General features: G+C 51.5%; 1 protein-coding gene and 1 long non-coding RNA gene across 2 annotated transcripts; one reads left to right on the forward strand and one right to left on the reverse strand.

Annotated features, from left to right (window-relative positions):
• Positions 1-21020: 21020 nt before the first annotated feature.
• Positions 21021-23813, reverse strand: LOC119089024. Its single transcript, XR_005092867.1, has 2 exons — positions 22251-23813; positions 21021-21227 (listed from the first exon to the last, which is right to left on the reverse strand). It is a non-coding gene; the product is annotated as an uncharacterized LOC119089024 (long non-coding RNA).
• Positions 23814-24516: 703 nt separating this feature from the next.
• Positions 24517-26799, forward strand: Dio3 (iodothyronine deiodinase 3). Its single transcript, XM_028859093.2, has one exon. The coding sequence runs from the start codon at positions 24901-24903 to the stop codon at positions 25813-25815; it is 915 nt and encodes a 304-aa protein (XP_028714926.1). The 5' UTR covers positions 24517-24900; the 3' UTR covers positions 25816-26799.
• The last annotated feature ends 45290 nt before the right edge of the window (positions 26800-72089 follow it).

A 72089-nucleotide genomic window follows, 5' to 3' on the forward strand; every position in this document is an offset into this window, starting at 1 on the left:
CCCACCATCCTCCTTGGCTGAGTAAGACCCCAGAGCCCAAAGGGAGGGCTGGCCGGTGTGTTTCTCATTGTGCCGTTTAAATCATTAAACGGTTCTTTTGTAAGAGTCATTTGACGTTCAGGAAGTCCTTTGATGCCTTTCAAAGGCGTTTTAATAAGTGTTTCTAATCCTCTTCTCTTTAAAAACAGGAAGTCACTGTGTGCCGACTGTAAACACCACAAGGTCCAAGTCAGAATGGCGAAGCAGAAGACCCAGGCACCCGGTTGCTGAGCCCACCCCACATGGCCAGGGCCACTGTACCAGGGAGACCTTGGTCTGGAGATGAGCATCAGCCTGTGGAAATGCTGAGACAAGACCACAGGGGACACCTGGGCAGGCACTCATCAGGGAGGATGCTTCTACTCAAAGCCACACTGTGCTCTCCAGAGCTCGTACCTCAGCCAGCCACCCCTACCTACAGTACTACCCAAATCTTGAGTCATCTGAGCGGAAAACCCTGGCTGGGGTCTTTGTCCCCTCATGCTCTGTGGTCTTCTGTCTATACCTACACATTGCCTCTATATCCCAGAATCCCCTCTTTCTGCCTTGCTGCACTGTAGGGTCCTACTCATCCCGCAAAGCTCATCCTCCGTGATGATGCTCCTGGTCCCTAGGTTCCCTTTCCCCCTCCAGCCCCAGAGCCCCTGCCCTGGGCCTTCTAATCAGTGGAAACAGCTCTTCCCAACCTGGCCTGAGAGCATGATCAAGCCCTGGCCCTACCTGCACCTCTTCTCTCCAATGTGCTGTGGGGTGGGGCAATTGGCTCTGTCTAGGAATACTAGCAGGAAGTAATTACATCTAGAGAATTCAGCCTCCACCCCATCAGCAACACACACACACACACACACACACACACACAAACACACACACACACACACCCCTGTGGTCCAGCAAGCCTTCTGGAATAGCAGGGAACACGGTCTTTGTCCCCACACAGCATCCTGATGCAAGCTGGGTCCAGGGGCCACCAGGGCAGCAGGGAGAGGAGCAGAGGTTGACCGAGGTTGCAGCTGGGCTAGAGAAGGCGCTTGTCCCTGGAACCATGCAAATGCCTCTCCCTCGTCAGGAACTTGGTGGGCACACAAACCAGCTAGACCTGAGCATCTGTCCACTTCTTTCCAACCTCCTGTACCCTTCCCTTTGCCTTCATTCATTCTGCAAGCAAGTGCTTTTTCTGCACAGGAACTAGGGGACTTATGGGGTTGGGAGAGGGATGCAATGCCCCCAGGGGGTCCTTAACCCCTGGGCCAACCCACCCAAATAAGAGCAGATTCTATCTAAAACACTACATGTGCCCCCACTGTGGCTTGTAACAGGTTTTTTGTTGGTTTTGTTTTTTGTTTTTTGAGACAGGGTTTCTCTGTGTAGTTTTGGTGCCTGTCCCGGATCTTGTTCTATAGACCAGGCTGGCCTCGAACTCACAGAGATCCGCCTGCCTCTGCCTCCTGAGTGCTGGGGTTAAAGGTGTGTGCCACCACCGCCTGGCTGTGACACTTAGCTTTAACTGTCAACTTGAAATCTAGAATCACTTAGGGGAGAGTTCCAGTGAGGGATTGCTTAGATCAGTTGAGCTTATAGGTATGCCTGTGGGAGGGGGGCGTGTCTTGAGTACGTTGATTGATATAGGAAGAGTCAGCCTGAAAGAAGGAGGCACCATCCCTGGGTTTCGATCCTGAACTGGCTGAGAGTGGAGAGAGCAAGCTGAGAGTAAGGTGTGTGCACACATCCTCTACCTGCTTCAGGTTCCCGCTGCCCTGACTTTCCTGCTATGGTGGACTACAAACTGGACTCGTGAGATGAAAATCAACACTTTGTCCCCTAAGGGCATCAAGAAATGAAACTAAAAAAACAAATGGGACCAAGAAGGGTGGCTCTTGCCGTGATAAACCTGACCACATGGCTTTTATACCTTTGAACTGTTTAGCAGGAGGAATACAGAAGCATTTGGCACATTGGTATAAAAAAGTCATTGGATACTGTAAGCAAATATTAACGGGTTGTCCTAATGACAGACTGGAAAGCAGTACTCCTGAGAAAAGCAGGCAGCTTGTGAAGCTTCAGAGGGAATAAGGACTCTGTGAGGAACTGGACTGGGGGCCAAGACTCTGGCTTCATTCCACCCATGTCCTGAGACCTGAGTGAAGTTGACTTTAAAGAGATGGACTCATTTGTTTTGAGTGGGAAGCTTCAAGGCAGCATTGGAGTCAAGTTGGTGTTGAAGAAGCAGTCGTAGTAGCGAGATTAGCACCGATGCAGCCTCCTCTGCCGCATTAGGACAGCAGGAAAGTGTTTGGTCAAGGTCAGTACACAGTTGGTGTGGCTGTGGCAGGCTATATCTCGAATCCAGCAGCAACAGAACTGGGCAATGTCCATATGGTACTGGTTTTAAAGGCAAAGATGCAAGACTGGGGGGGGTGGGTCACGGGGAGCCACTGAGCCAGGCTCCATGGAGCAGGTCCATGGTCTCTGTGGAGAGGCTCTGAGAAGACTTTGCATGAGGCTTTGAAGGTGAACCCTCAATTGCAATGGGACACCAGACTCTCGGAGATGCCCAGAACATGAGATGTTTCCCAGGAGAACTGCAGGTATGATGTGTAGCCAGCCTATGGGAAAATCTGTGTGTGCTGAGATGGCAGAGCTGGAGGGGGTGGGGTTACTCAAGCTCTTTGAAACCAAGATAATTACATTACAAACCCTAGATGCTGGACATGGAGCTGTAGGATTTGGTGCTTTTCTCTGCTGGCTTTTGGTTTTGCTTTTGCTTTGGTGTGACTGCTCTGTTATGCTCTATGTTTTCTAAGTGTTGGAAATTTTTTTTTAAAGATTGTGTGTGTGTGTGTGTGTGTGTGTGTGTGTGTGTGTGTGTCTTTCTGTTGTTGCCCATAGAGGCCAAAAGGCAGCTTCAAATCCCCTGGAGGTGGAGTGGCCGTCAGTTGTGAGCTCTGGTGGATGCTGGAAACCAAACCCAGGTCCTTGGAAAGAGCAGCAGTTGCTGGTCACTAATGAGCCATCTCTCCAGCACCAAGTGGCGGGCGGACATTTTAAAGACTATAGGAACTTTTACAACTGGACTCTGTTTTACATTATGAGATAAACATGAGGCTTTAAGAAGAAAAGGTGGGCGGGTATGGCTTAAGGTGATGTGTCTGTGCGTCAGGTTGGTAAGGGATGGGATTGTGATGGTTGGTTGTAACTGTCAACTCGACACAACCTAGGGACAGGCACCCATGAAGAGAACCTCAACAAGAGAGTGTCTAGATCTTGTTAGCCTGTGGGCGTGCCTGTGGGGGGTTGTCTTGCATATATTAATTGATGTGGGAGGGCCTAGTCTAAAAGTAGGTTTGGGTCCTGGGCTGTGTAAAAATGGAGAAGTCAAGCTAAGTGCAAGCATGCATGCATCCATTCTCTCTCTGATCTGGACTCTAGGGATGACTAGCTGGTTCCTGCTACCATGACTTCTCCACTGTGACGGATCATAACTCAGAACCGTAAGAAAACTAAAACCATGGTCCCCTACATTGTTTCTGTCGGGGTATCTTATCATAGCAACAGGAAGGGTCCTGCTAGCACCTGTCATCGGGAGAGGGATACAGAGCTAAAGAAAATGATGCTGTGCTGTAGTTGTGGCTGCACAGGGGTCCAGAGATGTGCAAAGGAGTAAGTCTGTGAGATGTCCCTGCACACAGGACATCCTGGCCTAAGTGCCATGTGGTCTCAGCTCCAGAGGAGGCCCAGGAGGAGAAGGGTCCTGCCCTGAAGACCCACCTGGCTCCACAGCATAAGAGACTCCAGCAAGGGCTGTGGAAGTCAGTGGAAGAGTCATTGGATTGCTGTTTCCAAGAGCCAGGGTTGGGGTGATCCTGTGGACAAAGGATTATGCACTGCAGCCTGGCAGGGTACTGCTGCCATAGACAGAGCCACTGTCCTTGTGTTTAACAGGTGTAAATGTGCACCAAAGATCTCACATGACAGTGTCTCCCTCAAATCACACTCTGCCTCTCACCCAGAAGGCTAGGCTAAAGGAGGAACTGGGTTTAACCAAAAGTCCAGGGTGCGTGCCCCTTTCCGGTTTGGGGAGTGAGTGAACTAGGCCCAGCGTGAGTCTGCTGACTTCTAGGGATGCTGGGAAAGGAGAGGTTCTGGGGGTAAGTCTGAGATGGGCAGAAAGAATTCTGATTGTGGAAAAGGAGGGTGGCAGTTGAGGCATGCCTGCCCAACTCTGCTACTGATGGTGATGGGAGGCAGTTGGTGCCTTGGTTCTGGAGGGAGAGTATGAGGCATGCCAAGGTAGCAGTAGCCAGGAGGATCCCTGAGCATGTGGTAGAAGGGAGAAATCCCTGATTCCTGTGGAGGGGGCCACCAGAGTAAGGCATGCTGCTGTGGACCCACAAGGAATGGCCGTGAGCTCCAGGCCCATCATTGTGGAGATGCCAAGCTAAAGGTAGGGTACACCCTGGGGTAGGGAGGCAGTGCTGGGTAATGACCAGGCTAGGAGAATACAGACTATGGAGTGGGGAGCAGGACTGGCCTTTGTGGGCTCAGGGAGGTGGGAGGCTACATGCCTGGAGTAAGATCCTGCAGCCCAGAGCAAGGGCACTAGACTGTGAGGCCACTATGGGTAGGAAGGCCACTGGCTAACATGCACCCTCCAGAAACTGCCTCCAGTTTCCAAGGTAAGAGAAAGTGGCAGGAGCCAGGTTGAAGGGGCAGCAGGGCCTGGTGGAAAAAAACAGCATCTCCCCCTTGGGGTCACCTCCATAAAACTCACCTGATGGACTCCTGGAAAGACGGAGGAGACCCTAGCCAGGCCCAGGAGAACCCCTGAACCCAGGGATAAGACAGCACCTTGAGGGGATGGGGTGGGGATGGGACAGAGATAAGGCCTTGTACTCCCAGACACAGAGACCCCACCCCAGCTCCTAACAAAATTGCTGCAAGTCTTTTTCCCTTTTACTGACTTGTGTGGATGGCGGGCAGTGTGCAGGCTGGTGCTGGCTCCCAGTGGCATCCCCCACAGCAGTCTGTCTACCAGACTCTACTTGACCCCAAAAGTCCTATGGGAGAATAAAGAGGTACAGAAATCAAAAGGCAGGCAGGAGGCTGGTTCAGCCATAGGGCATCCTCTTCTGGGTGAACAGCAGAGGAAACAAGAGCCCAAGGGTACAGGGAGGAATGAAATCCTGAGTGACTGTGTACTGTTGACATGGGCACAGCCATGTCAAGGACCCCAGTGGCCCCATCCCATGGGATTGGCAGTCTCCCCCAGGCAAAGCTCAGAGGGCTAGCAAGGCCTTCCTCAGGTCAGAATGCAAATGTTGACAGTGAGTGTGGGGGAGGGGGGATAGCGGTGGAGGTGGTGATGGTGGTGGTGGTGGTGGTGGCGGTGGAGGTGGTGATGGTGGTGGTGGTGGTGGTGACGGTGGAGGTGGAGGTGGTGATGGTGGTGGTGGTGGTGGTGGTGGTGGTGGTGGTGGCGGCGGCGGCGGCGGCGGCGGCGGCGGCGGCGGCAGCAGTGATGGTGGTGGGGATGGGGAGCTGTCCACCCTAGCTTTCTCCTGGATCTTCACAGCATGAGGCCTGCTCCCCAATGGAGAATGCTTCTCCTGAGGTTAGCCAAACCCTCCTTATCTGTGTGCAATAACCCCGCCTCTCTGTCCAGCTGTTTATAATAAGCACACTGAGCTTCTGGGTGCTGCAGCTCCTCCACCAGAGGGCCCCGCCCACCAGCCCCCAACCCCGCTGTGTCCATGTGCTTGTCTTTCCTACAATCCCTTGCCACCCAAGTCAGGTTCATCCCTAGAAGTGTGCAGAAAAGAGCTGGTCTATGGCCTCTCTGGGCATGAGAGCAGTCAGCCAGATCCCAGGCACCTTGTAAAGACAAGGAGTCAGAAGCTAAGAGGATGGCCCAGTTGGTAAGGCACTGGCCATGCAAACAGGGGGACCTGAGTTTGGATACTCAGAATCCTTGTAAAAATGCAGTACACACCTGCAATCCCAGTCCTGAGGGGTGGAGACAGGCAGATCCCTGAGCTTATCGGCCAGGCAGCCCATTTGAATCAGTGAGCTCGAGGTTCAATGAGAAACCCTGTCTCAAATAATAATAATAAATAATAACAACAACAAGGAAATAAATAATAATAGCAACAACAAGGAGGAGGCTAAATCCAAGGTTGTCTTCTGGCCTCCACTTGCACACTCACATACATGCATACTCACACACACACACACACACACACACACACACACAGAATGAGGAGGAGAGAGGAGGCAGAGAACTCACAGGAACAGCCTTCCTCTGGGTCACACAGCAGGTCTGATCTGTGGCAATCCTGGGACTACTAACCTCAGTCCACCCACAGCCATCGAAGGATCTGAGCCCCACACTGTAAAGCTACCCCATAGTCCAAGGAAACCAAGCCCAGAGAAGCAAGAGGAGCCTGAGGAGCCAGGAACAACCTCCTTACCCATAAGGCTCAGCTAGTTTGGAAGGAACCAAGGAGCCAGAAGGTCTTCCCAACCCTGCCATCCCCCACTTCTCTCCCTGTGCCCTCCCCCACCAGCTGTTCCCTAATCCTGGATGTCCCCCTCCACACTGTGTCCAGTGGGGGCCCTGGTCTGGCTGCAGACCACCAGTTCCTGGAGAGGCCACCCTGGGAATTGTCGCACCAGCTGAAGTCCATGGTGCCGCCCACAGAGTGAGACCAGGTCCCTTCTGGGATCACTCACATTTCCAGGAAAATTGCAACACATAAGGAGAGAAACTGGGCATACCCTTTCCCATTGGCCTAGAAAGAGGTATGGGGGAGGGGACATAGGCCTCCCCCTGCTGTGCCCGCAGTGAGGGACAGCCTCGGAGGGAGGGCAGGCAGCCACTGCTAGGGCACCTCCCAGGGGGACAATTATGGGACCACTAGGTGCTGGTGGCCCTTAGCCAAAAGCAGGGCCAAAGTTCTGCTTCTCTGAGGCCACCCAGCAAGGCTCCGCCCAACCACAGGAGGCTGCAGGGGCAAGGGCAGGTTGGCAACCCCAATTTACCCCCACAGCTGAGGCATGGAGGCTTGCAGGCTGATCCTCACTCCCCCAGGCATGAGCTCTCCTCTTGAGGGTGGGCTGGACCTTATGACTCGCTTCCTCAGAACCATGCCACATCACCAAGTCAGAGCCTGAAAGATCACGGTTTCGGTCCCATGGGACTCTCCTGCTTTCTAGCTCTTGGGCCTCCCTGAAGTGAGCTGTGATACTAAGAAACCATGTGGTCAGGAGCTAAGGATCCATCCATCCCCAGACCTTCCATCCTTCCACCCCCATAACCCACCCTCAACCCACCCCTGACATCCCTCACCATCACCATCAGGGAACGAGGCCTTGGGTCCAGCAACCCCCCTCCCACTGCAGGAAACTAGGCCTGCAGTCTCACTGAGAAGACTCAGGAACTGGCCCTGTCCCAGGGCAGACCAGGGGTAGATAAAGCCCTATATATGAGGCAGCCTGGGCTATACTTGAGCGTGGAGCCCTAGGACACCCACACCACACATACACTCACACACACACACACATACCTGGGAGATGACAGACATTGGTGTTCCCCAATGGGGGTCGGTGAACTTTGTTACACAATGATGAGTGTGAGCAAGGGAAAGGAGAGCAAGGGAAAGCAAGATGCAGCTCCATCCCACCAAGGCACTGGCTGGAAGGAGGGACAGGAGGAGGGATGAGAGGAGGAATGGGAGGAAGGATGAGCCACAGGATAAGCAGCAGCACTCTTCAGCATGACAGGGACACGCTGTACATCCCCCCCCCCAGGAAGACCCCCCAGTTCTCCTCCACAGTTACACCTTCCTCCTCAGACCCCGTGAAGTGGACCTAGTCTCGTCATTCATGTTATATATTCCTCTCAGCCTCCAGTCTCCGGAAGGGGAGTCCAAGTCTCACCTCTTCCATTAGCCCCCCACCCTGGACCACAAACATCCTCCCAGCCCAGCCTGCAGGGCCCACAGCAGGTGCCTGACTATGTATGGATGGCTTAGGGGCAAATGAAAATACCTCCAAGACCTCTCAGAGTGTGAGCCAGCCCCTAAGCAGTGATGAAGACAGGATGAGAGGTGAACATGGGTCCCTGGTGGTCACTCCATGCACCCCAGAGCCCCTCCGGCAGCCTGCCCTTACAGGATGCAGAACAGAGCCTGGGGACATTCCTGAGGAAGACTCCTTCTCGATGGTGGGGGAGGGGCAGGGCCCCCACCTTTCTGTTTGTGAGAGAGCAGAGATCTTCCCAGAAGATGGGGGTGATGGGTCCCAGAGCTGGGGCTTTCCTGAGGGAGTGGGAGGAGCCATCCAACTACAAGAACAAAGAGCCTAGAGTAGTCAGAACCAGTGAGCAGCATGAGAGACTAAAAGTGAGATTAGAACAGCCACGTAAGCCTGTGAGGTCAGAAGAGCCTGGGGTCAGACCAGGCTGACTATGACCGCCAGACCCAAGAGGTCCCCAGGGTCATGCTTGCAGGACACCCAGGCTGCTGCTGGTATTTAGCCCGAGGCCATTGCCTTAGACATCACTTCTTCAGGAGGAGTCCATCTCCAGGAAGCAGTGAAGTGGCTGTGTGGAAGGCAGCAGGTGCCTGGGCCATGGCTTAATTGAGCCAAGGACCCTCAGAGGCCTAGGCACATGACTCCTGGAAACCTTAGCTCGTCCACCAGGCAGCATAGAGCTCCCCAGAGAGAACTGACAGATGATTTTAAAGGGTGTCCAGAAAGAAAGAGAAATCCTGTTTTAACATTTATTTATGGTCACATGTATTGAAAAATATATATATAGCATGTCCAACCCACAGTTCCAGATTCTGCCATTTAGGTCATAAGCATTTAAGCTTAAAAAGCAAGTTGATTTTAAAACATTAAGTAAATGATAAAACTGCTAATAGGGAATATACAATATAAAATCAGGCCTCAGGGGTCAGCTGGCCTGTGTTTCTTGGCCAAAGAATAAAACCTCCCCTTGTCTAAGCCACAGCTATTTTGGACCTTGTCAGGGCAGCCAATCCTGGACCCTTGCTCATAGGAATAGCCCTGCAGCTAGTGAAGATGTTCAAGGCGGGGAGGGCAGGGAGTGCAAAGGCCCTGGGGCAGGAACAGGATGCTGCGCTGAGTGCAAGGGGCACCTCAGAGCAGAACAGCAAGACTGAGCCAGGCTGAGTGGACAGTCTGGAGCACGCTAGCCTGGCTTGCCCCTTCTCTGTGTCTGCAGACTCCAGAAGCTTCCCAAAGGCAAGGCCTGTGTAGAGTGTGTCCTCAGCTTCCACACTTACCTGGCAGAAGGAGAGACTCCAAGGATTCTGCTGAATAAGCACAAGAGGACCTCTGGATCCTGACCCTCCCTCCCACCGTGATCAGAGGACACTGCACAGCCCCAGCTGGGTACTGGGCTCTCCCTAGGAGCTGAGGGACAAGAAGCTGCCCACCTTGGTCAGGGTAGAGGATAAGGGCACAGAGGACCACACCCAACCCCACCAGGGCCTGGAAGTAGGAAGTAGCAGATGGGGCAGTTCTCAGTGGGTAGGGAGGTGGGCAAATGTACTGCCATTATCCCCCTCCTGGGCCCACAGAGCTCACTGGATGTTGGCCTTACTCAGCTGCCAGGGCCTCATGGACACAGACCACAGGACAGTCAGCTGAGGGTAAACTACTCACCTAGGAAGGCATAGTGAGGCTTTCCTCCTTTTCCACAGCTAAGTGAGAACCACTGCCTGGAGACGCCAGAGCCACTGCCCAGAGACCCCAGAGCTACTGCCCAGAGACCCCAGAGCCACTGCCCAGAGACCCCAGCCAGCGCAGGCCTGACCTCACTCTCTCTCTTCCTACATCTAGAAAAACGGACATCCCGGGCCACAGGTGGTAACAACACTGTGATGAATGAGTTCAAGTCCAAACAGCTGAGTGGAACATGCTCCACGCCCCACCCTACACTCTGCTGTCAACACTAGAGGTCTCCCCCAGGCTTGCAGTACCGCGAGAAGGTCAGGCTGTCCCAGGAACTCCCAGACTCAGGACTGAGATTCCTACTTCAACCGCCATCTCAATCTGGCTCCAGAGGCATAGCACCAGGGGCTGTGTAGCACTCTGAAGAAGCTGCTTCCAAACGGGCCCTGTACCCCTCTGGACTCTTCCCCCACGCCCAGAGTCAGGCACCTGCCCCCTGTCAGATCAGAGGCCTCTCTTAGCTCCAGGGTAACCTGAGGCTCATACTGCAGAGGTGGAGCAGGCACTGGGTAGGGAAGGGCTGGAAGGGCTGGGGGACGAGTTTTAACTAACCAACAGTGAGTGGTTAGGACAGAGCTTCAGAAGAACCTATAATTGTGTTCAGTGACCAGCTCCCCACCGAACTATACCTCACCACCCCTGCTGTGGTCCCGAGGTCAGTCCCTGATAGGTGCCAATGCCGTGAGAAGCTGAGTTCCAGCAGGAAGGAGAGTGCAGTCCCCTATGGAAGGGCATCTGCAGCAGCAGCCATGTGCTGGTCCCCTAGGGCCCCATGATCCCCAGGCAGGTAGCACCTATGTTTCTCCCACCTATACCTTGCAGTAGCCCTCTCAACTGCTCCAGTTTCTTCTTTCTGTTGCTGTGGTAGAAACACCCTGACAAGCAACTGAGGGGAGAGGGTGTGTTTTAGCTCACACTTCTGGGTGACAGTCCATTACTTTGGGATGGTCACAGCAGCAGGAGCCTGAGACTGATGATCATGTCCCATCCACAGCCAAGGGAAGGGTGAAATAAACGCAGGTGTGCTCATCGGGAAGCTAGCATCCTCTATGCTTACACAATCCAGGGCCCCAAACCAGAGACTGGTGTCACTCACTTTCAGGCTGGGTCCTCCTGCATCAACTCAGGCAATTGAGACAATCACCCACAGGCATGTCCACAGGCCAACCTGATCTCCACAATTCTTGATGAGACGTCATTCCCAGGTGATTCAGGAGTTATCGAAGAAAATCGGCCATCACAGTTGGGTGTGGTGCTGCACATTTTAATCCCAGCACTCAGGAAGCAGAAGCAGGTGAGTTTCTGTGAGTTCCAGGCCAGTTTGGTCCACATAGCAAGTTCAAAGAGGAAAAAAAAATAATACTAACCATCACATTGACCTTCCCAGATCGAAGCTCACCTCTCCTTGCTTTCCTGCCTTTATACACCCTACTTTGCTCTTGCCAGGGTTAGCCCCTACCTAGCATGACCCATTGAGGCCTTGAGTGAGAGTGGCCACTGCCCACAAATACCATCCTTTCTCCAGGTGGATTTCAGCATCACTGAGTGGCAAGCCAGAGACCCGACCCCCACCCCTTCAACCCCCAGCATCAGGGAGAATATACACCTTAACTGATCCTCCCACTAGCTCTGGAGACTCAGAAAGTCCTGGAACATTAGGGACATGGAGTCAATAGACATGCTGGGATGCCACTGTCTACCCAGGGCCTGGGTGCAGCCCAGCAGCTCTGGAATGCTCCCAGCCACAAAGAGCAGAAACTCAGCCCTTAAGCTGAACCCTTAACCTGGTCCATTCCCAAGGCCAAGTTATCCCAGGCCACCTCATGGCATATGGCTCACACTTGTGGTGGTACTGTGTTCCCCGAAATATTGTGCACCCTAATAAACTTATCTGGGGTCAGAGACAGAACAGCCACAATATTAAACATAGAGGATAGGCAGTGGTAGCACACGCCTTTAATCCCAGCACTTGGGAGGCAGAGCTAGGCAGAAATCCATGTGTTCAAGGATGCAGCCAAGCATGGTGACTCACACCTTTAATCCCAGAAAGCGAGCCTTTAATCCCAGGGAGTGATGGTAGAAAGCAGAAAGGTATATAAGGCGTGAGGACCAGGAACTAGAAGCATTTTGCCTGATTAAGCATTGGGCCTGGTTAAGCTTCAGGCTTTCGAGCAGCAGTTCAGCTGAGAGCCATTGGGATGAGGACACAGAAGCTTCCAGTCTGAGGAAACAAGACCAGCTGAGAAGTTGACCAGGTGAGGTGGGCTGTGGCTTGTTCTGCTTCTCTGATCTTCCAGAGTTCACCCCAATAACTGGCCTTAGGTTTGATTTTTATTAATAAGACTCTTTGAGATTCCTGCTGCACACACTGGTGCCCCTTGTGTCCCTCACCAAGCTGTGGGTCCCACAAGGACAGGTCCTGGGTCTGAGCAGAGCCCACTGTAGTTTGGAACGCGGGGAAAATAACACGAGCTGGGGGTGGGGTGAACCCAGGCCGTGAGGAATCGGAGCAGCAACAATGGCGTGTGGATGGACAGCGTGGAGGAGGATTGAGCAAGGGGCTCGCACACTGATGACTGCAGCCAGATGATGCAGCAACCCAAGGATGTGAGGGAGCAGTGTCACCTGTCACACGGGTGAGCCTGGAGGACGCTCAATTACGCCACTGTTAAGTGACACAAGCCGGTCACAAAAGGACACACCCTGTAGGACCCTATCCATGAGGTACTCCCGGGGACTGTGGCCCGAGTGTCCCCAGGGGTCCATGTCTGGAGATGACAGCGAGAGAGCGAAAACTTAATCCAGCACAGTGTGTAGACAGGAGAGTCATCGGGGACCTCGAGAGTGAGTCCTTGTGGACTCATAAGAACAGAGTGAGCCCTGAGGGACACACACTCATAATCTCTGCCTCCTGCCCTGTCTCACTCTGGCCACAGGGGAATCTGCCAGCGAGGGGCCACTGTGAGATGCGACGCGGCCCCTGGACACCACACCCCCGGGAATAAGCCTCCTCCCTGGGACTCACAGGCCTGTGGGACCATGTTAGCATAGACAAGAGACTGTGCAGCTGGGACAGTGGAATTCATAACTAGAAAGTGGGGAGGGAGCAGCTGCAAGCCACTGAGGAGAGGGAGGGAGCCGCAGTTTAAGGGCTGAGTTTCAGCGCTTTGTGCCCAGGAAAATTCTAGAGCTGCTGGGCTGTACTGGGGCCCGAGTGGACAAGCATTGCATGCTGTCTGTGAGTTGCTAGGTGAGAATTGATTTAGCTGTACCCAAGATCAGTCTCCTGTTGCCCTGGGCTGCTCTGAGTCACAGGGGAGGGCAGTCACACGTGGTCCCAAAACAGAAGGGACAAAAGGGCTCACGTGCCTAGGGAGAAACCTGCCTCCCTGGTCATTCCTGGTCACACCTAGCCAGTGGCTCTGAGGCCAGAGCCCCGAGGGGCAGGTGTGGCCTCCCAGAGCTCATGTGCCTGCCTGCCTGCCTTCCTTCACCCTCACCTGGAGCTTCCCTGGAGAAGAGTGGCCATCAAAGTGGAAAACTGACCTGCTAGGGCAGCCAGACTCTTGTCTGTCCAAAGGGTTGAGTCCAGGCAGCCGGCTAAATATTGGCCCAGTGACTGCAGCATGCCATCCCTGGGAGGGAGGGTCTCCTCTATGTCTGCAGCCAGGGGCTAACCGCTAACCACAGCACTGAATCCCGGCGAAAGCTGCTCCCCTTAGGAGATGGACTTTTCACTGGGGCTCATTAAATCCAGCAGCTTCCCAGAGAGCCGGGGTGCAGGCAAAGGAAGGTGGGAGTGGAAAGAGGGAGAAAGCCCCTCCCCCCCACACACACACTAAAACTGCTACCACAGTGGGAATTCACACCCTGAGGAGACCAGCTTGGAGAGGTCCTTCTACCATGTGTCCTGTCACCTAGGTCCAGCTCAGCAAGGACATCACCCACGCGTCACACAATAACCCTCAAAGCCCTGACTCATTACTGACCTGCCCAGGATCCCACAAGTACATGGCCAGGGCAGTACTCACACCACGGGAACACCCTGCTGCAACCCCAGATGAAGACCAGCTTCTGAGCAGTGGTGGTCCATTAGTCATTCTGCAAACAGTTAACCAATTTCCCTCTCCAAATCTATTTTAATTAGCATACATTTTTGTTACTGTGGCCAATGTCAAAATAACACAGGATTAAACAAGCTACAAAGTATCCCCTCCTTTCCCGCCTCATGTATCCTGAGTTTTAGCAACCTAGGCTGAAGTAGCAGTAACTTGTGTTCTTAGGCTAGTCATCTTCAACTTCCCTCCAGCAGTCAGCCTAACATAGCAGCTCCTACCATCCCACAATTCACACAGGGACTCAGAGGGTTCATGGTCACGTTTTACACATCCTTGTCAAGGATTTGGGCAGATGAGTAGATAGACTACTGCAAAGGGCGCTCAAATTTGACTCTTCAGATGCACCCTGACTGAATTTGGAGTTACTGTTACGCGCTGGGAGGAGGTGGGAAGCAAGACACTGTCATGGACACGCCTTCTCCAGCCCTCAGGAAGCTAGTGAGCCAGGGCCCTGAGGAAGAGACCTCCGCAGGGGTTGAGGGGAGGGAAAGGAGGAGAGGATACCTAGTAAGAAAGGAGTTGGGGGGTCCTGGCATGGACTATCTGTGTGGAGCTCTGAAGGGTAGGCAGGCTTTGGTGGGGTCAACTGGACAGTTTCAGGAGACGGTTCAGCAGCCAATGACCATGTGCGGAGCCCATGGCTCAGGACAAAAGCCAGAACTTGAGACATAGACCATGTTCAGACCCTGCAGTTACATATCTCTCTGCACAGCCACGGGTCCTGTCTCCTGAGCCCTGATTCGTTTCCCCAATGAATAGCCAAGGTCCCCACTGAAGCTATTGGGGAGCCAAGCACATGGGAGGGGGGACAGTGGAGTAGGAGAGTTGATATTGAAGTGTCCCCAGAAGATGGAAATAATGAAGGAGGCACAGCCCCCACCAAGGCCTGAAAGGCAGCTCCACATCAGGGGCCGTGTGCTGAACAGAGAACAAAACATGCAGATCTTGAGAAAGGGAGAACAGAGGAGAGGTGGGATGCGCCAAGCCCAGTGGACATATCAGAGCTCAGGGCAAGCGTCTGGGAGGGTCAGGCCTTAGCCACGGAGGGCTTCCTGCAGGAGGCTGCAAAGTGCTTCTGGGTGAGGCCAAGGAGGAACTGGAAGGGCCCAGCCACAGCTGGGCCACACACAGGACAGACGGTCCCTGCTGTCCAGAGTACACGCAGAACTGTGTCTGATATCACCTCGCATCTCACCAGAGCCTCCCAGTGACCTTAAGAGGTAGAGATTCGTGCCCCAAAGTTAGAAAGAAGAACCAAGCTCGGAGAGAGTGAGCAACTGCCCTGAGGCTACAAAGCAAGAATTTGGGGTTGAGAATAGCAAACACTGGAACTTTCCTGCACCTTGGGAAGTCCTGCAGGAGCTGGCTGACCCTGACATCCTGAAGGCAGGTGAAGATGACCAAAGATATGCATTCCGAGCACTCCCCAAAAGGCAGGGGTAGCACTGTTCTACTGGATAGGAGAAACGAGGTCCAGGGGTAAAGCCAGGCCACACTGCCTATCAGTGGGCGGCAGGACTTGAATCCAAGCCTCCAGACTCTGCGGGTTCTCCCTAGTTCTCTTTGAGCCCCGCCCCCTGCTGTTTTCCTGGCTTCTGCTCAGGGGAGAGAACGCACTCCGAGTCTCTGGTTCCCTGGGAGAAATCCATTTTCAGAATCTGGAGGTGTAGACATGTGTTCTTTTTGCCTCTCCAAAGAGCCCTTCCTGAGGACAGAGGTGCCCCCAGGATCCCTCCAGGACAAGACAAGATTCCTGCAGTGTCAGCCCTGCACAGGGTCTTGAGGAGGTGACAGCATTCAGGGACAAGGTCTCTCCAGGAGTCTAGAATTCATCCAGCCCCTCGGCCTTTAACATCCCTGCTCACCTCCCACCTGGGCCACAACAGTGATACCCAGGGCTCCCAGGAGTGGGCAGCCACTGCACTTGTCTTGCTGAGGGGAGGTGCTCACCACTGGAGCCCGCAGACAGCCGGGCCACTATGGTCCTGGTTGCTGAAGCCCTTCAAAATTGCTTACCCTGCAAAGGGCAAGAGCAGCACCGTAAAAGTCTTCCAATTGGTAGGGGCCTCTCCCTGAGCGAGGAGAGAAGGGAGAGAGGAGGAGAGGGAGGCAGAGCAGGGGTGGGGGAGATGAGCCTCCCTTCCCCCAATACACCTCTTCCCTCAGCCCTCCTGTCAAGCCCACATTTCACATCACCCCCCAGTTCTGCCCCACCCCTTTCATACTTGGCACTAGAAGGAGGCTCTCTCCTCTCCTCCGCCTACCCACCCCTAAGCAGCTCCTGACCACAGATTCATGGGTAGATTCAGTCCCAGTCCCTTCCATGGGATGTGCTCAGACCTTCCAAGCTCCACCCACGAACCAGTCACCACAGGCAGGGACCATGGCAGGCCTAGAGCCCCCAAGAAGCAATTCCATTGGCTCTGGAGTCCGAACCCCAGAACTGTGACCTCATGAGCATCCATAGGCCTGAAAGGCCCAGCAAGACCACCCTACCCCAGCCTTCTCACTGGGCTACCACAGCACCCCTAAAAAGAGCTTCAAGCTTTCAGGACCAGCAGTAGACAGCTCTCTGGCACAACGGGCAGTCATTGATGGCGAGAGACATGCCCCAAGAGCAGAGCATGCCGGCCTTCAGTATCTCAGACTCCACCTGCCTGGCCATAGTGCTAGACACTAAAGACTGCCCCCTTCCACCCCAAGGCTGGTGTTGTAAGACTGCTCCCTGTGAGCTCTCACAGGCCCATGCTGGGGTTCTGGAACCAAACCTTGCCACCCTCCTAGGAATCATCTATGCCTTCTGTCTCCTTCCAGGTCTCTGGAAGAAAGTTTCAAGTATTCTGGGATGCTGGATCTGATCTCCAGGGCAACAAGATCCCTGGAGGACCCAAGGTGACATACAGCAAGAAGGTCTGGTTTGAGAAAGAGGGAGCTGGTCCCCAGAGAATAGATCTGTGCATGAATGCTAAGCTCCTCCTCATCATGGTTCAGGCTCCAAAGGAAGACATCATGGCCAGTGTGCCTGTGCCCCATCTCCAAGGGCCTAGCCCCTCTACCACCTCCACCTGAGTGGGCACCCACCCTTCCCCCTCCACCTTCAATCAAGCCACTCGGAACTGCAGGAGCTAATTCCACCTTAGATTTCACGAGGCTTCCCTGCTACCCAGGTTTTTAAAGGCTCTGGCTTCTTGCTCATCTACCAGCAGCAATATCCTGTGCCACTGACCACAGGGGACAAACCAGAGTCGGGCTTTACCGGGCTTCATGAGGATGACCATGAAGTTATCTCCGTCTACAAACCCCATCCTCTCCCTACCTCTTAGTCCATGCTCTAGGGACTTTACCAAGCCAATGACATCCATAGCATACTGGTCTCCTGGCACTCACCTCTCCCAAGGAAGACCTGGGCCCATCATGAGAGGGGCTGGTCTAGGCCTTCAGATCAGCTAAAGCACTGTGGGTACCAAATGGATAGACAGAAGAGGAGGTTGACAAGGAGACATGGGTGAATAGATAAGTGGATTGCTGAGTAGATGGATGACAGATGGACTGTCAGATGAGTAGATGGGCAGATTGATGGATGAATAGATGAATGGATGAATGGATGGATGATGGATGGACAGATAAAATAGGTGGGTGGATGAATAATATATGGACAGATGGATAGCTGTGTGGGTAGATGGATGAATGATGGAAGTATAGATGGAGAGATAGATGGGTGGGTGGATAGATGATGGACAGATGGATGGGAAGGCTGGCAGACAGATGGGCACCTTGTGGATGGGCAGTATCACTTCTTAATAGGATCAGGGCATGTGCTCCCCTGGAAGACCCAGTATTCTGAGTGTGAGGAAGGCATGGAGATTCCCTAATGTTGCATCAACACATGAAAATACTCCCAGCTGAGCACCTGGCACACAGTAGGCATTTCAAGCTCTAGAGCATCCTTGATCCTCATTGTCCATGCCACGGAGTAGGCAGTGCAGCCTACACTTGTCTCCTGAAACGTAACTCGGAATAAGTTTCTACCATCCTGCATTCTAACACACTGAACCACTTAACCGAAACAGATTCTTGTCCCATGTGAAGCCACCATCCCCAGGGATGGCCCCCAGGCAAGAAGAGGAAGCAAGAAGAGCCCGCCTCCACCCCAACCCTTTTCCCCAGGGAATTTCCCAGGGGACAGCTCAGATCTACAGGGTGAGGTCACTAGAATCTCACCACAACCCAATCTCACAACTCCTGCACCTCACAACCCCTGCTCAACCAGGGGAGTCTGAAGAAGCTTCCAGAAAGGGAAAGACAAACATCAGAGGCAGGAACAAGGCCTCCCGGCCCACCCCTGCCACCTCCCATCTCCCTCTTTCCCTGAGCAGCAGCATCTCTTGAGGGTCTTGAGTCAAGAAGATTCCACTCTGCCTGGGAGGTCATGGAGCCCAGGGGCAGGGACCATGGCCACAGAATAGAGGAGCCAAGCAGGAAGCCACCATTCCTCCCAAGGGGCATGTACATTGTTTCTGTGCCAAGGGACTCTGGGGAGGAGGAGATACACTCTCCCTGACCCTGAAGCTGCCCCCCCCCGCTGCCTTGCAGAGTCCCTCCATCCTGAGGGGCACCATGAAGTTAGGATATGCAGAGGACCTGGGGACCTGAGACCCCATGAGGCATTCTCCCTGAAAGACGATCTTGAGCCTGCTCCTGCTGGGTCCTGGCCTCTGATCTGTAGGTGATGAAGATGGGGGTGGCCACCATCAGAAGCTGCAAGACCAAGTCTAGCTTTGGCCCTCCCTGATTCTGCAACCTCCCAGCACCTACACTCCCTTCCCTGCCCCTGCGGAACTCTGCCCTCCCATGAGGACACCCATCATGACTTCTTTGAGCTGAGGAAATATGCAGATACAACTCCTGCCGGCCATGTCCCAGCCACCATATCCCAAACTCCCATAGACACATGAAAAGGGACTATTAAAATAGGACTTCAAAAATAAGCAGGTCCTATCCCATAGAAGTTTCAGGACATGGCTGTAGACAGTAGTCACAGGATCTGAGCCTAGGTCTGGGAGATTCACATGCCAGTGTCCCTTCAGATGGGAAGGCCTGGCCCTTATGAGATGGCCCTCCTGACAGTTGGCATTTGCACCATGGCCCAGGCCAAGAATCCTGGACATGCCATTCACCAAGTAACTGAACTTCAAACTCTATACCTGCCCACTATAGTGGCTTTGAACCTGGGACCCCTGGATGGAGCTGTCACAAGCCCTGTGCCAACAGAGTTTGACTGGCTTCTTCACCAAAGCCCAGATACTATGGACTTCACACCTCCAGCCATTTCTATTTCAATTTGTCCACAGTCATCGGCCCCAGTACACATCCAGGAACCTCTGGGACAAAGGGCCAGAATATGTGGCCCCTTTCCAAGGAAGAGCACCAAGACAGGAGGTCCTCCAGGCTTCACAGGAGAGCCACAAAGAAGCTGAAGCTACCCCCTCCACCTGTGGCAACTTTCCATGATCCCACCCAACACAGGAAACTCACTGGGCATCCTTGCACTCTTCATGAGTACACGACACTCCTACCCAGGGTCCCACCATGTTGGGAGCACCTGAGGATCAGCACACGTCTGTCACTCCATGTGCAAACCACAGAGAGGGGGGGGGGGAGGGAGGGAGGGAGGGAGGGAGGGAGGGAGGGAGGGAGGGAGGGAGGGAGGGAGGGAGGGAGGGGAGGGAGAGAGGAAGGGAGGGAGAATCAAACACAAATCAGAGTCTGGAGTGGCCTCCCCCAGAGGATAAACATCTCAGAAGGATATCTCTCATTCGGGCTGTCTTTCACACCATGAGCAGTGGGAAATGAAGAGCCTTCTCCTCCCATGGTCCATAAACTCATACTGGATGGCTGCACTTCAAGGAGTCTGAGACTCAGAATTCACACTGAGCCTCAGTGCCTGGGCCAGGCTTCTGACCAGCATGGCCCGCAGGCATGCATGGGCACAGTTAGACATCATGGTTCATCCACTGGTCCTCTGGTGTCATAACCAGACAGACTTTACCACCAGGATGTTAAAGAAATAATCTCCATTTTCCTGTTGTCAGGGCAGTGTACGCCGTGGATGTACTTTGTCCCTACATGGGGCGTGTCTTGACTTCTGTTTTACACTCTCCTCTCACTTGTGATGCCTTTCTGGGAAAGAAGCTGAACTCCACCTGAACTAGATATGGACACATATACACGTGCACACATTCCCCATTTGTTCCACGTCATGGTGATTCAATGCATTAAAACGTTAGACCTGGGACTCAGGTCTGCTGGCTGGTGAACCTACCTCTTTCCGGAGAGGCTCAGTGGTAGAAACACAAGAAGGTGGCCCCTAGGCAGGCTGGGATCTGTCCCTAGGCAGGACACAGGTACCCACAGGCAGCTGCTGGTAAGGGATGTTACCCCTTGTCCTGGTACAGGGCTAGCCGAGCACAAAGAGCATGGTGGGTGCTTGCTCGTGCCAGGACTAAGTGGGAGCCTAGGATAGGCTGGACCAGGCCTTAAGCTATGACAGGAAAGGCCAGGAAAGACAATCCTTGAGGTCAGTGGCCAGAATGTGAGTCCCCGAGAGAGTTCACTGAGTAGCAGGCAGGAAGGAGGGCAAGATCTTCCAAGGTGTCTAGAACCTTCTGCATCTGTGGAACACCAGCACAAGGAAGTCACTGGCCAGATGTTCAGACCCTGAATCTCTAAGATCAACGCTGAACCTCCAACCGCCCCATCTCCTCAGAGTATCCTCTGTGCCCCACTAGCTGGTGTGAGTCAGAGGTGGAGACGCGTGTCACAAGAGACCACTTTAACTAGTAAAAAGGGCTAAGAACCTCCTTCAGAGGGTGCCATGCCTAGAAAGGGAAAACCCCGGTAAAGTAGCCAGGGGGAGGGCATGTTCCTCAGAGGCCACACCCAAAGGGGAACGTTCCAGGGAGCAGGTCCTAGGTGACCTCACTCGGCCCTGCTGCCACCAACATGCCCTGCCTTGCTTACCCCCGCTGCAGTGTGCAGAAGGGCAGAACCACACATCTTGAAGCTCCCCCAAAGTGAGTTTTCAGAAAGTCCACACTGCACACATTACTCATGGCACAAAGCTTTATTGGGCACCTCTCAGCAGTCACTCCAGAGGATCCCAGCTGGGCCAGCCTGGGAGGGGCAGGTCTGCCAGGCAGACACAGAACTTCATCTGCTGCGTAGTAGGCTGCTGGCCCCTGAGGAAGAACGGGCCAGGCAGAGGGCATGTGCTCCTTTGAGGACAGTCCAGGCAGGCAGGAAGGCTGGGCTCCCCTGCATGGGGAAGAGGGCCACAGGTCAGACGAGGGCTCTGGAAGGAAAGAAAGATTAAGGGGGCCCCAAAGGGAAGAGAAGGGCAAGAGGAACACCATGGGTGGAAGTCCAGAGGGAGGAAAGGCCCTGGAGTGCCCAGAGGCCAGTGCAAGGGAAGCAGAGTAACAGGAGTGATGCCCACGGAGGCCCAAGTCCACGCCACCAAGCCATGATGAGATGGGGCCATAGGCAAGTCACTGGGCTGTCGTTCTCCGGCGCTCTTCTAAGTGTGGAGGCTAAACTATCTTTTCTGAGCGCCTAGGAGGTACTCCTGCTGGGAGATGTGTAAACCCCTGGCACTACCCACCAAGCTCCATGACAGCCTTGGGAAAGAAAGGCAGAGACTAAGCCTGCCACACCCACCCACCAGCCACACCTAGAGGCTGGGAGACAAGGGATTCGTGTCAGGCCCACCAAACACCCCCTCACAGGCAGACCACTATGGGCGAGATCTTGCGAGTGGAAGGCTGGCCAAAGTCCAGTCCACCCCAGTCATGCCAGGGCCCAGGCCTCCACCCCCAACCCGAGTTGTGCCAGGGCACCAAATGGACCCAGGCCAACATATCCCTCCTTTTCTCTCCTCTGTCTGCCCTCTGCTGGAGCTGGAAGAGGGCAGGCAAGAGGGCCCAGGACATGCCCTGCCTGGGACCTTGAAATATGAGCAGCGCCCAACTTGGGTCCCCTCCCAAATCTGCCAGGTCCACCGAGGCCCAAGCATCCCATGGACTTCAGATGGGTCTTGGCCTTGGCCAGTATGCACACTCTATAGACAGCTGGAACAAGATAGGGCAGCCTAAGCAACTGGTAGAAAGGGAGAGAGCTATAACTAGTTGGGGCCGCTGCCCTGGAGGGAAGTGGAAAAAGAGGGGGCTAAAAGAGATGGGGGAACAGGAAGAAGGGTGTATGGAGCACTGGAGTGGGAGTTGTCAAGCCAGGTATGTGTCCCAAAGGCCAGAATCACCCACGCCTTGGGTCTGTTCTCACCTGTACAGAAGACCATAGGAGTCAGGGGGTACTTCATCCAGTGCTCTGGAGTCCTGAAGTGTGGGGTATAGCCTGTCCCCCACACACCAGCAGCTGCCCAGCAAGGCTGACAGCTTCTTTCTCAGGTGTCCCACATCAGGAAGGAGTGATGATCAGATGCGACTGGTCCCATAGGGCAGGACCAGCAGGGCTGGACTTATGTCTGTCCCAGACTATGACTGCCACATGGCATATGCATCCAGACACATGAACATACCCCAGGTGGCCTTTTCAGAAACTGAATGTGGGAAGGGGAGGATCTGCCTCATATCCCTGTCCCAAGTCCCTGAGTGAAGGAGCAGGACACCCGCCCTAGAGTGGTGTCTCCTAAAGATGAGGGAATCTTGGGCTGAGGAGAATTATCTCTTGCCCTACCCAAGACAGGGTCTCAGAAGCCCCCAATCTGCCTCTCAGACTCTTCAGCATGTCTCTTTTCTATCACCCCAGTCCAAAAGAGAAGGGGGTAGAGGTCTGCAAGCTCAGAGAAGCCCTGCTTCGGGATAGAACCATATGAGTGGGACCCCCAGTCAGGTATGTTCAGGGAAAGTTTCCTAGTCCACCTGAAAGCCCCTAACATGGCTGCTAGGAACAGTAGGAGTCTGCTGGCTTCCCTCAGGTGGGAAGTGTTGGGCTGTACATCCCGTCCCACAGAGCAGAGAAATCCTCTGACCCAGAGGGGAAAAGAGAGCCCCATTCACAGGCTACTACTCTGTTCTCCAAGCGAGGTACACTCAGGGCTCCAGCGGCTGCAGCCACAGGTCCCTCCAAAGGAACCCCTGGCAGAGACCGCTGAAACGCAGTGGCGAGGGCGGGCGCCTACCTGTGCCCCCTTGCCCTGGGCCACTTGCCCTGCGGACGGTCGACTTCTCCGGACAAGTTCCTTGGCTAGTGGAAAGCGATCTGCCGGCGCCCACCCGCTCAGGACGCCAGAGCAGTCTCAGGCGGAAAAGTTAGGCAGCTGGTCTCTGCTGGGAGGGCAGCGCACGGGACAGCACCGGGCAGCGCGGCTGGAGCTGCGGTACCCGGCTGGGGTCCCGTCACCCAGAAAAACCCCTGCGATTACTGGGGTGTTCTTGGCCGTGCGGCTCCCGGGAGCTTTGGGGTTGAAACCCTGCCCTGGGGAGGGGGGTCACTGTGAGATGTAGCGAAGCGGAACTTGCTCAGAGTCTCGGGGACCCCAGGTCAAGGTACCTTCCCGCCCCGCCGCCCCTGAACCCAAAGTCACCAGCAGTGCGCTGCGCGCAGAGACAGATTAGGAGGTCTCCGCCGCCGCGGCGGGGCCTGCCAGAACCCCACGTTGTTGGGAGTTACCCCGCACCCCTAAAAAGCCTCTGCACACGTTCCTAGTTGAAAGTACGCACTTTACGCGTCCGGGCGCCTCCGCGGTGAGTCGGGCCGCCGCGCTCCGGGTTCGCGAAGGTGGCTCAGTTCGGGCGCTCCAGTCTCGACGTTCCCGGGGCAGAGAGCAACGTCCGGGGACGAACGGGACGGGTGCGCCCGGAGGCCAGGGCTGCGCCGGGCGAGGCAAGCAGCGAGAGGGGAGCGCTCCCGCGTTCAGCAACAGCTACCCCTAGTGGGAGAGCCGCCCGGGGCCGGCACCGCCCCGCGCCCGCTGCCCCGCGCCCCGCGCCCTTAGCGCCCCGCGCCCAGGGCGTCCGGGAGCCGGCCGGGGGCGAGGCTCGGCGTCGCTTGCCGCGACTCTCCGGGTCTCCCGAGCCAGGCACTAGCCCACCCTCGGGCTCTGCCCTCTGCACCTCCCGGCTGGAGCAGAGGGGACGCTGACCCGGGAACTGTGGCGCCCGCGGGAACGAGATGGGACGGGGCGGGCGCGGCGTGGACTGGGGCGGCGCGCGGCAAGCTCGGGCAGCGGCGGGGGGCGCGGAGCGCGGTGTGCGTGGCGGGGCGGTGCGGGGGGCGGCCGTGTGCGAGGCGCGAGTGTGAGCGCGCGCGGGAGGCGGGCGGACGGGCTGCGGCAGTCGAGCGGCGCCCGCGGGCGAGCGGGAGGGCGGCGGGAACCCAAAGTTGCCTCCTCGCGGGCCCGCGTCCCTGGCGGGACTGCAGCCAGGGGCCAGCCAAGCGGCGGCCGCGGCCCTGGACTCCCGCGGTACCTGGGCAGCGACCCCGCACGAGCGGCAGCAGCGTGGGCGGCGTTGGCGGCGGCGGCGCGCGGGAAGCGAACCGGAGCTCCGGCGCGGCGCTGCGGCCGCCAGGGAACTCAGCTCAGGTGCGCGGCGAGAGGGGCGCGGGCTAGGGCCCGCCCGCTGGGACCTGAGCAGTACGAGGCGCTTGCGCGGGCTAGACCACTGCCACCACCGACTGCCCGGCCCTGGGATCGGACTCCTAGTCCCCGACCGCAGCGACGCCGGGGTCCCCCCGCCCCTGAGAGCTGGCTGCGGGGCTCAGGCCCGCCCCTGCCAGCCTTGGGACGCACCGCTCCACCCTCAGCCAGCCTGCGCCCGCCCTCGACCCAGGATTTCTGGGGTATTGGCCGCGCCTCTGGGTGATCCCTCAGGGCTCAAGTTGCAAGGGGGCGGGCCCCGGCCGGAGGTGGAGTCTCCCGCCAATTCAAGCTTTGGCTATAAATTGAGCTCCCTGCGCCACCGAAGACCAGATGCCTCGCCAGGCCGCCTCGCGGTTGGTGGTGGGGGAAGGTGAAGGACCCCCGGGGGCTTCGGGGCCCGTGGCCACCATGCTCCGCTCCCTGCTGCTTCACTCTCTGAGGCTCTGCGCCCAGACTGCCTCGTGCCTCGTGCTGTTCCCGCGCTTCCTGGGCACGGCCTTCATGCTCTGGCTTTTAGATTTCTTGTGCATCCGCAAGCATTTCCTGCGCCGTCGCCATCCTGACCACCCTGAGCCCGAAGCAGAGCTCAACAGCGAAGGAGAGGAGGTGCCCCCCGACGACCCACCCATCTGCGTATCGGACGACAACCGTCTGTGCACCCTGGCCTCTCTCAAGGCCGTGTGGCATGGCCAAAAGTTGGATTTCTTCAAGCAGGCCCACGAGGGTGGCCCTGCGCCTAACTCGGAGGTCATCCGACCTGATGGCTTCCAAAGCCAGCGCATCCTCGACTATGCACAAGGGAGCCGCCCGCTGGTGCTCAATTTTGGCAGCTGTACCTGACCACCATTCATGGCGCGAATGAGCGCCTTCCAGCGCCTGGTCACCAAGTACCAGCGTGACGTCGACTTCCTCATCATCTACATCGAGGAAGCCCATCCATCCGACGGCTGGGTCACCTCAGATTCGCCCTACACCATCCCACAGCACCGCAGCCTGGAGGACCGTGTCAGTGCGGCAAGGGTCCTGCAGCAAGGTGCACCTGGCTGTCCTCTGGTCCTGGACACCATGGCCAACTCCAGCAGTTCCGCATATGGTGCCTATTTTGAGCGCCTCTACGTCATCCAGAGTGGCACCATCATGTACCAGGGAGGCCGTGGCCCCGATGGGTACCAGGTGTCTGAGCTGCGCACTTGGCTGGAGCGCTATGATGAGCAGTTGCACGGTACTAGGCCACGTCAATTCTAAATAACCAAGGGACCAGTGACAGACATTGGCGGGCTGGGTCCTCGGGCCTTCGAAGCCCACATGCTAGTGCTACAAACGAAGTCAAGATTGTCGGGGTGCCCATGACACAGATGCGCACAGCCACAGAACTCAGAACTGAGTCTGGCTCTCAGCCACCTAAAGACTTAGCATCCCTAAGACTGCTATAGTGACTCCCTTTTGTACCTGCTTGGTTTGCTCTCGGGAGCATTGCTGTGGCTTAAACTGGCATCTTTGTCCCTGCTGGAGTTTGCCTGCTGGACTTTCTCACACTTGCTCCCCAGCGCTCCTCCAGCAACTCCCTAGTCCCCAGCATCTCACAGATCAGACTTGTCGGCCACGCCCGCGCGCGCCCTGAGCGCAGCTGGGTTCCAGCAGCGCCACAGGCTCTTGCTAGTTGCCTGGCACCCACCTGTCGCGCGCAGGGAGTCCTGCTGCTTTTGTGTTTATTTCCTGTCCCTGGGTTGGGGGAGGGGTTGGGGATAGGGGAAGGGTGGGCAGGGTATTTTCCCCACCTAGCTTTGGGTGCGCTGGAGCCCCGCTGCTGATGACGAACCGTCTCTAACTGGGCTTGACCACGGGTCGGCTCTGAATTGCAGGGGAGCTCTAAAACAGCGCTTAAAGTAAGAGGGGGAGAGTGCTCTGGATCCCATGAGGAACCTTCCAAAATGGGGTGGGAGAGGGACGTGGTAAGGGGTAGGCTTTGGGACCAAAGAAGTGGCTGGAGGCATTGGCGAGGTTCGCAGGGCCCCAGAGGGAGGCTAGAACTCCTTGGAGAAGGGGGAGGGGGGCTAGTTCGAAGAAAGGGAGATGGGGGAGATCCTGGGAGTCCTAGGCAGAGTGTTACGATTGGGGGCGGGGTGGGGTGGGGGAATGAAGACCAGTCAGTGAGTGTTGTGTTGGAAACATTCCTTGTGTATAAACTTTTAAGCTACAATAATAAAGACTTGAAGGAAGTTGTTCTGATTGCCTTGGTCAGTTTATTTTCTCGTGTCTCTGAAAAGCAAGAAGAATTAAGCACCAATTTCTCCCTTGCGTCCCCATAGTGACTGGGGGGCGGGGCGGGGGGGGGAGAGAAGGGCTCGAAAGAGCCCAGGCCTCCTTGAAGTGGGGGCGCGCGAGAGGGATGCCTTGGGAAGGGATTCGCCCTGGGACCGCAGACGCACACCACACCTGGGCAGAGAACTTGGGGCAAGAAGAAGACTCGGGAGACAGAGACCCACGAGAAAGAGACCTGTGAGGCAAGAGGTCTTCATTGCCACTGCATGTGTCCGCGCTCGAGCGCGCGCAAGCGCGCGCGCACACACCCACACACCCACACACACATACACACTCAGCCAGACACTAGAACAGCTATAGCGCCGTCTAACTTATCCCAGTTTGGGATGTTGCTGGAAGAAGTGTGCTGTGCGGGGCGAAAGAGACTCTGAACCTCCAAGGGCTAGGTTTCCGCCCTCTGAGTTGCCGTTGCGCCCCTGGCCCAGCCCTTTGTGCCGCACCTGCGGGACAAAGATGGTCGGAGACCATCCCTCCAGGTTGCTGCGAGGTGCGACTAGAAAAGCGCACCGGGGCACAGAGGCTCCATTACCCAGGCACAGCTCCCAGAGCTGGGATGGGGGATGCCCGCGCCCAGGACATCCCCTCCTCCCGCTTCCCACGCCTCAGGCAAACCTCACTGCCGCCCACCCCTCACCCTGCTTGGGAATGGGAAGCAGAGAAGAAGACAAGGAGGATGGGAAAGACCGGGGGCGGAGGAGGGTGGGGAGGGAGGTCGTGGCGGCTGGCACCCATCCCTGTGCAGTCGTGGCTAGGAGCTCTTGCTCAAGCCTCGCCCTCAGACTTTCCCCCTGCAGCTCCCCGAGAGAGTAGAAAGAGGCTCCCGGAGCATGAGAGATCAGCGCGCCCTGCACCTCTCTCTGCTGGTAGCATCTTAGGGGGAAAAGTGAGATAAACATAGTTAAGGGGGTCTGGGGCCAGAGTTGAGGACCGGGGTGAAAGGACTATGAACCCTGGGCAGTCTGAGCCCCGGGGGCATGGAGGTGTGTGACACACATCTTGGTGCAAGGCGCGCGCGTGGGTGAGTAGAGACGCGACAGGCAAAATGGAAGACGGGCCCTTGCCCAGCCAGCTCGTCCCGATTCCCCGGGCAGCGCTCCCCCTCCCCCGCCGCTCTTCCCTGAAAACCCTTGGAACTGACACCCTAACATCGGTGAATTATTTTTTTATTGTATATATTTTTTGCTTTGAAAATACTTCAATTGAAAAATAACTTTTAAGGGAAAAAATCAGCACAGATGGTATTTCTGCGTCCCCCCACCCCCCCGCGCGCACTTCTCATCCCAAAACCTCAGGAAGAATAAACACAGAGAATGCGCGGCGGAGCTGCCGCCTGGAGCTGGGCAGGACCCGCCCTAAGAACTCAGTTGCCCCGCAAAGGCTCTGCCCGGCTAATCTGGGTCCCCACTGGCCACTTGAGGGTCTCCTCGGGTGCAGGAAGTAACCCCTCTCTGGGTGTGATTAGCGAAACAGAGTTTTCCCAGGCGTCCGGGCCAGAGCTGCAAGAGCTCCTTGGGTCCCAGAAGCTCCTGTCCTCCCGTCAACCCCCACCCCAGCTCCAACAGAGTCTCAACGCCCTTCTTCCTTCCTTCCTCCTTCCTTCCTCTTTCCTTGCCTTTCCTTTCTCTTCCTTCCCTCACTCTTGCTTTCTTTCCCTCTTTCCTGAAAAAAAAAAAGAATATCCTTTTCTTATTAAAATAATGTGTGCTCATTACAGAAAACAAAGTAAAGCCTGAAGAAAATAAACCGACTGTGGTAACCTCCCTTGCCTGTGTGCTGTCGCCACTTGTAAATATCGATCTTAAAAGCAAAAGCAGATCCCGCCTTTGAAGCTCACCATTAACTTTTACCCACCCTGCCTCTCACACTCTCCTTCTTTGTATATCAATAACTGAGATTTGAACAGTGCCAACAGCACGGAGTCAAAAGGAAAGGCAGGGACATCAGTCTGGATGGGCACTCCAAAGGCCACAAAATCTGCCCCTCTGTCCAGGGCATGACACATTTCCTAATGTGAAAGAGCCAAGTCAGCACAGGCGACCATCTTCACAGACTTGCGTGCTTTATAGCATGTTGCTAAACTGCCTTCCAGAAAACTGTGATTGGAATTGTTTCGTATTTTCCCGATGTGCCCCCTTCTTTATTTTTAACTAAAAACCACAGAGATGGCACATAAGCTTATTCTCCATATTAAATTTTAAAGACAGAACATACAGTGGAACGCAGAGTCCTGGCTGAGAGCAGTTTTCTGACTAAACATCAGGACCCAGCCACAGGCAGGGAAGTCAATGTATCCCTTGGGCGGTGAAATCAGCTATCCCTTCAAGTCACGAAACCTGAAGAACTGAAACAGAATGCGTACAATAAATATACCAGTGTGTGCTTCACCCAGGGTATTGGGCAAGTGCAGCGTCCTGCAATGGTAAGAAGGGAGGGAGGGAGGGAGGGAGGGGAAAGAGAGAGAAAGAGAGAGGAGAGAGAGAGAGAGAGGAGAGAGAGAGAGAGAGAGAGAGAGAGAGAGAGAGAGAGAGAGAGAGAGAGAGAGAGAGAGACCCTGATGTGAAATGCAAGGAAGTCAACTCTTGGAAAGTCGAAAATGGAAGTGCTTGTGAGCCCTGACCTGAGTCTCACCTCCTCCTCCCCTGGGGTCCAGGACAGCACCGGTGAACTGCCAGGGGCAGCTCCCTGCAGAGTCCATTTCAGATAACCACTACTGTGCACGCCACTCAGGGATGTGTCTTCCATAACTGGGTTTGATAACCGCCCACCCACCCCACATGCTTCTCTCAGGCCCTTCCCTCCAGCAGCTCCCTCCGCTGACAATCCATCTGGTCTGAGCAGGTCTGCGCCTGCAGACTCTGCCTGGAGCCATCCTGGCATCTAAATGCCCCTCCCCCAGGAGGCAGAACTCCACTCTGTCCTCAAGAAAGGCTGAAATCCGCGTGCACTTTGGGGGGGGGAGTGGTAACACAAGGTTTTTGTCTGTCCCCTTCATCCACCCATCTCTTTGCTGCTCAGGATTCCCAGAGGTCTAGGGCAGGCTTAAGGTACAATCCAGCCTCCAACAGGGAGCAAGAAATGAAGGCTATTAAAGAGATCCTAAAAGTGGGGGGGGTCTCACTTGCCCTATAAGGGCAAGGGTCCTCTCAAGAATGTGTGGAAGAAGGGGCTGGCATCCTTGTGAGAAAAAGCTTAGCCAAGAAAGCTTGAGAATACATCCACACAGCAAGATGTCCTCTACAGGACTGCAGAGGGCGAGGGCATCCCTTAGCAGGAGGACAGGCCACAGGAAGAGGTCCAGCCTGTTGTTACACCTGAGCCTTTGAGGACAGGAACTTCAGACAGGGAAATGGGCACTTGTGAGGAGAACTTAAGTTGGGGGAGGGATACCCATCCACCCACCACAGGCAGGGGGATCCTGGGCTCACAGGGCAGCTGGCATCTCCATTTCCACCCAGCCGCTCTGCTCTAGGGTTGACCTAAAGGAAACAAAGTATGTAGATGGGTAAAGGAGTAGGCAGTGGGTACCAAAAGGCCAGGCCCCTCCTTGCCTTTCTGCTAGAGACACTCATGAGGGGATTTATTCAGGAGTGGGCATAAAAACAACACTTCCGGAGGCCTACTGGTTTGTCACCTTGAAGAGCATGATTGCAGCCCATTTCCTGGATGAAGAAAGCAAGACCCAGTGTGTCCAGCCAGGATGTTCAGGCCTGAACTGTTACCTTCTACATTCCTACACTGAAGGCCTCACCTCCTGCAATTAGAACATGACCTTATTTGGAGACGAGGCCTAGAAAGAAGTGAATTAAGTTAAAATGAGATCATTAGGGCGGGCCCTCATCCAGTCCTCCTAAGATTAGGATAGAGGCACACAGAGGAAAGACCATGTAAGGACATGGTGAGATGGGTCCATTAGCCAGCCAAAGCCGCAGGACCACCACCACCCTATCCCAACTGTGGCAACCCTGTTACAGCAGGCCCAGGGTTGGAAGGGCCTTTGACCAAGGCTTGTCATCCCCCACTCCTAGGGTTTAACTTGGTTCCTCCCCGTGGGGGGGCTAAGGACCTGCTCCTCCTTCAGGAGACCCCCAGAGCAAATGAGTCTGGGTTGGGGCGCTTGGTTTAATGTTCCTTTTTAAATATCTGCAAAGATGAGTACACACACACACACACACACACACACACACACACACAGCTCTAGAAAAATCTACCCGAGGTAGGCACAGTCCTCCTCTCTGTGTGGGTGGGATTCTGACTGTTTTCTTCCTTTTCTCTTACTGCTTATCTGTAGCCTGTGATTTTTCAGTAATGAACGAGTATTGCTCTTATGACAGAAAAAAAAAATGCAACTAAAAACAGCAGAAATGGTGGCTGTCACCCAAGGCCAGGAGGGAAGGGCGTAGGGCAGGCACAGGTGTGGCTGGAGATGGTGGGCTCTGGGCCAGGCCTGAGGAAGGGGTACTATGATTAGAGGTAGGCAGGCCAGTAGGCAAGAAGGAAAGGGATGAACTGAGGAAGAAGGAGGGTGGTGGGGGTGGGGAGGAAGACTGATGAGTGACAGGAGACACAGTTGCACTTGAATTTCAGCTAAACAACAAGCAGTCATTGAGCGTGTGTCCCATACACTGCATGGGACGTCCTTATAAGAATTACTCCTCACTTCATTGTTTACCTGATAGCGAAATGGAATGGGACATCTCAAGTTGTTTGTTTCCCCTTGCAGGATGGAAGCTCTTAGCTCCAGTCTCCCACAAGTGACTAGCTCCTGTCAGTTGGCAGAGCACAGCAGACTCTCTGGAGAGTGCATGTGGGGATGCAAAGCCTAGAAAGAACGGCCCGCAGCTGGTACAGGCTTTGCAGAGTCCCCTGCAAAATGAAACAGCAAGACCCCTGCTCTTTAAACAGAATGCCACTGACAATACAGAAAGTGTCTGCTCCCTTTCAAGGCATCCCAACTTGTCATGGTGTTTATTTGCTACTTAATGTCATTATACAGAAGGGGAAAGCAATGTTTCACTCTTTGTGAAATGTATCGCCATTAACCAAACAGTGTTACCATTACATTAATGTCATGGGATGTAAATGTGTTGCCAGGTCGTGTAGTAGTGTTAGTCTGAGGTCTGAAAAAATGGAACCAGCAGGAGCTGACACACAATTAGAGGTTTAGCACAAAGAGTCAGCTCCTGGAGAAGACCCTGAAACCAGAGGCAGCAACAGAAGCAAAGGCAAATGAGGCAGAGTCAAAATAAAGAGCTAGTGCGCAGCAAAGGAAGCGGCGAGCCCAGGGAGTAGGCGGCGTGCTAAGCGGGGGAAGCATTCGTAAGCCACGCAAAGGCTGAAGAATCGAAAACTGCATCTGGAGAAAAGGCTCAGTGGTTAAGAACACTTGCTGCTCTTCCAGAGAACCCAAGTTCAGTTCCCAGCACCCATGTCAGGCAGCTCACAACCATCTCTAACTCCAGGTCCACAAATCTGATGCCTCTGCCATCCATAGGTATCTGCACTCACATGCATGCACACACACACACACACACACACACACACACACACACATAATTAAAAGCAATGCAAATAAGTATTCTTAAAAATAAGCAAAAATTACAATGGTAAATATATAATTATTACAAATTTTTAATAGTTGAAACATATAAGAAAGTCCAACAATTCAACAGCAAAAAAACCAAACACTTGGATTTTGAAATGGGCAAAGGACCTTTATGATAGTTCATCCTGATTGTCAACTTGGCTGGATTTGGAACCACCCTGTGGCCCAGCAATCCCAGTTCTAGGTGTGAATCCACAGGAAAAGAAATCTCCGTGTGTGGAGTGACATCCGTCCTCCAGGTACATTGCAACCCCGCTGCTCACAGTAACTGAGGTCTGGGTCAATCTAAGTATCCATCCCTGGGTAAATGTTGGAAGAACACACCATCTTGAGTTGACAAGATGGCTCAGTGCGTAGCGGTATTTGCCAACAAGCCTGGTGTGGTGGTTTGAATAAGAATGGCCCCTATAGGATTATATGGGTATGGCCCTGATGGAGGAAGTGTGTCACTGGGGGGTGGGTTTTGAGGTTTCAAAAGACCATGCTAGGTGTATATTTCCCCCCACCACCTGCCTGTGGATCAGGATGTAGCTCTCAACTACTTCTCCAGCACATGTCTGCCATGCTCCCTGCCATGATGAGAATGGACTAAGCCTCTGAAACTGTTAGCAAGAAACAATTAAATGCTCACTTTTGTAAGAGTTGCTGTGGTCATGGTGTCTCTTCACAGCAATAGAACAGTGACCAAGACACCTGGCCACTTGAGGTCTATCCCTGGGATCCACATGGTAAAAAAATTACTACAACAAGTTGTCCGCTGACCTGTACACACACACACACACACACACACACACACACACGCACACGCACACGCACACGCACACGCACATGCACACGCACACACACCCACACAGAGGCACGTGTGCACGCACACACACATACACAATGTAACTTTTTATTGAAAGTAGATTTTTTCTTTTATACAATATATTGTGATTATAGTTTCCCCTCCCCCAACTCTTTCCAGACCCTTCCCACTTCCCTGCCTTCCCAAATCCACACCCCTTCTTTCTCTCATTAGAAAATAAACAGGCATCTATTTAAAAATTAATAATAATAAAATAAGATGATTTTTTAAAAAACAAACCAGAATAGGGCAAAAAACAAAATTGAAAATCGTAATATATAAAAAGATCTTTTAGAATATTAAAAAGAAAGTGATGAAGAAGGAAAACTACTTAGCCCTTAAAAGGCAATGGCGTCTGGTGGTGATGAGAAGGCAGGGCCGTTTTCCTCAAGCTGGAGACCCAGAGATCTGAGCCTGTGAGCTCCCAGGCAAGTCCAGTCTCCTGATTGGATGGCATCTGGAGTCACCCAGGAGACAAACCTCTGAGTATCTATGAGGGTGTTTGAGGAGACAGAGAGGTTTCACAGCAGAGGACACCCATGCTCTACACGGTATGAGGAGCACCATCCCACGGGCTGGTGTCCAGGCCTGAATAAAAAGGAGAAAGTGAACTGAACACCAGCCTTCATCTCCCTCTGCTTCCTGACGGCAGGTGCAATGCAGCTAGTCACTTCACCCTCCCGCCACCATGGCTCCCACCCGGGATGGACTATACCCTCAAACTGACCCCGAATTAAACCTTCTTCTTTCAGTTGTATTTGTCAGGTACTTTTGTTGCTGTGACAAGTGATGATGCCCTGGCCAGGGAAAAGCAGGGAGGGGGGCATTACCTTGCTCAGCCTTTTATGCCAGTCAGGCCCTCGGGCCCTCAGGCAGCTGGGTGAGGCCACTCAGGGAAGGGTGTCTATTTCACTCAGCCTATGAAGTCAAACATGAGTGAGCTCCTTCAGAAACCTGCTCCAAGACACATTCACAGATGATGGTTATCTGGGCACTCTGTGGACACAAATTGACCATCTCAGAGTACTGGCATGTGCTCTCCAATCATCTCTCCAGTCAGAAAGGCAAAACCCTCACATTTAGCTATGTGTAGGGTCACCCAAAGGAAACCACTTATTTTGTTTCTGGTTCCCGCCCTGCCCCCCCACCATGTGTATTTTATTCTTGGCAACACAGCAGAGATGTGACAGGTGTCTGTCCTGGATGTTTGTAGCACTTGTGGTTCCCATACACTGTGTTCTGTGCACAGGTGAGTGAGGAGACTGAAGAGGGTCTCTGCTTTACCCTTCATCCAGTCCTTTACAGAGTAAGCAATAAAATGGCCCTGGTGCCTACTGCTCACCTGGACTCAGCTCACCTGCACACTCAGCTCACCTACATCATGCCATCAGACTCCAAAGCCTGTGACTCAGTCTTTTGTCTGTGTTCGGTGGCCTCTCAGGGAACAGCTTCTTCTATACCTGGACTGTCCCTGAGCTAGACTCTATGAAAACCAAAATGACACACAGCCACCAGCCACCACAGTGCACATGGATTCTGATCACCCAGGAGACCAAAACCAGAGTCAGAGCTTGGATGGGCAGAGGAAGGCACCAGGAAGAGGGAGCTATGAAACTTGTCAACAGCTGGATGCAGGAGTATGCGTGTGCGTGTGTGCGTGTGTGCGCGTGCGTGTGTGTGTGTGTGTGTGTGTGTGTGTGTGTATGTGTGTGTAAGAGAGAGACAGAGAAAGAGAAACAGAAAGAGATGCAAATGTGTATGCTTGTGTATGCTTGTGTGTCAGCCTAGGTAATGTATACACATCTGTGCTTGTATGTGCATGCATGAGTGTGCCTGAGCCTATGACTTCTCCCTCCATACCCTCAATGAGTCGCTGACACCCAGCAAGTAAAAATGAAACCAAAGAAGTAGAATGCCTGGGAGGAGAAAAACAGGGAGGCTCCAGGATGGCTTCCTAGGGGTCCACCATGAAAATGAGAGAAGGATGTAGGTAGAACCTTGGTAGCGGCGAGCATCATCCTGGCAAGTTTGGCCAGTGCAGCAAAGTCCTTGAGGAAGACACTGGGATGAAAGGCAAGGGTGGCTAACCCATGGTGGAGTTGATCCTTGAAAGTCCTGGGAGGTACAGGAAGGCACTACGAGATGAGCAGAGGTATGAAGAGTAAGCCCTGCCTAATCCAGGGTACCTTCCTAATGGCTTCATTACATGCTGGTGGCTGATAGACCAGAGAGAAATGTTGGCTTCTATTTCCACCCAAACCAAACCCTGCTTCCTCTGACCTAGACTTCCTCTTCCTTCTTTGGAACAGTCACCCTGACCTGCACAGAGCTCAGGGTGGGGTACAGCAGGGAGAGCCACCCCAGCAAGCTGTGACGGACAACTGCTCCAGAAGCTGCCCCAGACCCAGCTGCTCTGCATGAGCTACCACCACTCTTGCTTCCTGAACCTCTCCAAGAGAAAGAGCTCCAACCATCTTCTGCCCAGACTGCAGCCCCACACCCACAGCTGTCCCTCTCAGGGCCCCATCCTCTTCTGAGGTGACACAGACCCACGATCCATGACCCACAAGGGTAATCCCAGCACAGGTAAGCTCTCCTTGTTAAAGATCTAAAAGATTTTCATCTCCTCAAATCCATCTTCACATTCAGTGTAATTCCCAGGGTTTCCAACAAGCTCTCCCCATGTCCACCAGGAAGAAGGAAATAGGAGAGGAAAGGACTAGGCCGGTGACCATAACTGTGGCCACTCATTCCTTAGACCCTGCTCATTCTTGGCCTGAGCCGTGCCAGTCCTGAATCTTGCTCCACAGGGATGTTGTGAGCACACTATGTTAGAAACTTAGGCAAACACATTTTCATATTTCAAAAATGTCAGAATTTATTAAATAACAATAAATTCACATAGCACAGCAGTCTCAATGGCCGCAATTTGCTAGACACTCCCTCTTTCCTTGGTAATCCTGGGCAGTGCAACATGGGTTCTTTTATTCTAACCTTAATTACTAATATTAAATCTCAGATAACATAGTATACATAATACAACAAGTGGGGGGAGGGGTGTGTGTGTTTAGGTTACAGAATGACTACAAAGGGTTCAAGAGGGTTCAAAATGCCTGAGAAGCCAAAGTGTAGAAGGCAATGGATTACACAGTAGTTCCTATAATGAGGCTAAGGAACCCAAACTGAACACTGAGAAGATGCTATAGGAACTATGAAGGCTGTAAGTCAGGCCACTCCCTGTCACAGGTTTGAGGGTGGGTCCACACAGGTACCCACCAGCAGGGCCAATGAAATTTTAATCAGCCTTGAAAGGAAGGAATACCCACCATTTGCCACATCATAAATAGACCTTGAGGGTACAGTGTTGAGTGTTACACACCAGGCACAAAGGGCAGATGCTGTCTGATCTCATTGACACAAGGTCCTCAGAGTCATCTGTGAGAGTCCAGATCCCACCTTTTGAAGGGTCCTTAGGTGGAGGAGAGAGAGATAAGAAATATCAGATAGAAAGATAGACCTAGATGATAAGAAGAAAAACAGAAACACAGGATAGCTTTGTGAGGGCCTAGGTCAATACCCAACAGCTGCGTCCTTCTTGCAAAATCAAAGCACACTGTAAAGTCAAGTGTAGACCCTTTCAAATATCTGGTAAACATACCCATGACCAAATCATCCCATTATGCAGCCCTGCTAGGTAAAGCAAGCTCAGATTTTCTGCCCCTGAGTAAGTTCTCACTAGGAAGCCTCTGTGGGCTCCCACAGATCCCCCTTCTTAATAATAATATAAAGGGCCCCTCAGATCCCTCAGATGGACTGTGCCTGTCTTAGGTCACCTTCTTCACTAGACAGCCTTACCCATCTTTGAGATATACTATCTGTTAAGTGTACTCTGTCTTAAGTTGACAGCTAGCAAAAAGGACTTACCCATCTCTTTCTACCAGCCTCTGACAGGGGAGGGTGCAGAGCTTAACTCTATGAAGCTCTGAATTAGGTTCCCAATAAGAGCTTGCAGATAGCTGGAATAATCACAGCAATACCCCTGCTCCCTATGACTGCCACACCTCCCAGTAAAGGAGTAGAGGATGATAAAGATAGGATGGCCTTTTTGAATGGGTCTAAGATGACTACAGCAGTCTTAGCTGCACCATGCCCTTTTTTAAATCAATAAACTCCTAATGCAACTACATCAAATAAATCAGTAAACTCCTGATGCAACTTCATCAAACCTAAGAACTCCTTAACATCATCATTAACATAATTCTTGAATGAATATTACTATACACAATTACAATTCTCACAAACTTACATCCAAAAGCAAACTCTTAATAAAGCTATTTATACTTCAAAAACTTTAGCAAACATCCAAAAGAGCAATTTCTTAATAGAACTTTTGCATTTCTTGCTAACAAAACAAAAGGTACATTAACACAAGTTAACATTAATCCACTCAAGGGATGAGAAAAAAATTTTTAATTAAAGAGACTGAGGAATATTAACTTGCCCTTTTCTTTATAATTTTTTAAGCTGCATCTTGAGCTTGGGTAGGAAAAACCCAAACTCCATTTCTGCACAAAACATTTTCATTTCTACACAAACAGTTTGTGAGTCACCACAGTTAATAAAGTATATATGCATAGGTGAAATCAAAAGAGTCCCATTGCAATTGCACCACTCCTGTCCATCCCATTTCTTAAGTGGCTGCATGGCTGAATGCCACCCCACTGCTGTGACCTATAGCTTTCAAACAACACCTTGGAGGAAACCCAGCCTCAACCAGTCATGGCCACTGCACCCTGGCTCCGTTACCTGCTTTGCCGAGGGTCTTCCATGCACTGCCCTGCTTACACAGCTGAATGTCACTCCCAGGGCAACTCCATGGCTCAGCCACATCCTGCCGCTGGGAGCTCAGGCTGCTCTAGGTTCCAGCATCTCACTGGGCATTCTGTCAGCCAACAGTCTCCTCTGGGTCTGCAGCACTACCTCTGCCATGGTTCTACCCTAGGGGGATACTGTTCTGTTTCCACAGGAACCCTGATATCCCCAGAATGCACTCAAACTTGGAGGCACTTGCTCCCTGGCCTTCCTGGTGTGCACCCCACAGGCATCTTTCTCTGAAGGCTTTGTCTCTTGTACAGCAGCCACAGTGCCCTGCACTCACCCTCTAGCGGCCCTCTCAGTTCTCCACCCACACTCCCTAGTGGGCGTCCCTCACTAGGCTCTGGCTGCAGGGGACTCTGGCTCCCAGTGACAGACCAACTCTGGCTGCTGAGGTCCAAAGTCTCTGCTACTCTCCAAGTCAACACCACTGTTTGCCTTCGCCTCTCCCTTAGCATCTCTGCTTGGCTTGTCAAGGTTGGGCATAGCCTCTAGGCATGTCAGTCCAGCTCTTACAAGCACTCTGGCTGACTGAGCTCTCCTCACTGTGGATCCTCATGGTAGAAAGCATGCAGAACCCCCGCTGCTGGCTCTCAGCATCTGCCACCTGTGATGCTATGAAGCCCCACAGGTCTCACCTGCAGCTACCTGGCTGGGGCAGCTGCTGCTCCCATTGCTGCTTGTGCTTGTGGTGGGGGCTTCTGAAGCTGCTGTCTCAGACCACCAAGTCCACAGTAGCTGCTTGATCCCAGAAGCTGCTTTCTGTGTCCCAGGTCGCGTGCTAGGGAAAATCTACTCTACCCTCAGTTTCTATTATACCTTCACTATATCCCTATACTTAAACCTACATTTCTCAAAATCTATGACTGACTTATATTACACTTTTAGGCCTAACTTAGTAGATAGATAAAGATTGAGAGAAAGAGAAAGAAACAGAGACAGAGAGAGATACTTGCTGCAGCCTAACTTGAACTATTCTGCTTAATATTTACAATTTTAGTCCCAAAGAATAGAATATCATTGCCTCAACTTAATTCATTACCAGGCATGCCCCCTTAACCTGTGGTACCCCCTCTCTTTTATCCTCTGTACCTAAGCCCTACATTGGGTGCCATCTGTGGGAGTCCAGGTCCCACCTTTTGAAGGGTCCTTAGGTGGAGAAGAGAGGGATAAGAAAATATCAGATAGAAAAATAGACCTAGACAATGACAAGAAAGACAGAAACACAGCATAGCTTTGGGAGGACCTGAGTCAATACCCAACAGCCTCATCCTTTATTGAAAAGGGCTTTTTATAATATGCCAAGGGGAGAGGCAAAAGACCTCACCCTTGCAAAAATCAAAGCACATTGTACAGCCAAGTGTAGACCCTTCCAAATACCTGGTAAACACGCCCATGACCAAATCATCCCATTATGCAACCCTGCTGGGTAAAGCAAGCTCAGATTCTCTGCCCTGAGTAAGTTCTCACTAGGAAGCCTCTGTGGGCTCCCACAGTCATCAGATTCACAGAAAGTAGAGTGGCATGTTCCTGAACAAGATAGAAACTGCTGCTGAATAGTCTAGAGATCTCCTCTTGGAAGAGGCCATGCTTTTCCCATGGTGTAATTCCTTCTGTCAAATGTTGATGTCTGTGTCCTCCACTAGGAGCCAAGCTGACTTCTGGGATGGCCTAGACATACCCAGCATGCAGGAGAGATGCAGTGTAACTTCTGGGGTTTTACCACAAAAACACTACACATCGGTTCACTTAGGGTGCACACTCTTAGAACCTGGCCTACACCCTCTAAGGAAGGCCAGGTCACAATGACAGACACATTGGGAGTCCCCAGCCTCAAGTTGGAAACAGCCCCAGGGAGTGTGATTAAGTAGATTGTGGAAGATGAAGCCTCCTAGAGACCAATTATGCAGCAGTGTGAATTGCCTGACCCTATGGATTTATGTGCTTGGACAAAGTAAATCTGGGGCTGGGGAGATGGCTCAGTGGGTAAAGGCACTTGCCGTGTAAGCATGAAAAACCTAAGTTTGCTGTGCCAGAACCTGCCTGAAGGCCAGATGTACAACGTGAGTATCTGTAATCCCAACTCCCCTACAGGAAATGGGAGATGGGAGTCTGAGGCAGGAGAGTCCCTAGAAGCTCATGGGCCAGCTAACCTCGAATACACAGCAGAGAACAAGGTGGAAGGTGAGGACCAACGCCAAGATTGTCCTCTGACCACTATATTCATATATGCATACACAATGGTAAATCTAGCCAGTGTGGTGGGGGGCCCTATAACCTCAGCACTTGCAAAGTAGCGGCAGGGAGAGAGGATTTCAAGGCCAGCCTGAGCTACATAAGACCTGTCTCAGAAATGAAAAGGTAAATCTTATGGTGTATATATTTTATCATATGTAACATGTACACACACAAGAATGTTTAATTTATTGTAAGGTTTCATACCTATATAAATTGTGTTACATGTTTAGCACATCCCCTCCCATATTCATACACACCCCTTTCCTGCTACACACCATTTTTAAAGTGCATTTCCACCGTCTTAGGGTGAGGGGGAAACACCACATCTAAAATACAAAAAGCAAGCACCAAAGAAAGATATGGGTGTCCTTGTGTATCACAGCACAGGTATGTGGGTTCACACGGACGCATGGAATGAAGACTCAGAGGCATCTTAAGAATGAATCTAGCTTTTCATGGCTACAGGGGGATACAGCCTAGAAGGACTGAAGCCTTTCCCTCCACCTAGGGCAGTTTTATTTCTCTCTATTACAGGTTAGCCAGTTCATTTCCATATGCTCAAAACAACCTGAAAGGAGCTCCCAACAATACAATGCCAAGTGCAAATTCCTCGATTTGTCGGGCACCACGGTTTTCCTGAATCAAGTTTTGCAGAGGCCTTTGTATCCTTGGGAAACTCCCAGACAAGATTCACACAGAGGGCAACAAGGGAAACAAAAGGTGTCTGCTAAACAAAAGATGGATTAGGACTAGGTGCTAGTATCTGGAGCCAGGCCAGGCACAGCTCAACAGGAATGCAGCCACACATGGGCATTCTCTAAAGCAGAACTGTTCTTAGGATACCTGCTGGCACTTGTGCCTGTTTCTCCAGGGTATGGTCAGCTGAGGCAGTCCACTCCCCATCCTGGGAGTGGAGCCCCTACCACAGGATGCCCTTGGTAGCCTCTGAGGATGGAGCTGGACAACAGGAGGTCAGGTAGGGGGTAGGAGGCAAGAAGAAAAAGAGGTGCAACTTGGTACCCATCCACATGGTTGCAGCCTGGCTGTGTGCCTAAGCCACAGTGCCCACCAGGCAGCTCTCCCTCCACCCAGCTCTCTACCTCCTTTCTTACTCCTGGATGCTTCCGGAGGCATGGCTCCCTAGGGTCATCAGCCTGGACACAAGGTCTGCAAATGGGCTCCTCCTTTGCTAACAGTCCCATTGTTAGCCTCCTTCCCACACGCAGCTGGAGATGCCGCATTCTGTCACCTGGTGCATAAAAACAGGACAAAGAAACTAGGAGGCACAATGACACATATTTATAATCCCAGCACTCAAGAGGCTGAGGCAGGAGTATCACAAGTTATAAAGTCAGCCTGAACTGCCGGATAAGATCATGTCTCAAACAACAAACAAAACAATAAACAGAAGGACAAAGCTGACCATAGGCGCACTGTCATCCACAGAGCCAACAAGAGTATGCATGGAGCATACACAGCATCCCAGAGGTGGACGGTGAAACTCGAAGCACCCCAATATAGAAAAGAGGGCAACAAACCATCCTGATGAGCTATCTACCTTTCATGGCCAGCAAAGCCATCCTGCCCCCCAACCCATGAAATGCCCATGCCTGATCCCCAGGGGCTATAGATGATTGTAACATTTCATGGCAAGGGGTGCTTGCAGGTGTGGTGAGGAGCTGACTCTAGAAAATCCAGAAAGGCTCTCATGAGAGGGAAGCAGGGGTCAGAGGATGAAAGGTCTGGTTCTTTGCATGGAGGAAGGGACTGTTAGCCCATTTGGTATAGCTAGTAATACTGTCTAGAGGGTGGGAGAGAAAGGAGGAAAGGAAGTGTTCTCTACCGCATCTTCAAGGGCATCTCAGCCCAGGAGGGCCATCCTGACTCAGGACCACCAGAACTGAAGAAGCCCTTGGCCTTGTTTCAGGCCACCAAGCTCAGGTCATTTGTTGCCATAGTAATACCAGAACTCACCACCTTCAGGAGGGAATGTCAACTGTGACCACATACTGTGGGATTCTGCACCGATGGGAACTCAGGGTTCACACATGGAAGCTGGGAGTAGAGGCCTCTGACTTGCTGGGAGCATCCAACAGAAAATGTTTGGACTTAGCCTTGACAGTATCCCAGGAAGCAGACACACACCCCTGGCTCAGCAAAGACACTCAGGTAGGTGCTGTGCTCAACCACGGCCCCTGTGGCCACACTCTAGTGTGAGCCCCACCCACACTGGCTCTGAGTAGACTTATAACTCACCTAACCAGGAGAGACACGAGCTGACATCTGGATCTGGGACTTAGGGGGTCCCAGCTGCTTCACCTTCCTGCTTTGGAAGGTTGGGGCCACAATGTAAGCGGCTAGCTACTCTGCTGGAGTGGCCACCTTGCGTCCCTTGTGTCTTCCTACGTAAGATGACCTGTGGGGTCATGACTCCTTTGGGGTCGCATATCAGATATTCACAAGAAGATGTATAACAGTAGAAAAATTATAGATATGAAGTAGCAAAAAAATAATTTCATGGTGGGGGCTTACCACCACCTGAGGAACTGTATTAAGTGGTCGCAGCATTAGGAAGGTTGAGAACCGCCGCGAGCAGAACTGCCCAGCTGAGACCAGTCAGCCACAGAGGAAGAGAATTAATGAGTAAGCTGTCTTGACACTCACCTCTGGGTGGTCTGTTCTGCAGTATCTGGTCACTCCACCCATTCTGGGGAGCTGGGAGGAGGGAAAAAGAGGCCCCTCAAAAAAGTCCTGGCATTGTACTCCGGGGGCTCAGCGAGCCCACCAGGGAACTATGTAACCTGGGACCCCTTCCAGCAGGCCTGTGGATAGCCTGGATCAGCTGGTCACACTTGTGGGCTCTGCGGACACGAGGTAGTGACTCCATCTTCACTGTATGCCTGGAAGAGGAATCCATGAGACACACAGGCAGCTTGGTGGCTGCCAGAGGAGAGCCTGGGCCCAAATGCCTCTTCGCGTACAGCTTCAAACAGCTGAGGCTACTTCATGTGACTGTCTCCTCAATCAAGGAAGACGTGTGAAGCCGAAAGGCAAAGGACCAAAGGGTGTGTGCAAAGGACTCCGGTGTTTGTGAACATATGAACCACCCTGCACACACGGACGGCATGAAGGACAGACAGACAGCCACTCCACAGGTGCCCCCTCCTGTAGTTGGGGGAGAGGAAGCTTGAACGAACACCAGGGAACCCAGCCAGATCTAGTGTTTATTTCATGTTGTAAAACCCAAAACTCGCGTCACTCTGTGAAGAATCTGAGCAGTGGGTGTGGATGTGGGCTCTTTATGTTTGGAATGGTTCATAATTTACCATAAAAAAACAGAACCCACTCAGCCTCCCTCCCCCACCCTACCTCCTCCAACCCTGAGGCCTCAGCCACTGCTCCTCAGGGGGACTCCTCCCATTCAGCTGTCGTCAAATTGTGGGGTTGTTCAAGAAGACACATCCAACAGTCCCTAAGACCTTAGTCTTCTCTGACCCAGGATAGCACCCCGGAGCAGGGCCAGAGTAGGCAGACTGAAGGTCACCCGGGGTGACTCCAGGTGCCTTCCAGGGCCAGCACCACTATGCGGCTCTTCATACAGGTTCCCCAAAGTAACCCTCACAGGGATGCTCAGGGAAAGGCCCAATTGCAGGTGGGGAAACTGAGGCACAGAAGAGTCCACCATTTAGCCAACAAAAGGTAGAGCCAGAATTCAAGGTAAGATGACTCTGTACTCGCTGATTGCACCAACTAAATCCCCAACACTGGTTCTGCACATTGTCTCACGCCAGTCCAAGGAATGCTGTACATAGCCCTGGCTGCATTGGAAGCCCTGGGGTTTGATGTTTTCCGTGTTAAAACATGTGCTACCCTCTACAAACCCAGTGCTCCTGAGCTAGGTGCTAGGTTTCTGCAATGATGCCCTCGCAAGTTAAAAAAAATAGAAATAAGAGCCGGGCGTGGTGGCGCACGCCTTTAATCCCAGCACTCGGAGGCAGAGCCAGGCGGATCTCTGTGAGTTCGAGGCCAGCCTGGGCTACCAAGTGAGCTCCAGGAAAGGCGCAAAGCTACACAGAGAAACCCTGTCTCGACAAAAAAAAAAAAAAAAAAAAAAAAAAAAAAAAATAGAAATACAAAATAAAAAACACGGTGAAAGCGACGTGTCAGGGATTTGCGATGGACCCTAGATACTGAATGTAAGCTGCTTCCATCGGCACCCAGAGCATCCTGCCTTTGCGTTAGTTTGTACCAGATACCCTCAAAGAGGGGTCTGAAACCACTTCTCTGAAGCCATGTGGAGGACCGTCAAGCCTCAAGTCATGTGATGGGTACCATGGCTCCAGCCTATTCCCTTCTCAGATAAAGCCAGCCCCATCAACCCCAGGGTCAGGACTCTGGGTTCAAGATTCCTGCCAGGGCCAGGATGGCCTGCAGTGATCAATGGAGCTGAGACAGAGTGGAGACGAAGTGCAACACGACCCTTCACTTTGGGAAGACATGCCCATGCAGGGACAGGTAGATACTCCAGAGTGGGCACAGTACTCCCTGCTCCTAGCTGAATGAGGACAGAGTGAACTGGTGCCTGTAATGTCCCAGTGTGCAGTAAATGGTGGCTGTAACCACACAGATCACCACTCCGGAGTGAGCAAAGGCCTGGCTGGTGAGGGGAAGCACAGCCTCTCATGTTGTAGTCACAGGCTATCTGTCAGCACAGTGGGCATATTCCTTCCTTGGACTTGGAGCTCACAGTGGTACCGCATGAAGCCAGAAGAGCTGCTCAGACCTGCATGAGCTTGAAGGCTCTTACCTTCTTCAGCTGGGATCTTCAAAGATACAACGGTCTCAGAGCCCAACCCCTCTGCTCCGAGCTCTACCATGGCCTCAAAGATACACTACAGAGCGGCCCTGACCAAGTCTCGGCCCTGACCAAGTCTCCCTGCGTGCCCTTGGCAGGTGCTCACAGAGATCTACCAGGCAGCCCCCAAGGCTGACTAGAACACCAAATCCCGGCTCCTTCCCCTTTGCAGAAAGAAAGGACAGTCACCCAGTCATCCTGCACACAGATACCGGGGCCAGGCTGCCTAGGCCATATTATTGCTCCACCCCCAATGAGCCATGAGACCAAGAGAAAGGATTAGTTCCCCTATCTGTCAAGAAAGTGCTACATCTTAGCACTCTTGGAAACACTGGTGGGTAGGTACCTGTGAAGCTCACGTATCTTCACGAGGCTGAGACACCAAAGTCACTGGGAACTTAAGGGAAACTGAATGCTGAAATGCCAGGACTCTGAGAGAACCATGGGAAATAAGGGAGATTTACAGGGTCAAGGGAGACAGGGGGAGATCCCCAAGGTCCCTAAAACAGAAGAATCCACCTGATACTATGCCTGGATTAACACTCAGAAGGATGCTGCTGGGCCCTCAAGTGAACTGGACTGGGAACCCAGGTCTGGATCCGCCCATCTCCACCGCAAACCTGACTGGTGGGCAGCACAGCCATGCCCCACCCTCAACAGCCTTCTGCCCTAGTTGGAGTATCTTTAGGCTGCAGGCTTCTGCCTTGCAAGATGTCCAGAGCAGCTCCTGGCTGTATGTTGCACGAAAAACTTCTCTGGTTTTCAGTGTAAATAGACCTGAGATGTGGAGTTCAGAACCTTGACAAGAGTTTACATTTAATACAGAGCAGACCCCCCCCCCAAAAAAAAGGGCTGTGGAGAGAGAGGGCATGTCCCTGGCCCTAGGCACACATGACCCCTCTGCTCAGGTGTTATCTCTCCATGCACTGTGTAGCATGAGGTCCTCTGAGCAAAACAGCTACCATCTTCATGAGCTCAGCTGTGCCTGCTTGTAAGAAGAGGTCATCATACCCGGGACTGTGGACAGTTGACATTCTCACAGAAGAGGAGTGAGGAGGGTCAGTGAACCCTCACTTGAGATTCTAGCCACTTTTCTCAGACACTTGCATGCAATCCTGTTTTAACTGTCTATGGCTTCAGGAGGTGCTGGAGTGTATAGGCTGGTGCAGGTTAATGGGAGGGGGCTCCCTCTATGCAGCCTCGGGGAAGCCATCAGTGGTGCTCTCAGAAGACTTTCCAGTGTGGCTGCTACAGGATCATCCATGCTCCTGTCCATAGCCCCTCACCCGTAATCTGTAAGCTCAATAAACTCACTGGTTCAGGTGGGGCCGTGCTTTGGTTCGTTGTTGGGACCTTATGAGGAGAGGATAGATGTTACTTATGTCTCCCCAGGGAATGTGCTCTCACAACACATACAGAAAGAGAGAGAGAGAGAGAGAGAGAGAGAGAGAGAAAGAGAGAGAAAGAGAGACCCAGGCACCACATACAGACATGCCAAGTACATAGAGATCCACACATACATATTCACTTTACATACCGTCATGCACTCAAATACATTCAGGCCATACACTTACAATCTGCATGCACACCCATGTGCACACACATAGGTTCAGACAGAACACCCATGGCCTCTTGCTCAAAGCCATGGCCGACCCACACACATCCCTCCTGTCTTCCATTTCTCCCCTGCCTTTCGGAGCACACCCTGGGGGTATCTGACAGAGGTTGTTGGCCCTTCAGTGAGCAAAAGAAATTCTTGCCTACCCTTCTTTGGGGAGCTTAGGTAAGGAAGGGGACATGCCTTTCTTGACTAGAGGTGAGGATCTTGGGACACCCTTGAGACAGCCAGAGCTGTCTCGATCATCCATCTCCAGGATCAGTTAGCACGGCTCAGGAAACTCCATCCATCATCTCACCCATTCCCAGTCTACCACACACCTGCTCACCTGTCCATCTAGATTCCTGTCCACCTACCCAATTCAAACCAGCGGCAGTGGGGAGGCAGTCAACCAGTATGTCAGTAACCCTTGCTCTGGACCCACTCCTGAGATTCAAATAATTACCTAAAATGTGTGATAAGTTCCTCTCCACAGCTTCCCACACCTGGCTGTCACCAAGGCTAGGGAACCCCGAGCCACTCTCGGGTAAGGGTCCGTTTGTGTGTTGACCTGAGCATCTATGAGATTCCATGAGGAGCTGACATGGGACTGGAGTTCCTTTTACACAGTTTACACATTCCGGGGACCCCCATCTTTGGAGCCAAACCATTTCTACACACAAGTTATGGGGGTGGGGCAAGGCTAGAGTTTGTGGGGGCAGGTCCGGGAGCAGTCTCGCCCCCGGAGGAAGCACGTTTTTACAACTCCTATAAATCCGACAGAGCTGTCAAAAGCTCGTGAACTTAGCTAGTAAATTGTGAATCGGAAGTCTCAGCTCTCTACGGTGCCACAGAAAACATGACAGCTGTTATCAATTAGGGTGTTTCTGCCTCAAGGCACAGCTGACTCTGCTCCCGGTGGGGGTTCCTGGTGGATGCTGGGGCGACGGTAGGGCAGGCAGGCCGTCCTGGAGAAGCCCACCTGCCCTTGCTCTTCCCCAGAGCCTGGCCAGTTCTTGGCCCAGAACTGGTGGAATGTCGCCACACCGGGGGCGGGAGGCTGAAGCCCTGTTGGAAACATATGAGGAAGGCAGGGCATCTCAGGGCAAAGAGAGATGACTCCATTGATAAAGTGCTTGTGGACAAGGACCCAAGTTCCACCCCAGCACACACGTAAAAAGGCTCGGTGTAGAGGCAAGCACTTGTATTCCCCATTCTGGCAGATCTCTGGGGCTCGCTGGCCAGCCAATTTGGCCTAATAGGAGAGCGCCAGGTCCATCTGAGAGACCCTTTCTCACACATATGGAAGACTCCTAGGGTATGACACTCACGGTTCATCTCTGTCCCGCACACAAACACATACACATGCATACTCATACACACGGGGACAGAGGGGGGAGAGAGGAGGCTTCACTTTCTGGTGCACTGTCCTAATTTCTGTAGCTTTGGTAAACACCACAACCAAAGCCACTTAGGAGAGAGGGGCTTTATTTGGCTTACACTTGCACATCACAGCCCATCATCACTGAGGGAAGCTAAGACAGGAAGGAACCTGGAGGCAGGGACCAAAGCAGAGGCAGTGGACGAACGTTGCTCACCGACTTGCTTCTCATGGCTTGTTCTGCTACCTTCCCTGTATAACCAGGACCACCTGCCCAGCATGACAGCCCACAGTGAGCTGACCCTCCCACATCAATCAGTAATAATAATAATAATAATAATAATAATAAAATGCCTGGTAGACTTGGCCAATCTGATGGAGGCATTTTCTCAATTGAGGTTCCTTCATCCTAGATGACTCAAGCCTGTGTCAAGTTGGACAAAAATCGAACCAGTACAGATTTCTTAAGGAGTGGGAGTCCAGGAAGCCCTTTGTCTAGTGGGGAAAGTTAAAATGAAGACAATTCACTTGGATTTGTGGGGGGTGGGCAGGCTTTGCTGTTCCAGATACACCAGGAGAATCTGTCACTATCCCGTCCAATTTGTCCCACACTGGACATTATACTGCAGTGTTTTCTGTTTTGTCCAACACCACCACCCCCCATCCTCCCACTAAGAGTTCCCTGTGCTATAGGATTTTAAGATGTGTTTATGCTATGGAATATTTGTTTAATGATGCAAAGATATGTTGCATTCTTTTTTTTTTTTTTTTTTTTTTTTTTTTGGTTTTTCGAGACAGGGTTTCTCTGTGTAGCTTTGCGCCTTTTTCTGGAACTCACTTGGTAGCCCAGGCTGGCCTCGAACTCACAAAGATCCACCTGCCTCTGCCTCCCGAGTGCTGGGATTAAAGATGTTGCATTCTTTTTTTTTTTTTTTTTTTTTTTTTTTTTTTGGTTTTTCGAGACAGGGTTTCTCTGTGTAGCTTTGCGCCTCTCCTGGAACTCACTTGGTAGCCCAGGCTGGCCTCGAACTCACAGAGATCCGCCTGGCTCTGCCTCCCGAGTGCTGGGATTAAAGGCGTGTGCCACCAACACCCGGAAAGATGTTGCATTCTTTTATGTTGCATTTTTTTAACTCTGTGAAGTTGTGATGCTTTGCCTGTCTAAAACACCTGATGGTCTAATAAAGAGCTGAACAGCCAATAGCAAGGCAGGAGAAAAGAGAGGCTGGGCTGCCAGGCAGAGAGAATAAATAGAAGGAGAAATCTGGGGGAAAGGAAGATCAAGGAGGAGCAAGAAAAGGAGGAAGACATCAGGGGCCAGCCACCCAGCTACACAACAAGCCATGGAATAAGAAGGAAAGAAAGGTACACAGAAGTAGAGAAAGGTAAATGCCCAGATGCAAAAGATAGATGGGATAATTTAAGTTACGAAAAGCTGGCTAGAAATAAGCCAAGCGAAGGCTGGGTATTCATAAGTAAGAAAAAGTCTCTGTGTATTTACTGGGAGATGGTTGGTAGCCATCCACCCAAAAGAGTAAAGAGTAAAAAAACAACCAACAACAAGAGTAGGGCCCCAGCACATTCAGTCAGTTTAGGGTGGATCATGTGATCATAAACTGGTTTTTAAAGATCCTCTTGTCCCCTTCATGTAGAAAAGCCAAGGCAGAGTAGGGGAACTAGGGCGAAGGGAAAGTACTGCTGGTGTTGGCTTAGTTACTTTCCTGCTGCTGTGATAAAATACCCTGACAAACGAAAGCTCGGAGAGGAAGGTTTGTTTGGCCCCCACAGTTTGAGGGGTCAGTCTGTCACAGTGAGGACGTCACAGTGGCAGGAAGTGGAAGCAGCTTGAAGTCACAGCACATCCAGTCAAGAAGCAGAGAGTAACAAATGTGGGTGCTCAGCTAACTCTCTCCTTTTTATACAGTCCAGGATCCAAGCCTAGGAAATGGGTCTTCCCATCGCCACATAATCACCACAGTCCCTCACAGGTGTGGCCAGAGGCTAACATAATCTAACTAATCCCTCACAGATGTACCCAGAGCCTTGTGTAGGGATAGTCTAGTTGACCGTCCAAGCTCCTGGGTTTAGCTATACCTGAAGTCAGAGATGCCCTTGAATTTCCCACTGTGGGAAGTAAGTTTTCCCTTTAACTAGTATGGGTTGTGTGTCTATCCAGGCAATAGGCATTTACCAATTGCCTAATGTATGCCTAGGTGCATGCTGGGCACCAAGACATAGTAATGAGCAAGACCCACTTTGCCTCATGCATCACAAGATGCATGCAGTTCTGGAACACTGAGCCAAGAACTATTCTTGACACTTTTCATATATTTGCTCACTGATCTGCTGCAGTCAGCAACCTACATGAGTTCAAAGTCCAACACAGGATGAAAGACAGACATGAGCTAGCATGGGAAAGGCTGACTCACAGAGGACAAAGGTCACAGCTTCTCTGTAGGACTGTCCAGCAAGGAGGGTCACAGGTGGATGGTCCAGAAGTGTCCCAGGAAGCCAAGGGGGAATCACCCAGAACAAGCCAAGAGAAAGGAGACCCAAAAATGGGAACAATAAAGTTTCAGAAGACCCACCCTCACTCTGAAAATATGCACAGTCTCAGCTACAGACCCCCCACAGGATTGGGTGTGCCCTGTACAGATACCATGGAAAAAAGACCAAAAGGAAAGACAAGGGTTAACTGCAATTGCCACTGACGAATGGAAGTGAAGGCTATTTTCATTTTCGTTTGTATACTTTTCCATATTTCACAAGTTATCTATTTACTAGTAAATTAAAAAGCACCCCAGACCCTCTTGGTCCTGCTCAGATAATCCCACAGGCATGCCCAGAGGCCCAGCTCCCAGCTGTTTCTAGGGTCTGCCAAGTTGACAAGGCTAACCATTCCCACCCTGTGGGCAAACCCTGTTCCCAGCAGGACAAAGGACACAGCTCCTGCACATGGGGACAGGTGATCCCAGGCCACAGCTCAGCTTCCTGCAGGCCTGTGAGTCAGGCAGCGGCACCAACAGCAGGGATACCTTCCCTCCCCGTTCCCTCATCCCACCCACAGCTCCCGAGATGGATGCCTCTGAGTGAAGCTGCACTCAGACGTCAACTGACCCAGACCCACCACCTATGCCAAAGTCGTGGTAGCTCTATCCCCTGGCTAGACCTGGGCACCCCAGGCCCCGGGAGGAACCTCGCAGTGTCTACTTCATCTGGAGACAGCCATGAAGCATGTTCTACGAAGAAAGGATATCAGCTATGTTAATGAATGTCATTGGTGACTGCTTGACATTTACCTCTGCCAAAGAGGAAGGAGCTCAAAAGACAGAGAGAGAACATGAGGCCTGCCCTGACCCTAGAACAGCACTAGCCTGGAAAAGCATCGGAGTTTCGGCCCATCGCAGCCAGGTGCTGCGGGCGACAGGTGGAGGAATGGGTAGCAGAAAATTCCTATCTAAGGTGCAATGTCCCAGTGGATCCAGACAGTAAATGGGAGCAGCACTGGAGAAGGACGTGGGAACCAAGGCCTGTGGGATGAGGAGTCTAAACGGAAACTGCCCCTGCCATGCTCTGGGAACCACTGGCCTCTGACCTTCAAGTGCAGAGGAAAACAAGACCAGGAAGACAAGGAAACAGACTGCAGGGGTACCCGGCTCGCGGGAGAGCAACAGTCCCGAAGTGAGGTGAACTTGGAGAGGTTCAGGGGAGCTTCAAATAAAGCCGGGGGCCAGCGCCTGGCCCTGTGGCCGCTCCCGGTGGTGGGTTCTCCATAAACCTGCTCTCCATGAGTCTCACTGCACCTGCCTTGCAAACAACCCCCAGGGACACACGCCCGAGGGATACCTTTGGGTCATCCCACCCACATCCCCTGTGGGCCTCGCCTGCTGCTTCCATAAAATGGGTAGAAGGTCTGCCTTTAGAAACACAGAGGAAGGAGAGACCTGCAAGGGGCCAGTGGAGTCCTCTGGACCTTGGCTGTTCCCCTCCAGCTGCTGGCATGGCGTCCGTGACTCAACACTCGTCTTCCTCCCATTCTTTTATCATTTCTCTCTGCTCCTTTTCTTTGTTTCTTGTCCATCAGTTGCAGAATGCTGTGTTCACAGACCTCTCCCATCCAAAGCAGTCCCTCTCATTTACCTGGGCCAGGTGTGCTGGTCTGAGGGTCCTGTTCCCAAATGCGGGATATGCACACGGCATCTCTACAAAGTGGCCACAGTCAACTGCACACCCAGTGGACCAGCGAGCTTCTATGTTTCAGGTCCTTACAACGCTGGTCTGTATTTTGCAAAAACAGAAGGCGCAATTTCAACAAAAGTGACCGTGATACCGGCTATCCTCACAGAAGGCTGGCTATGTGCTGGGCAGTGTGTCGGATAAAATTGGAGCTGGTGGTTAAAGAACTCTCATCTGAAGCCAAGAAAATTAAAGTGCGCAAGGGTAAGGAGGACTTTGTCCAGGACCCCCACCCTACTTTCCTCACGCTCCCAGGCTCCCAAGTCACAGAACACAAGACCCCAGGACAAGGAGAGTCTCACCCAGGGCCATGCATGGGGGCGTCTCCCCACCGCCAGGACTCTGGCAGCACTGGTCTTCCTGCCTCAGCCACAATTCTGCTTCTGCCACCACTTCACAGGCCTGTGACAGGTGCATTTTACAACCAAGAAAGCTCCCCTCTTAGCTTGCCAGAATGAGGCCCAGAGGAGGACCCCAGCCCTCAGAGCAGGCTGCTCTCAAAGCAAGGCAGCCATTCTCCTCCTGTGCAAACCACCCTCCGCGGCACAAACCCCTTTCTTCTCTCAAAGGTTTATGCTTAGAGTCTGTCACCCATTCTGTCTCCACGGCTCATGTTCTAACACTTATTTATTCTGAAGATGGAAGCGCTGTTTCGGGGAGCTATAGAGTTTTTAAGGGATGGACCTGGCTGGGGAATGTGGGTCTCTGGAGATGGGTGTTTGAAAATCATGCGTGGTCCCTAGGTCCTGACATGTTCTCTGCTTCTTAATCCACTGCATTTGAATAACTTCTGATATACTCAACATGCCATGGACTGAGCAGCTCCCTGAGGACTTTCCAGAGGTGACGGCCTGGAGGCAGGATAAGTCTCCCCCTAAACTGAGCATGGTGGCACATGCCTGTGATCCCAGCACTCAGGAGGTGGAGGCAGGAGGATCAGTTTAGGGTCACACTTGACTTCATGATGAGTTTGCAGCTGGACTGTGATTCATGAGATAATAATGAACAATAATGAAAGTAAAATAAATCGAGCATTTATCACAGTGTCCACGGGGATCTGATACAGAGACTGGGCACCAGAGAAGTGGGGTTGTAGCTACAACTAAACGTGACCACGCGGTGCTCAGGCCTTTGGAACTGGCTTGCAGGAAGAATCTGGAAAAGTTTGGAAACGCAAACTTGAGAGAGTCCCACAATGCTATAAGCAGAGCCTGATGGGGGATTCTGGAAGATCAGAACAGAGGTAAAACTACCTCCTGAAACTCCAGGTGGGAACAGGGGCTTTACTCGGAATTGGGATCCAGGCAATTTGTGTCACATTTTCTGTGGGGAAAGTTCTGTCCATGTCCCAAAAATGTGATGATGCTGAGTCCATTAAAAATAATGGACTGATGAATTAGGCAGAGGACATCTCTAGATGATATATCATTCGAGCCATGGCATGGGTATTGCTCACTGCTCTTAGCCACATTGACAATGAGAGTTGGTGGCAAGAAGCAGATCAGAAAATTTTTGAAAGATGTAGTTTGGCCAGGAAGGGGCTTGAACATATTTCAAGCTGCAAACAAGGAAGATGTGGTCCAGACAACTTAGTTGTTACAGAAGTCAGTGTCACTAACACACAGCCATGCAATTTGCACTGGGACGATAGGAAGGTGTCTTGAGGATGAGGGTCCAGACACGGAAAGCTCCAGGGAGTAAAGCTGAGAACTGGTGGCTGGACAGATGGCACAGTGGTTAGTGGCACCTGCTGCCCTTGCAGAGGACCTGGGTTCAGATGTCAGAACCCACACCCCGCAGCTCATACTGCCGGTCGCTTGAGTTCCAGGAGGCCTGACAGCCTCCTCTGGCCTCAACAAGCATCAAGACACAGGGTGCACATGCTTACATGCAGACACACACACACACAAACATAAAATGATAAATCTTCGTAAAAACTGAAAACTCATATGCAAGACTTCTGTGAGAAAACAGAGGGCCCTCTGAAAAGAGGTCACTGTGATAGTTAGCTTTGACTGTTGACTTGACACACTGCAGAACCACCTGGGAAGAGAGGCTGAGTGAAGGACTGCCCAGATCAGGTTGGTCTCGGACACAGCCATGGGAGATTGTCTTAAGTTGATTGATGTGGAAAGACTCGGCCCACTGTGAGTTTGGGTCTGGACTGTGAGAGTGGAGACGGCACCGGCAGAGACGGCTGAGCAAGTGGAACACATAGAGGAGCCAGGCTTGGTCCCCAGTACCTAACTGGGTAACTCCAGCTCCAGGGGACCGACACCCTCTTCTGAATCCCACAGGCGCCTGCACTCACACACAGATAGATCCACACACATCACCTGCACTCACACATGTACAGACCACACACAGCACCTGCACTCACACATGTATAGACCACACACAGGCAGCTGCACTCACACATGTACAGACACACAGCACCTGCACTCACACATGTATAGACCACACACAGCATCTGCAATCACACAAGTACAGACCCACACAGCACCTGCACTCACACAAGTACAGACCACACACAGCACCTGCACTCACACATGTATAGACCACACACAGCACCTGCACTCACACATGTATAGACCACACACAGCATCTACACTCACACATGTACAGACCACACACAGCACCTGCACTCACACATGTATAGACCACACACAGCACCTGCAATCACACATGTATAGACCACACACAGCACCTGCATTCACACATGTATAGACCACACACAGCACCTGCAATCACACATGTACAGACCACACACAGGCACCTGCACTCACACATGTACAAACCACACACAGCACCTGCACTCACACATGTACAGACACACAGCACCTGCACTCACACATGTATAGACCACACACAGCATCTGCAATCACACATATATAGACCACACACAGCACCTGCACTCACACATGTACAGACCACACACAGCACCTGCACTCACACATGTACAGACACACACAGCACCTGCAATCACACATGTACAGACCACACACAGCACCTGCACTCACACATGTACAGACACACACAGCATCTGCACTCACACATGTACAGACACACACAGCACCTGCAATCACACATGTATAGACCACACACAGCACCTGCACTCACACATGTACAGACCACACACAGCACCTGCACTCACACATATACAGACCACACACAGCACCTGCACTCACACATGTATAGACCACACACAGGCACCTGCACTCACACATGTACAGACCACACACAGCACCTGCACTCACACATGTACAGACACACACAGCACCTGCACTCACACATGTATAGACCCACACACAGCACCTGCACTCACACATGTATAGACCACACACAGGCACCTGCACTCACACATGTACAGATCACACACAGCATCTGCACTCACACATGTACAGATCACACACAGCATCTGCACTCACACATGTATAGACCACACACAGGCACCTGCACTCACACATGTACAGATCACACACAGCATCTGCAATCACACATGTATAGACCACACACAGCACCTGCACTCACACATGTACAGATCACACACAGCATCTGTACTCACACATGTATAGACACACAGCACCTGCAATCACACATGTATAGACCACACACAGTATCTGTACTCACACATGTACAGACCACACACAGCACCTGCACTCACACATGTATAGACACACAGCACCTGCAATCACACATGTATAGACCACACACAGTATCTGTACTCACACATGTACAGACCACACACAGCACCTGCACTCACACATGTATAGACCACACACAGCACCTGCACTCACACATGTATAGACCACACACAGCATCTGCACTCACACATGTACAGACCACACACAGCACCTGCAATCACACATGTATAGACACACAGGCACACACATATCATGGTGGTTAGTTTTTGTCAACTTGAAACAAGCCAGAGCTATCTGGGTAAAGGGAAGCACAGGCGAGGAACCCCCTCTGTCACATTGCTTCATGGGCATGTAATGGGACATTGTCTTAGTGACGGATGACAGATGTCAGCCTACTGTGGGTGGTGCCACCCCTGGACAGGTGGTCCTGAGTTGTATGAGAAAGGTAGCTGAGGGTGGTGGGTGGTCTGAATAAGAATGGTTCCTACAGGCTCAAATATTTGAATGCCTAATCACCAGAGAGTGGCACTATTTGAAAGGATTAGGAGGTGTGACCTTGTTGGAGGAAGTGTGTCACTGGGGTGGACTTCGAGGTTTCAAAAGCCCACACCAGCCGCCCCCTCTCTCTCTTTCCTGTACATCAGGATGTAGTTCTCCGCTACTGTTCTACCATCTGCCTGCATGCTGCCATATCCCACCATGATGACAATGGACTAAACTTCCAAAACTGTAAGCAAGCCCCGACTAAATGCTCTCTTTCAGAAGAGTCGCCATGGTCTATGATGTCTCTTCACAACAGAGCACTGATTAACGCACTAAGCAAGCCATGAGGATGAGGAGCAAGACAGCAAGGAAGGCTCCTCCGTGGCTTCTGCTTCAGTTCCCGCCCTGGCTTGTCCTGATGATAGACTGTGACATGGCAGTGTGAGCCAAACACACTCTTTCCTCCCGAGTTGCTTCTGATCATGGTGTTTATCACAGCAACAGAGAAAGCACACTAGAACAATACAGCCATTATTAAAAATAAATGTAAATATTTTAAAGAAGTAGGGAAAGTAATAGCATGCATGCATTAGTTCATTCTCTCTGCTCTTGACCATGCATGTGATGTGACTAGCTGCTTCAAGGCCATACCTTGACTTCCCTACTGTGTTAGACTCTAACTTGGAACTGTGAGATAAAATAAACACTCCCCTGTAATGTAGTGGTAAGTTTCTCTGGCCCCTCCTGGCCCCACGGTCCAACCCCAAGCCGGGCAGGACACAGGAAGTCTTTCAGCTACACTCCCCTGCCCCACAAGTCACTTTCTGTCGGGGTATTTTATCCCAGCAACAGAAATGAAACTAAAAGAGCCCCATTAGGAAAAGCCTTGTGGGGGGTTAGCCCCCCCCCCCAGCACTCAGGGTGTTACAGTCACGGTCCAAAAGGATCACCATACCCCCTATCTTGTGGAGTCCATTCCAAGCAAACAGGTGGATGAAAGGCAGCATCCCCTCTAAGACCATGGTCCTTATCCACGGCAAGGGCGTGGAAGTTGAACGCTGTTCTGCCGCGGCCCTGGAGCAAGCCACCTTCTCCCACTGCCCCAGCCCGCTCTTCCCCTTTCTTTCCACAGTGGTGGCCCTAGTCAGAACCTGGTGCTCCAAACCCATTTCTACACCTGCTTCCAAAGAAACCATCACTGAGAGTAGACCAAAAGAGCCGGAGTGGGAGGCGGGCACGGCACAGGATAGGCACAATGTGACAGTCTGGGTGTTACAGTGCCCCACCACGAGGAACTAGAGGGAAACTCACTGTGTTGTGAATAGGGTCCCTGAGACACACAGGTGACAAAGACAAGGCTGCTGGGATCGGGACTGATGTCTGCCGCCTGGCATCCCAGTGCTCTATAGAAAGGTTACCAGGAGGGCAATTAACCGGCACTTAAAGTCAATGTGAAACCCCGGGGGCTTCTTTGAAGCTCTCCTACCCACAAGGGCAGGTCAGAGAGTCCTAAGGCAAAGACTAGGACCCAACCGTCTCAATGGTAGAAACTCAAATGCGAGGAAATACAACCAAGGAGGGTCTACTAATCCCGAAGCTGTTGTGCCAGGACCCTAACATGGGACACAGAGACAGAGGCTTTGGGAAACTTCCATTTCCAGCACATGGCCCTCTCAGGGCCTGTGATGATCTCCCTCCCAAGACAGCAGAGGGCTCCACAAGAGAGGAAGCCAGAGCCCACCTTCTCCTGGCCACTAGCCCTGGGTTCAGGGTTAGGCAGTAGCATCCCCCAGCCGGGAACATGCTCCCTCTGGTAAGGCAGGTGCCCCCAGAGGAGCCATAGGACCCGGCAGCTCCATGCCAACACCTCCTGAGGGCTGCTGGCCCCAAGTCATGGCTGGATAAGGGGGTGACATGACAGGGTCCATAGCCTAGAAAACACACTGAGGGATGGGGACTTACCAGCACTCAGCTTCCAGAGCATTTATAGAAAGGTGGCTTACTTTCCTCCCCAGGACCCTCAGCACCCAAGCAGAGACATACTCCTGCCCACCAGCCCAGAAGCAGCTGTTCAGAGGGCAGGTTTCTCAAGGTGGATACCCATCTCACAAGGGCCCTTGATGGGGTCTCAGGCACACTGCCAGTGAGGAGCACCCGTGATGGGGAGCACTCTATGGTAGGGAGCACCCTGTGGTGGTGTATTGGGATTCCTTAGAAGAACTAAAGTGATTTTGCACACACACACACACACACACACACACACCTGGGGGGATTGAGATTTATATATATATATTCATATATCTATGGAGCTGAGGGACGATTCCGCAGTTAAGAGCACATACTACTCTTGCAGAGGACCATCATCCACTTCCTTGCACCCACATCAGGCCATTCACAACCCACTATAGCTCCAGCTCCGAGAGATCAGATCCCCCTTCAGGATTCTGCAGCCGCCTGCACTCACACGTGTGTAGACGCACACACACATATGCACATAATTTTAAAGGAAATATTTTGAAATGGGGAGATTTATTAGTTTGGCATGTATGACACGGTTGAGGTACGTGTGGCCATCTTCACACTAGGGAGGCTGAGAATGGGTAGCTGTTCAGCTCATGAGGCTGGATGATGCCTCCACTGTCAAATCGAGTGCTGAAGGCCTAGAGGATTCTCGGGAGCCTCTGGTCTTCAGACCGCCCTAGAAGAAGCGGGGTTCTCCCAGCAGCGGCAAACAGAATGAGATGAGATGAACACTTTTCTCATTTCTGTTGCGGTGATAAAACACTCTGACAAGAAGGATGTAGAGAAGGGAGGCAATTTCAGCTTACAATTCCAGGCCACAGTCCATCATGGTACAGCAGTCGAGGTCACATCCACTGTCAAGAGAAATGAATGCAGGTGAGACCGGAGAGAGGGCTCAGTGGTTAAGAGCACCTGCTGCTCTTCCAGAGGACCCGGGTTCAATTCCCAGCATGCACATGGTGGCTCATAACCAGATCCAGAGGACTGGATCTTCCTATATCAGTTAACTTAATTAAGACAATCTCCCATGGGCCAACCCAGTATAGACAATCCACACTGAGAGTCTCTTTCCAGCTGATTTTGAGTTATATCAAGATGACAATTAAAGCTAGTCATCACAAACACCAGACAAGTGAAGGTGCCACCCACTCTGAGGGAGGGTCACAGCCCCCCAGTCCTCCCTGGAAATGCTCTCACAGATTCCCCAGAGATGTGCCTGTCAGTTGATTCTAGATTCGATCAAGGTGATGATACAGATGAACCATGGGGGCCAAGAAGGCTATGGAAGAAGGCTGACTCCCATGTATGCTACTATGTGCTGTAGCCTAGGCCAGCCCTCAGAGTGAAGGGAGTCCAGACGCATGTCTGCTCTCCTTAATATTTCCAGATAGAATCCCTGGTTCCATTCTAAGCATTGCCAAGGAATACAATGGAGATTCAACAGGACACACAGGCTGGTGGTAACTTCATCAGCACCCGTGGCACCCATCCACCAGCCTCTCCCGCTAAGCCCCCCACCCCCTTCTTTGGATCATCAGGAGAACCTACAAGGGCCTGAAATCTTTCTCACTGAAAATAAGCAAATGTGACCTTCTTGCCACGTTCCCACTCCTTGACGAAGTCAGAAACAGTGGAATGAAAAGAAGACTCGAAATAACAACAGGGAAAAGCGACAAATACAATTCTTAAAATCGGGCTTTGGCTTAAGCGCTGAGTTCCCTAGCAGCCAAAGCAAAAACAGAGCCATAGTCTATTATAAGATTTAGCCTGTCCAAAAGATGGAGCCACGTCAGCATTTCAGGAGACAACGAGGTTATAACTTGCCTGTGACCCCCGAGCCAGGGAGTGGAGAGGGAGAGGGAGGAGCACACAGCGAGTTCTCCAGGGCCATGGGCATTTGTTAAGCCCGTGCACTGCCAGGCTTGGCGCCAGCTAGGCACATCAAATAAAAACCTTTCTCCTGTACATCCCTGGGCAAGCTTCTGTCAGTCAACCTCATTTCTGAGTTTGGGAAAAAAAGAGGGAAACCGTGCCAGGATTCCAGTCAGTGTCCCTGGAGGCGGAAGAATCAAAACCAGAGACCCACGGTCTTTGGCAATGGATTGACTCTGGGGGTTATGGGGAGCAAGAGAGAGGGACCAGGATCACTCACCAGCCATTGAGTTTCCTATTTGAAGCCTCTGCCCCAGGAAACAGCCCGCAGATGGCCACAGATTGGGGACAACAGCATTGCTCGCCACAGTTGACAAGGCACTTGACTTGTTCGACCTCTGATTTCTGACCGTGCAGTGGTGTGAAATGCACTGTGAACACTAAAAATTTGGAAATTTCCCTGAGCTGAGGACGTGGGTGTGACGGCCTCTCCTGATATCAGGGGACAGCAACAAACCACAAACCACACCTCATCTGCCCCAAAGTCCCAAGAGGAAAAACACAGCACGGTGCATGTGACTGACTAGGCCACTCAGGAGGCCAAGTGTCCTAAATGTATCTTCCCATCTATGATTGGGTTACCAGGATGTAAACCCACCACAAGTCAGGGAGTTCCCACATTGGGACATTATCACAGCGGCAGCAATGTGGACGCTGATGCTAAGCCTGGTGGTGTCTCCAAACAGACACCAGGCTTTAGATGTGGCTCTCAGATGTGGCTCTCAGGTGTGCAGGAGGTTGTGTGTGTGTGAAAGGTCAAGCAATGTGCTAGCCTTGGAGACCTTGGGAATAAGGCAACTTCTCGCCAGATGTTTGCTGACCCAAAATGAACATGAGCCATCTCCCTCTCCAGCCCAGTTAGCCCCCTCCCAACAGCTCCATCTCTGACACGGGCATCTTTTCCTTCCTAGTAACAGACTCCTGGGTTGGCTGGGCACGTGGCCAGTCAGAATAAAAGCTACATTTCCCGGGCTGAGGAGATAGCTGGGAAATTGCTCGCAAGGCAAGCATGAGGACCTGGGTTTGGTCCCAGCAACCACCTGTAAAGGCCAGGTGTGGTGTCAGAGACAGTGTTGGAGAGGCAGAGACAGGGGGATCCCTGGGGATTGCTGGCCGGCCAGCCTAGCTAATTGGTGAGCTTCGGGTTCAAGAAGAAATTCCATCTCAAAATCTACGGGAGGGGCAGCAAGATGGTTCAGAAGACAAAGGTGTCTGCGCCAAGCCTGGTGGCCTGAGTTCAACTCCTAGGACCCAGATGGTAGGAGGAGAGGACTGACTCTCACGGGTTTTCCTTGGACCTTTACATGTTCACACACATGCACAGGCACACACACACACATGCACACGCACATGCGCACGCACACACACACACACATGCACACAATAATTTTAGTTTTTTAAGGTAGAAAAATGATTGAGGAAGATTCCAGACATTGACCTGCTGCTGCCACGTGAGCGTACACACAACTTGCACATGCACAAAGATACATACATACACACACACACACACACACACACACACACACACACACACTACATTTCCCAGCTTTCCTTGTGATTAAGGATGACCATGTGACTAAATTCTGGCCACTAGCATGTGAGCAGAAGTGCCATATTCCACTTCCAGGTCACTTTCTTAAAGGGCAGTGGAATCTGCTCCTTCACATCTTTGCCATGCTCGTCCTCTGAAATGGGAACCACCTAGGGGCAGCCACCCTGGACCAGGCAGGCAAGAAAACATGTCGAGGTGCGAGGTCTTGGGTCCCTGGTGTATTTGCAGCACAGCGGGACCTACAGCCTGATACCTGCATACTGTGACTAATTCATGGTCATTCTGAGTCTGCCACAGGTCATAACCCAACTGCTATGCCAAATAAGAAATATTTCAGCTGGTCTCTCTCCCATCATCTCCCAGGATGGAACCCAGGAAGTGTCAAGAGCTAAGCTCCACCCTTCAAAGATACTCATCTCTACTTCTAGAGTTTATTCCTCGTGGACCACATTAACCCCTCCTAAACATTCAGTCACCTCAGGACAGCCTCAGAGAGTGATATCATGACCCCCAAGTTAACAGTTAAAAGAACATTCAAGGAGGGTGGTCTGTTTCCAGTGTTACAGGGGGCTGTTGGAGCCCAGCAGGCATTTCCAGGTTCTTAAGGTCCTGAACAAAGATTTGGAGAGAGGTGTGTGGGTGCTGGGAACGAAGGTGTGCACCACCAAGCCCTAATCACCTACCAATCTTGACATCTCGCTAGCCTTTCTTTCCCTCCACACCAAAGTCACAGTTTGTGACTGACTGGACACTCTTCAGAGGTCTCAATCTCCTGCCGACACACCTGCAGCCCTCTCAAGGGCACCATGCAGAAACAAAGGCTGCCGTGTCCTTGGCTCCTTCAGGCCAGGGACTCTCTCCTTGGTGAGAGATCCAAGAAACCAGTGGTGGGTAGGAGATGCCTGAGAGACCAAATAGAGGGAAGCCTCTGGGAGCCAGGCTGGCAGTGACCCCTGACCCTGCCTGGGCAGGAGCCTCCACACAGGGCTGCTCCCTCCAGCTAGAGGCCTGGGGAGCCCCTCACCCTTGAGCCTCAGTTTCCCCAGCTGTGACACAGGGGTATCCTATGGGTCCTGCCCCACCCTTCCCTTTCACAAGGAGGAGGGACTTCCTGCTGGCTCCCTTCCCTGACATCTGGAAGACCAAAGGACTGGAAGCTGTGTGGAGGGGTATGGGCAGTTGTGGGTTGAGTGGAGATGGAGGCCATGCCCTGTGCCCTTACTTTTATCCCCCCAGGCCAAATGAGCCCTTGCCTCCTTACTCAAGGATGTCATGGGGCTACTAGCCAGTGAGCCGGGGACAGTGGCCCTGCTCCCAGCACTGAGGTCCAAATCCAGCAGCGGAACTTAGTGGAGCTCTTACCCAAGCCTTGTAACTACCATCTACTCCCTGGTTCTTTTTTCCCCTCTCATTTTTATTAGTTCTTTCTGAAATTTCTACACTATATTGTGATCATATTCACCCGCTCCCAAAAGTCCTCCCAAATCCACCTCCACCTCCACACTCCACCAATTTTGAGTCCCCTTTTTTTAAAAGAAAAAAAAAAGACCATCAAGTACAATTCATGCTGCTCATATACCCTGGGGTGTGTGGCTTTCCACTGTACATGTCAATCTACCAGGGGCACACCCTTACAAACACTGACTCTCTGTTTCCCAGCACCTAGCCATTGCCAATAGTTCCCGAGCTAGAGGTGGCGCTTCATGCCCACCCCCCCACCCCCCACCCACCCCCCCACCCACCCACCCCCCACCCACCCCACCCCCCACCCACCCCCACCCCCCACCCCTGAATGCTGGGGTTTGGGCTGGCGTGAGCTTGCACAGGTCTCCTGCATGCTGTCCCAGCATCCGTGAGTTCCTTGCTTTGTCTGAGCAAAACAGCAACAGTGTTTCCTTGGAGTCGTCCAGCACCTCTGGCTCTTCCAATCTTCCTGGCCCTTCTTCAAAGATCCCTCAGCCGTATGGAGAAGGACATGATGTGTATGACCCATTTAGGGCCGAGTACTCTGCTGTCTCGTATTCTTTGTACACTGACCAATTATGGGTCTCGGCGTTCATCATTTGCTAGTGTGTGGTGTCTTGTGGGAGCAGTGTCCCACTCATTATAGTGTAACTCCAGGTAAACTCTTCTTCTATATGTAAATATTTTAGGAAACTTCTGCAGTACTTAGTGGCTGTTTGGGAAGGATTACGAGGTATGGCCCTGTCAGAGGTGTGTCACTGGGGCGGGACTCGAGGTTCCAAAGGCTTCCTGCTATTTCCAGTGGCTCTCTGCCTTCTGCTTGCTCTTTGAGATAGGAGCTCTTGGGTGTTCCTGACACTATGCCTTTCCTCCTAAATCATGGACTGTGGTGATATCTTATCTGTGCTCTCACAAATAAAGCTTGCCTGGGATCAGAGTGTGGGGCTAGCCACTAGAGGCCAGGCAGTGGTGGCTCACACCTTTAATCCCAGCACTTGGGAGGAGCAAACAGGAAGTGATATGACTGGGCAGAAAGAGGAAGTGATAAGGCGGGGTGGAGACAGGAGCTCGGCCCTTTCAGGCTGAGGATTCGGTAGAGGTAAAAAGTCTTTCTAGTGGCTGGCTGCTCCGCTTCTCTGATCTTTTGGCTTTCTGATATCTGATTCTGGATTTCTATCATTAAGACTAATTAGGATTTGCGCTACAATGGACTAACCCTCTGGAACTGTAGGCCAAATTAAATGCTCTCTTTTATAATTTGCCTTGGTCACAGTGCTCTATCACAGCAATAGAGAATTAACTAAGACATGGGCTGCTGTCTTAGTTCTTGCTCACCCTTCAGAACTTGATAGTAAGACCCTGTTGCTAAAGATATCGCTCAAGTCACAGGCCATGGAGAAATCAAGTGGGTATTGACCTGGAGGCTTCACACCTTCTGGGTAGCTTTCATAGGGCTGGAAGGAATTACTTATGCCACCTTGATAGCATTAATAGTGTGCTATTAGGTGAAGAAAGGGATTCAACAATCTTACCCAGTGTGAACCTTGGGCATTACAATAATGACTGGCCTGGCAAAGGACACCCACTGGCACCACAGTGGCACAAGTATTATGGGAGTAATCAACCATTTTATGATTGGATTAAAAGCCTGCTCCACAAGCCTTAACCACATAACAAGCCTGGTGCTGTTAAGTGAGCCAAGAACCCATGGTGGGCTATGCCATAGGCCCAAGGAGAGAAATGTACTACTATTATTCTGCTAAATGGACATAGAACTAAACTGCCCCTAGTTCCTGTCTTTATGCCAATAGATTAGTGCATTTCTCAACTCTCATCAAATAAGCTGCTTTTTTGCAGTTAGATGGAGACTAGCTAAAAAAAAAAAAAAAAAAAAATAGCTGTCAAAGTAAGAGACCATGGAGTCCTGAGTCCTAAATGGGACATCTGTATCACACCCGCCCCCGTCCCAGGCTCATTCTAATATTTTTATATATGATTAGATTTAACTTATCCACATTTGACTGGAGAGTGTACACAAAGGCACAGGTGTGCAACTTTGCCTCCTTACACCATTGGCGTCTGAGCACGGATGGGGTCAGGGGTCAGGAAGTCCCGTCCTAGCTGCGGATCTATCGGCAGCTGATGGCTGCTGGAAGAGGGAGAGTCAGTTTTCTTCAGGAACGTGGCCCCTGAGTAGCTACCATGCTTCAGGAGATGACTCTACACCTCTGCATATACACATACAGGAAGCATTAAGTGGATTCGGGAGTCTTTTAAAAAGAGAGAGAACGTGAAGTTGGGAGGGAAAATTGGTGGGAAGAATTGGAGGGGTAGAAATGAGGGTGATTAAGCAACAGTATACACATGTATGAAATTCTCGAACAATTTAAAAAAAGGCATGTAGACAAATGGAATACAATGGAGGACGCAGAAATAAACCTGCAGTCACAACACCCCATTCTCAACAAAGAAGTCAAAACGGATGTTAGAGAGAAGGCAGCTTCTCCTGGTTCTGAGGAAACCAGAGGCCCACACGTGATTCCTATCTCTCACCCCATATAAAAATCAATTCAAAACGGATCGATGGCTTTTATGTAAGACTTCAAACTTCGAAACTTCAGGAGGAAAAGGCTCCAAGACGAGGGCTTTCTGCAAAGGACTCCAGTAGCTCAGGAAATAGCAGCAAGGGTTGACAAATGGAAGGGAATCAAATTTAAAACACAGGAAGCAGTTACCAGGGTGAAGCGACAGCTTACGGAGTGGGAGAGAAACCTTTGCCAGCTGTTCATGTGCTGGGGTTAATACCCACAGTACTCAGAGAACTAAAAGTGTCTAAACCAGAAGAACAAATAATGCAATAAGTAAAGGGGGAAAGAAGCACATTTCTCAAGGACAAGCGTCAATGGCCAATAAATACGCGAAGAAACACGTGCAGCATCCTCGGCCGCAGGACTCCACAGATGAAAATTGCAGTGGGCACTCACGTCAGCAGCACATAGGCCAAAACTGTAAGGTTACTGAGATCAGTCCAGTCCCTGTGCAAAGATGACATGCCAACTCTTGAAGCATTTCACACCTTTACATTTGCAGAAATTCTTAGCTGGCCAAAGTGCTGAGAATAAGTGATGAATGTTCAGCCATGAATGGGACATCCATATCACACACACACACCCTCTAAGGTCCAGAGACCATGACAGAAGGAAGGGTAGAAAGAACGTGAGAGCCGGAGGAAGTGGGGCTCTGGTTTAGAATGCTGATTTCCAGACACGTCATGGTTGTTGTATTCTTGAACTCTCGGTAGCTGTGATTACCTACCAACGTAAGGACTGCCGTTAATAGCAGTATTTTGTAGTCTTGAAAACTGACAACAATAGGTTTTCATTGTTCTCACCACAAATAAATGGTATGTATGTGAAATAAGGGATGTGTTAACCCAGCTCTATTTAGCTATTCCACAACGTATACATACTTCCAAACTATATATTGCACATCATAAATGCAGCTTTATCAATTAAACAAATTCTTTCAGAATAAAAGAGAAACCTAAAATCCATAACCTACACATGTATCTTAGGTAAGTTTGAAGATGCAGAGCAACTCAGGTCTATAGTAAGCTCAGAGAAATAATCATAAATGGAGCAAAAATTAATGGAGTCAAAAATAGTATTACAGTAGGAAAAAAATCAGCAAAAGATGGTCCTTTGAAAAGATCAATAAAACGGATAAAAACTCTCACACAGCTAGCCAAGGAAAACATGTGAGAAGATATAAATTATTGATGTCAGAAGTAAGAGTTAAATACCACTGAGGCCATGGTTGGCGAGAGGCCAATAAAGGAGTCTACCCACAATCCCATGCCTGTCACTTTAAAGGCCAATTCTGTGAGAGACACAATGTACCATCATTCACACCAGGAAAACCAACCAATCTCAACTTCACCATAAGCCCAGCCATTAGGGAAACTGAATAGAGAGTCAGAAAGATGGCTTAGTGGAGGGAGGCGCTTGCATACAAGCCTAATGTCCTGAGTTCAATCCCTGAATCCCAAAAAGTGATAGAAGAAAACCAACTCCTGGGAGTTGTTTTATGACCTACACACACACACACACACACACACACACACACACACACACACACGGGAGGGAAGAAGGGAGGGAGGGCAGGAAGTAAGTTGAACTGATAATTAACAGCCTTTCAAAAAAAGAAATACCCATCCCAGATGGTTGCACTGGTAAAGAGTTAAGAAAGAAATGGTGCCAATCAGCTCTCTCCCATGTCTTCCAGGAAACAGAAGCAGAAGGAGCATACCCTGACTCATTCTACAAGCCCACCATGACCTCAGCACCAAAACCAGATGCAACATTATAAGAAGGCAAAGTTGCATGCCTGTGCCCTTTGGGCACAGTCTCCGGTCATATATGAATAAGTTAAATCTAATAATATAAAACATACTATATAGCATGTAGAGCTGAATTGTTTCAAGAATGCAAGACCGAGGGCTGGCAAGATAACTCGGGGGGGGGGGGGGCCCACTGTCACCCAGCCTGAGTTCAATCCCTAGAACCCATGTGGAGGAAGGAGAGAACCAACTTCAGAAAACTATCTTCTGAATTCCAAATATACTATGACATAAGAACACACACACACACACAATAAATGTAATAATTGTTTAAAGAACACAAGACTGAGTCAACATTTGAAAATCAATTAAATGTAATCTACCACAATAGCAGCCTAAAGAACAAAAACCGTACAATCATACCAACTGCAGAAAAGGCATTTTAGAAAAATCTACATTCATTCCTACTGTTTTCTTTTAAATTCTCAGCAAACTAGAATGGGAGGGAACTTCCTCAACTTCATTTTAAAGCACCTGCAAAACCCTACAGTTGATATCACACTTGACAAGGTGACACCAGATGGCTCCCTGGGAGACCAGAATGAGGGCAAAGACACCCCCTTCCGTGCTCCTAGTCAACAGCACACTGGCAGCCTTAGCTAGTGCAATAGGAAAAGGAAACACAAAACACACAGATTCTAAGGGAAGAAACAAAATCATCTTCACTCACAGTTGACATGATTATCTACAAAGAAAATTCCAACGAATCCACACACGTGCACAGACAAAACCTTGTAGAGTTACAAGCAATCACAGTAGGGTCGAGGGTGAAGTGTTCATACACAAAAGCCAGTGGCTTTTCTATGAGCCAATAATAAACTACTGGAATTTAAAATTGTGAGCACAGTGTCATCTATGATAGCGCCAAGAAGGAGATACTTAGGTATAAATCTGACTAAATATACTCAGGATCTATACACAGAAAACTACAAGTCTCTAATAAAAAAAAATCAAACTAAAGAATATCCAAGTAAATGGAGGTCTCTTCTGTGCTCACAGAATCTCAATATTCTTTTCAGTTTGCCCACAGATTCAGTACAACTGCAAACAATATCTCAGCAAGCTGTTGTGCAGCTATCGACAAACTGATTCTAAAGTTGATTGAAAGACAAAAGGCCGCAAGAGCCAAAGCAATCCTGGAAAAGAAGCAGCCAAAGCAATGACACTCTGTGGCATTAAAATTTACTCTAAAGCTACAGTAGCCAAGGCTGCTGGCATCAGGGAAGGAAGAGGCAAACAGATCGATAGAGCAGAGGGGAGCACAGAGCATGAGACCCACACACGCCCATCAGCTGATCATCCCTGGGAGCAAATGCAGTTCATCGGATGATGTGTGCTGTTCCATCCTAAGGTGCTGGAGAAATGGGCTCCCATAGGTGAAGAGGAAAGGAGACCTGGGAGACAAGGAGGAGCAGGAGGAAGAGGAGCTGGAAGAGGGGGAAGAGGAGGAGAAAATGTGGGGAGCTGAGGAAGCCCTGAGCAAATGAGCAAGGAGTGGTGCTACCCAAGTGGATGTGTGTTCTGGGCATGAAGCATACCATGCCAAGGACCAAGGCCTTGGGTGCATGGGAAATTAGCAAAGGACCCATGGGAAGTTGGCAAAACTTTCCATATATGAATCGAGCTCAGAAGGGCAAAGCCCTCCTCTGGTCCAAGCACAAGTTCCTGTAAGTGTTGGCCAGTGTGTGTGACAACAGCAGCTGCAGCTTCCTCCTCCTGGAAGTTCACAGCTCACCTACAGAGACTTCCTAACTCCTCCTCCTGCACTGCTCACCCTCAGACACACTGGGGTTCTGGGTTGCTCTGGTAACGGTGCCAATCCATCAGAGTGCGCACAGCTCACCTGAGCCCCGCTCTTCGGTGTCTGTCATTCCCCTCCCATCCCTACTCAGGGTTCCAGGACCAAGCCTTGAGAGACGAGAAGAGAAGCTGGAAGGGGAAAATAAAGAAGAGGAGAAGGAAGAGAAGGCATCAGCTAAGAACAGAGCTCACATCTTTCAAAATGGATTATAAGCCAAAATAACGCGCTGCCAAACTTCTAGAAGAATGTAACAAAAATTCCAAGGAACCCTGGATTTGATGATGAATTTTTGGACACAACACTGTAAGCTGGATTCGTGAAAAACTGAATTCATTGACCAACTAGACTTGATTGAAATTGAAAACTTCTAAGCCGGAGGGGTGGTTCAGTGGTTAGGAATGCACACCATACTTGCAGAAGATCCAAGTTCTGTTCCCAGCACCCATATTAGGCATTTCACAAACACCTGCAACTCCAGCTCCAAAGGATCCAATGCCTTCTTCTGGCGTCTACAGGTACTGCATTCACACATGCCTATACACTCACACAGACACACATACCTAAATAAAAAAAATTTTTAAGAGGCTTAACATATCCAAGTTTTAAAAACTATTGAGGAGGTCAGAAAGTTCTAAGCAGGGGTAGGACTGCAATAAGAAACTTTATTCTACCACAGGAGTGCAGTACAGAAGGCAACGGAAAGCATAGTGCCCACAGGAACCGCATGTCAGCATCCTTCAGTCAGAGGTCACTTCTCATTCAGTCATGGTGGTATGGGTTAATAACTTGGGTATTCTGAGCCATGCACAGCTGCATTAGAAATGAATGGTTGCCAGGCGGTGGTGGTGGCACACGCCTTTAATCCCAGCACTCGGGAGGCAGAGGCAGGTGGATCTCTGTGAGTTCGAGGCCAGCCTGGTCTACGGAGCGAGTTCCAGGACAGGCATCAAAACTACACAGAGAAACCCCGTCTTGAAAAGCCAAAAAAATAGAAAATAGAAAATAGAAATGGATGGTAGAGTGCTGGAGAAGTGGCTTAGCCATTAAAGGCTATGCTCACAACCAAAAACAGGAGAAACGGATGGTGGACAGTAGAATCCAGGCGCTCACAACAGGGTGAAAATGTATGGCTGAGCAATAAAGTTGATGGCACTTGCATCTACGCATGCTTAGCCTAGTATCAGTGCAGATGGCTGCCGATGGGAACATTTGTAGGCAAGCACACATGTTCAGTTCCCTGTGCACACATATCCATGTCTCCTCTCTGCCAGCTGAGAGGACTCAGGAACAATACTCAACTCTGCATCCAGATCCTGGTTTCTATGGTCATCCTCCATAGAAAATAGCCAAGGCCCCTTGAGGGAAAGCTCCTAGGATTAGGGCAGGAAATATTCAAGATGAGCCTGGCAGAAACTGAGGAAGCACTCAGGAGAAAAAGAAGTGATGAGGATATACCAAAAGGTCACAGACCATCTAGAGGGGCCACCAGTGACCCACAAGGAAACTATAAAATACACAGCAATGATTTTAAAATAATAAATAAGAAGTCTTTAGCAATAAAATTACTATTATTGAATTCAAACTATAAAATAAATATTTATTAATTCATGGTAATATAAATGAGATAGATAGACAGATGATAGATGATAGATAGATAGATAGATAGATAGATAGATAGATAGATAGATGATAATTCTCCCTTGCAAGAGATTGCCAAACCATGTATGCGAGTACCACACACTCGTTAAGAAGGAGCAAATTCCCGCTCCATCAATTTGGGATGTGTGTGATGATGATTTTCTAGATGGTTCAGTGGGAAGGTGGGAAAAGGAGATACTTTATGATAGTGACATCCCATAAACACCAGCAGCAGTCACTCGTGTTGAAAGCAGGTCAAGATGAGCAAGGCACACTTCCTTCCCAGCTTAGGGACATTCCCCAGAATACTTGGCCACACCCTCAGAAGTGTCATAGTCATCGCAAACAAGGGAAGGCTGAAAGAGATAAAGGCTGGGAAGACTAAAATGCAGAAAGGAAAGATGACACAGGGAAGGAAAGCTAGTGGAGTCTGAATGAGCTGCAGGACTTGGCTAATGACACTGCATCAATGTTGGTTCGTTAATTGTAACAGAATTAGAAAACAGTCAGTGAGCTTCCAAATCAATCGATAAAAGCTATTGAACCTGAAGCATAGCGAGCAGGAGGAGGAAGACGTGAATGGCACTCAAGCCGCACAGAGATAGAAAGAGGCCAGACACAGATGCAAAAG

The sequence above is a fragment of the Peromyscus leucopus genome, chromosome 14 (assembly GCF_004664715.2).
Source record: "Peromyscus leucopus breed LL Stock chromosome 14, UCI_PerLeu_2.1, whole genome shotgun sequence".
Taxonomy (NCBI): Eukaryota; Metazoa; Chordata; class Mammalia; order Rodentia; family Cricetidae; genus Peromyscus; species Peromyscus leucopus.